General features: G+C 38.8%; 1 protein-coding gene and 1 non-coding gene across 2 annotated transcripts; both read left to right on the forward strand.

The window, feature by feature from the left end:
- The first annotated feature begins 1,733 nt into the window (after positions 1–1,733).
- trnat-agu (transfer RNA threonine (anticodon AGU)) lies at positions 1,734–1,807 on the forward strand. Its single transcript has one exon. It is a non-coding gene; the product is annotated as a tRNA-Thr (tRNA).
- Positions 1,808–33,262: 31,455 nt separating this feature from the next.
- Positions 33,263–60,482, forward strand: LOC130907374 (adhesion G-protein coupled receptor F1-like). Its single transcript, XM_057822373.1, has 11 exons — positions 33,263–33,359; positions 34,591–34,806; positions 35,009–35,206; positions 36,714–36,851; positions 36,959–37,143; positions 44,809–44,985; positions 45,065–46,438; positions 49,919–49,960; positions 52,780–52,833; positions 52,924–52,972; positions 59,906–60,482. Exons 1-11 carry the CDS (start codon positions 33,263–33,265, stop codon positions 59,959–59,961), a joined length of 2,586 nt encoding a protein of 861 aa, XP_057678356.1. The 3' UTR covers positions 59,962–60,482.
- The last annotated feature ends 466 nt before the right edge of the window (positions 60,483–60,948 follow it).

Consider the following 60,948-nt stretch of genomic DNA (forward strand, 5'->3'; position numbering starts at 1 on the left):
TTCAGACGTTCAGGTAACTTGTTCCAGAGGTGAGGAGCATAATAACTAAATGCTGCCTGACCCTGCTTGGTTCTTGTTCTTGGAACATGCAGAAGACCGGTTCCAGATGACCTTAGGGGTCTAGATGTCTCATAGGAATCTAACAAGTCAAACATGTATTTTGGTCCAAGGCCATTAAGTGTTTTGTAGACGAGCAGTAGTATTTTATAGTCTATTTTTTCACTCACTGGAAGCCAGTGTAGCGATTTCAAAACCGGTGTAATGCGGTCCAGCTTCCTTGTATTTGTGAGGACTCTGGCTGCAGCATTCTGTACTAGCTGCAGCTTCCTGACTGATTTTTTATCAAGACCTGTAAATATACCGTTGCAATAGTCCAATCTGCTGAAAATGAATGCATGCATAAGTTTTTCCATGTCTCGTTGAGTCAGAAGCCCCTTAATTCTGGTTATATTTTTAGGTGGTAATAAGCTGATTTAGTGACGGACTTTAGATGTCCATCAAATTTTAGGTCAGAGTCAATAATTACGCCAAGGTTTCTGACTTGATTTGTAGCTGTAAGTGACGTGCTAAGTTGCCTGCTTATCTTTGGCCTTTCCTTTTTTGGCCCAAAAATGATCACCTCTGTCTTCTCCACATTTAACTGGAGAAAATTCTGGCACATCCATTCATTGATTTGATGAATGCATTTACTCAGGGAGACTAAGGGACTATAATCATGTGGGGACACAGAAATGTACAGTTGTGTGTCATTTGCATAGGCGTGATAGGAGATGTCATACTGTTCCATTATCTGAGCTAATGGAAGCATATAGATGTTAAATAAGAGTGGTCCAAGAATTGACCCTTGAGGGACTCCACACGTGAATTTGGTTCGTTCTGACTGATAGTTTCCGATTGACACAAAGAAATCCCTATAATGTAAATAGGATGTGAACCACTGAAGAATAGTGTCAGTAAGCCCTACCCACTGTTCCAATCTGCTGAGTAGTATGTTGTGAACAACCATGTCGAATGCGGCGTTGAAATCCAATAGTAACAGAACAGATGATTTGCCTGCATCGGTATTCCGACGAATATCATTTAGGACTTTGATAAACACGGTCTCGGTGCTGTGTTGTGGCTGAAATCCAGACTGAGTTAAAAAGATTGTTTTGCATCATAAAAGTCTGGATCTGTTCGAACACAACCCTTTCGATAATTTTCCCCAGGAATGTCAGATTTGATATTGGCCTGTAATTGCCAATGGTTGAGGCATCCAGATTAGGTTTTTTTAGGAGAGGTTTTATTACTGCAGTTTTCAAAGTCTATGGAAACTCTCCTGTTTGGAGAGAAGTATTTATAATCTGAAGTATGTCTGGGGCTATGCAATGAAAAACAGTTTTGAAAAAGTTTAAAGGAAGGATGTCAAGGCAGCATGTTGTGGGTTTTAATTTTGACACAATTTCTGTTAAAGTGGCATAATCCAAGAGGCTAAACTGTCTAAAATTGACGTGGGGGACATTTTGGGAGGCATTTAGTGTAACAATTGTTAATCTGGAGTTGCACACAGTCTGTCTTATCTTTAGTACTTTGTGTGTAAAGAATGCTGCGAAATCATTACAGGACACCTCAGATGCCAATTCCTGAGGTATTGATGCTTGTGGGTTTGTCAGTTTGTCAACAACAGAAAATAGTGTTCGAGTATTGTTGGTGTTTCTACTAATGATCTCTGAAAAATAGACTAGGATGCAAAGGGTGCTGTGGCTTAGCTGGTCAAAGCGCCTGTCTAGTAAACAGGAGATCCTGGGTTCAACTCCCAGCAGTGCCTGCAGCTGCTTTATGGGGTCTTTAAATTGCAAACATGGCTATTTTATTAATGCTCAATTGTTTCAATTTGTTTAGCAGTCAGGCAGTGACTTCAAAACACGATTATGACTTTGAATAAAGCACTTACCATACAAATTTGCCGTCCACTGATGTGTCGTGACTCCTGCTTGCTCTTCTGTTTAGTTGCCTTTCAGGTGCACGCTGACAGTGACGTCACATGTCAACTGGTAAATTTCAGAGTTTGAGCGTGTCCGGTCTGCACGGTCTGCCCCGGAACAGTGTTTAACCTGTCATTTAGACTGTCATAGTGCTGATCCGAGCTGTATCTGGCGCACCGACGTTATGCGGGAGTCTGAGCGCCTCCGGTCTGCACGGTCCGTCCCGTAACAGTGCGTAACCTATCATTTGGACAGTCATTGTGCTGATCCGGGCTGAATCTGGCACACTGACGTTAAGCAGATGTGATTTCTATAAGGATCTGGAAAGCTGAGGCCGGATCCGGCACGCAGTTGCCTGCTATTGGGGTAAACACGTTGCTTTAAACCGGTACACTAACGCTAACACTACAATTGAACTTAATGGAGTCGGATAATCGTGAAACGGCTACCGGTAGCCAGGCCATATAAGAACATATGTTCTGCTGTTTAGTGTCATAGTGTGGATGCCTCCCTTCAGGGTGTGCCCTGTTTTGACGTCACACGTCGACCGTTAAATGTCAGATTATGAACACATCCGTTCTGCACGGTCTACCCCGGAACAGTGCATCATCTATCATTTGGACTGTCAGGTTGATGATCCCGGACGTGATTGCCATGTGAATCTGACGAGCGCATGCCAGATCCCGCTCACAGTCACCTGCTATCGGGGTCAGGTGCAACGTTCGGTTCAGTATCTTGCTCAAGGATATTAAGGCAAGGTCACCAGGACAGGGAATCGAACACACACGACAACTCTGCCACTGATCCACGCCATCCCTACCCCTTCTTTTTTTTTTTTTTAAGTACCTCGTTTATTAGGAGAAAGCAGCGACAGGAAAATGAATATGTAGGCGTTATCGTTAGCTAGTTTTATTTCCGGTTGAGCCATGTGGGGGGCCTGATAACCAAGGAAAGGCGGGGCGGATCTGAGAGATAAGTGATTGGGAGGGGTGAGGCGTACCTAACTCAGCTCAGTATTAGTGTTGTATCGGTCGCAAACGATTTGTTCTTTTTGAACGAATTGTTTGGGTGAACGAGACCGAACTAATCACCATCTGCACTGATTCGTTCTATGAAGGTGGTGCTTGTTCGCTGCGTGGGAGGGCGTTGAGCAAGCGGCAGCGTCTTCTGACATCGCACACAACCAATCAGACGCCAGCCTCATCGCGGGCAGGGGAGGGAGCGGAAACAGAATCAGGGCGTCTGTCACTCACGTCCACATGTGGCCAATAAGCAGCCAGCGTGCAGGCAGGGGGGCAAGACTGAGTTTTGTCACTTCCCGTTCAGTGACTCGGTCCTCCGTTTCCTGACCTAGCATGCTGCTAACTTGATTTTCCAGTAATGACTATGCGGTGAACGAATCAGAAAATGAAAGGAAATGACTTTGTCACATATTTGTTAACGTGGAGCCTATCAAATGCTGCTCAAACAGACAAAAACACCACACAAATCTAGCGAGCATGGTTTAGAGTAGTACTTTTCTCAACAAACTCGTGACTGCCTATGACGACATACTATCAAATTTACAGTAATTTAAAACACGGGTAGCTACGAGGCAAGCAAAAGCTGAGCTGCGGTCGCGTGACGGCAGTGAAGCGGGCAGAGAACTGTCACTTTATGGAGGCTTCATGGCAGCGATATTTACCTCATATGTGCACAGAAAAAAAATATTTAGTATGATCACCATAATACTGATTTGCAATGAAACTGTATATACATGTCAATTTTTTCCCGAGTGTTTTATTTTTTTTTCGTGTCAGAGCGTGTCGGGTGTTGGTTGGTTTGACAAATTATGTCAATCCGTCCATCATGTGCTACTCAAGCGCCCAAAAACAACGCACGCGGACACGGGAGATGTCGCAATATGTCTACATTTTTCTTAACAGACTAATGAGAGTAGAAAGGCGACATCGTGAAGAGCTAACAATTATTTCTCGTCAGCATTTGAAGATCTGAGATGCGGGGACGACAGGGGAGCTGACCGGATTATTTTATTTATTAATACCAGTGCAAAAAACACAATATGATCACCATAATACTGATTTGCAATGAAACTGTATATACATGTAAATTTTTTCTGAGTGTTTTTTTTTTTTTTTCCTGTCAGAGCGTGTCGAGTGTTGGTTGGTTTGACAAATTATGTCAATCCGTCCATCATGTGCTACTCAAGCGCCCAAAAACAAAGCACGCGGACACGGGAGATGTCGCAATATGTCTACATTTTTCTTAACAGACTAATGAGAGTAGAAAGGCGACATCGTAAAGAGCAAACAATTATTTCTCGTCAGCATTTGATGATATGAGATGCGGGAACGACAGGGGAGCTGATCGGATTATTTTATTTATTAATACCAGTGCAAAAATTCAATACGATCATCTTAATACTAAAAAACAAAAATACAACAGAGCGAGATGTAAATATGATGTGTTGGTCGTTCCATATTTAGAAATTAAACTTTCGATGTATTTTTATTTTCGTGACAGCAAGCATGCTGCGTTGGCTGGTAGCAGCAGCATTGTATATGTGATCAAGAACCTGCTAAAGAAAGTCCGTGCGCCCCCGACCCCTACTCCCCTCACAAAAGGAAAATGTTTAACCGTGTCCTAAATTGAAATGCAAGCACGAGCCATGACTTTGAGCCCATAGAACTAGGACAGACGACGCGGAAGTTCTCCCTCGCTTTTGCAGCAGCAGGAGGGAGACGAGACTGTCTGTGAAAGCAGAATGATACTGCCTGTCACTCATTTCTGAAACTACGACGAGCGGTGCCTGTGTGCAAGAGAGGGAGGGACCAAGCAATGTCACTTCCCGTTCAGTTATACTGCGAAGCGGTCTTTGGTGATTCGTTCGGTAACGTCACTTCCCGTTCAGTAACCGAACGATTCGTTTGGGCGGGGAGGGAGATGAGGGGGGCGAACGATTCGTTGAACGATTTGTTTGAACGAATCTTTTTACTGAACGAACCGGAATGGATTCGTTTACTCAAGTGAACGACAGATCCCGTCACTACTCAGTATTTGTGTGAATCCCTTGCAAGTGTGAGTATGTTGGCATCCTATTCTTTGCTGTCTCATCGCTAATCCTGACTCCGAGGTTTCCTAAATGAGTGTGTCTAATTTCACCTAGTCATGCGTGTGACATCTAACATGTGAGCCGGAGCAGCCCATCCCTTCTCCTGCAGCCCAGCAAAGGGGCCATCTTAGGGATCTATGGTGGTCACCCGGACCACCCGCGCGCCATCAACCTGCCTTCAGGGATGGGAAGACGGGATGCAACACCCACGTCCATCCCCGCCTGCCCACAAGCCACAGCCGCAGACCCCCAACCGGCACGGCACGCCGTGGGACCCTCAACGGCCCACCAAGCCAAGCAGGGCAAGGATGGGCCCCCCGCTGGAGCAGGCGACATCCAGCCAGGAACTCTATTCTATTCTATTCTATTCTATTCTATTCTATTCTATTCTATTCTAACAACTCCATAGCTTTTTCTTTTGTAAACCCATTTGCCTCATTCTGGAGGATGTTTTATTAGGATTGCTCCAAAACAAATCTCTAACGTACTCTAGTATACATTTGTCTGCCATGACTTCAAAGTCACAATGCTTGTCATCTCATTACACCCAACACGCAAAGGGGTGGGTGTGTGTGTGTTTTTTTTTTTTCTTCAAAATGTCAATTGACACTGGCATGCGCCACTATAGAGCTGCGGCATAAACATGCTTTAATAATTATAATTAGTGCATCATCGTGACGCAACCAAACCTGTCCGACTACCGTGTAATCTACTACATGAACCTGATATTTGACGATTTGACTCAAACATCGTCAGACAATCACGAAATTAAGTGCTTCATTGAGACCACAGGTAAAACACATTTTCCTATCCTTTTTTATATTAAATATTGTTTTTGGAGAAACAAGACCTTTACTGTTATTTTTAGAATTTTTGTATGAAAAGACGAGAGCTTAAAAAAAAACAAGAAAGAAAGATATAATGTACAGTAGATATTAAAAATACCAATTGTGTTATATTAGATTGAAAACTTTTTATTTGTTATTATTAAATGCTTAGAGCATGAGAGGTGCTGTCTTCTTTTATCATGCACATTTACAGCAGAGTTAACAGGTTGTGGATTCTAACGTTTGCTGAGGTATTTTGTGTTGAATTGGCACTTTCATAGTATTTGAATAAGGGTTCTTGAAACATGCATGTTAACTGAAGACCCTAACACACGGATCTGTAAACTGCGGCTCTTATCCTTCTGCTGTGGCTCTTTTTGACTTTGGAAGTTTAACTTTTTAAGTACCACAAGACATCCAATCCTTTGGTGTCCAATCAATCATCTGCTGTGAATTTAAATGAGTGTATGACTAGTAGACGTTTAGCCCATTTGAAGGGGAAAGGCTGGCAACAAACGAACAAATGTAAGACCTAAACCAGCAAAAAAAAAAAAAATTGAAAAAAAGTGTTCTCAGTGTTAAAATTCCGATGTCGATTTCTCTCTACAGCGGAAATGAAATTTCTGAAGACAGTTAGATTCGTTGTCCTTCTTCTGGCAGCATACACCATTTATCAGAATAAGGTAACACAGTCATCTTTTTTTTTCAAGGTAGGAATTTGCAGCAATGCAGGTGATGGACAAACTGATTAAAAATTATTTTTTGAATGAAAAAATGTGCTGTGTGCATGGAATCAGGATTTTGATTCTATTGGGAAGCCATTTGCTGTTTTTTTCCTACTCTGTCAGTGTTGTCATAGATTACTTGAAAAAGTAATTTAATTACTGATTACTCCTCAAAAAAGTAATCTAGTTACTTTACTGATTACTTTATTATCAAAGTAACTAAGTGACTTTAAAAGTGATTTGTCAGTTACTTTTTCCAATTTTTCTCCCTTTGCTACCTCACCAGAAAAATTTCATCGGATATAATTGAATTTTTCAGATAGGGCTTTATCTTCGAGTTAGCAGGGGTTTAATTAGTCGATGGAGTTGATTTAAACCACCATTGACTTGTGCTAGCTCAGCCACTCCAGAGCCCTGAAACTAACAAATAACTGACAAACAGCACAGAATTTGTTCAAAACAACTCAACGACTAATTAAACCCCCGCTAACACGAAGATTAAGCCTAATGTCAAAAATTCTGAACTTCCCCTTTTAAAATGAAGACCTAGCCGTTAAAATGTTGTCTATAAAAGTTTTAAAGCAATAAAACAAACAACAAAAACAAATGAAATGAACAAGAATCCTACAAAGTATTTCATAATGCATGCAGTATAGGGCAAAAGTTTGGAGACACCTCAAGGGTGGATACTTTGAAGAATGTAGAATACATATAAAACCTGTTTTCAAGTACATAATTCCTCATGCTCTTTCATAGTTTTGATATTTTCAGTGAGAATTTACAATAGTAGTGAAAATATATAAAACACACAAATGATGAGGCGTGTCCAAACTTTTGACCTGTTCTTTTGCCCCCCCACAGACACACACACACACACACACACACACACACACACACACACACACACACACACACACACACACACACACACACACACACACACACACACAAAGTCACACTCCGGCTATGGTTACAAACTATAACTATAAAATGTACGTATAAAGGCTGGTTACAAACTGTAAAAGTGCTGGCTGTCTCGTAACCTGTTGGCTTTGTTTGTTTTTTTTTTGTCGTGTTGTGCTGTAATTCCAAGCTGTGGTTCCTTGAATTAGATGTAGAGTTATTAGCGGTCGACTGCCCTTTTGAGCCAGCGCAAAGTTTGCGACACACGGAGATATTTTTGGTCATCTCTATTGGAGAGAAATGTGAAGTCATGGCTGTATGTCCGATAAGCAAATGCAGCCTTTTGTGGTTCTTCTCCTACGTCTTCCACTGTAGGCATCCTGAGAGGTAGCCAGGCTATGTTGTTTGCTGGCCAACAGCGCTCATAGCATGGTAATACACATGACCTGTTTTTTTTCCCCGATGAGAAAACGTGACATCTGATGTCACTGCCAAACTCAAGAGCAATATTTTCTATTCAGATTATCTTCGTACGTGACTACAGTATTCTTTATTCTACATACATCATGAGGAAAAAACAAAATAGTAACCCACAGACACTAAGGAAACACACTTTAATCAGATTACTGGCTTCGAAAAATGAACGCGTTAGATTACTCGTTACTGAACGAAAGTAATCAGATTACACTGTACTCTGTACAGTACTATACAGCTTTAGTGTGATTAACTGAAAAACATTAGCATAACATATTGAAGTATGATTGAAAATTAAATACAGTGGTACCTTTACTTACGAAATTAATTGGTTCTGGCAGTAGTTTCTTAACTAGAAAATTGTGCAAGTTGAGACACGTTTTCCAAGTAAATGCCCTAATCTGCAGAGGTGGGTATTAATGCGTTACATGTACTCCGTCACATTTACTTGAGTAACTTTTTGAAAAAATATACTTAGAAGAGTAGTTTTACCAAGCCATACTTTTTACTTTTACTTGAGTAGATTTGTGAAGAAAAAATGCTACTCTTACTCCGCTACTTTGGGCTACACAAGATTGGTTACATTTTTCCTCTTTATTCTACATATCATAGTTTTTTTTTTTTTTTTTTTTTGCAAGTAATGCCAAGATTAGCTCTACCAATTTCACCAATGAGACGTCACAACAATAATCACACGACTCCATTATACCAATCAGACGCAAGCTTGCCGTTCTATGATCACACCAATGACGCCAGCCTGTTCAATCACGTGGCGTCTTTAAAGCACTGTAAAAAATAAATTATTTGACATAGAGCGCTGCCTTCAACATGACTGGAAAGCGCAGATTTAAACCTTTCTCCCATTTTTTCTCCATGAGAGGGCACTCATGCTTTTTGGACAAATAATACTTCATTTCTGTCATTTTTTTTTCTGTCTCTGCAGAATTCATTGAATTTTTTTCTTTATTTTGTATTTCTTTGTAGCTTAATGTGGTTATGTAATTGGTGATTGTACAGTATCATTATAACAACAGTTCACATTGATAACTGTGCTGAGAAAAAACCACAATCAAGTAAAAATGTAAGCAGTTACTCTAAGTCACAGTTTTTTGTCATGGTTTGGCTGGGGGTGCGACTTATATTCTGGAGCGACTAATGTGTAAAATTATTTACAAATTATTGTATCATTTCACATGTTATTTTGGTTTTGTGGAGTGACACTGATGGTTTGGTAAACTTGTTAGCATGTTCTTTATGCTATAGTTCTCTGAATAACTCTTAACAGCTATGTTATGTTAACATACCGGCCGCGTTCGTATTTCGTTGTTCATGCATCATGTAACATTATCATACTGTGCACTTATTGAGCATGTTGTTCTCTTATTGTATTTTTATTTTAAATTGCCTTTCAAGATGACATCTGTTCTATATGTTGGATTTTATCAAGTAAATTTCCCCCAAAACTGCGACTTATACTCCGGTGCGACGTACAGTATATGTTTTTTTTACCCCTCTTCATTGCGCATTGTTGGGCTGGTGTGACTTATTGTCCGAAAAATACGGTACTCACAATGTTACACATTACTTGAGTATTCTTTTCACCAAATACATTTTTACTTGTACTTGAGTACATTTTTGGATGACTACTTTTACTCTTATTTGAGTAATATTATTTTGAAGTAACGCTACTCTCACTTAAGTAAAATTTTTGGCTGTTCTACCCACCTCTGCTAATCCATTCCAAGCCACCCAAATTTCTGACATAAATCTTTCGTAATGCATAAAAATGCTTGCCTTGCTCTGCCAGACGATTCTTACTGTATTTTTCAAACACTGAGAGTATAGTCTGGGAACCAGCCCATTAACGGCCTCTCGAGCAGGTACAAAATCAATCGACAAATCAGATTTGTTTATTTGCGTGACGTGTTCTTAACGAGCAACGTCACTCTTGCGCGTCGAAAGTCATCTCCACAACACAGATGGTGAGCGGGAGAGCCGAGAATATGTTCCAATCCACGGTAAAATCAGTTTTAAATTACCAAAAACACATCGACACGAGTCATTGACAACAGTCTGTCTCGCGCTACCCATGTTGAATAAACTCCGCTCTCTTCGTATGTTTACTTCCGCGCGCAAGTCCCTCGTCCTTCCCTCGTCATTTTACTAACGTCACGTCTGCCCGTCGCTGATTGGTCCACTCCGCTGTCTGTTTGCTGTGGCTTGCTCTGCCCTGGAAATTGTATCCGCACAAATGGTGGCCAGGATCAATAGCTGGAACAGCGGTGAGTCTGGTGTACCAGGAAATAAAAATGCTTCAGTAACACTTTATAATAACTATCCGTTTTACTAGTTAATAGATCATTAGTAAACTGTTGATAGATGATTTATTGTTGATTTGTGAAGTATTTGTTAACAGTTTGTTATGCATTTACAGGGTGTTCCAATATGGTTGACCCCATTCTAAATGCCCATGCTAGTTGATAGATCTTAATAAAACTATATACACTTTATGTTGAAGGTCATATGTTGTATTGGTTAAATATACAAAGAAAAGTACATATATTTCTTGGTTCTACGGCAGATTTTCATAAATGTGCAACATGAGCACTGCCTGCAAAATGCCTTATCAAAATGCCTTTTATTTTGAAGTGAACGGCATTTCTTAACCTGAAAAGAAAGAAATGCCAAATGTTACACACAAAAACTTGAAACGTTTCTATACAAACTGTTAACAAATACTTCAGAAATCAACAATAAATCATTTATCAACAGTTTACTAATGATCTACTAACTACTAAAACTGGTTGTTATTATAAAGTGTTACCAATGCATCAAAACATGTTGTACTGCCTAAAACAGTGCGTTTCCTTTGTGCACTGCCCGACAGCCAGCAAACAATGAATGCTCTTCCATTAACCACAAGGCTTGGTCTTTTCTTGCTTTTATGGGAAGACACTGTGTTAATATTGTGAAACTACAACACAAAAATCATTCACAAATTCAATAATCAACATACATCAAATGGCACAATACACTTACTGTATATACACAACTCTTATGTAGATAGCAAACTTGAACTACTAGCGTTAAGCATTGGCTGGCTTCTATAACACAACAAAAACTTATAAAGTTCTGTACATAGTAGATAGTATTTTTTTTTTTTTTTTTTGCTATATCAAGCTGTTCTCGAAATCTTTGTAGCCTATTAATGTACTTTTATCTTCTGAAGCACAGTTATTTTTTCAGGCACACTGTGACAGACAAGTATATTAATAAAGAATGTATTTTAGAGGTTAACAAAAAGAAGCAAGACGGTCATTTTTTTTTTTTTAAAAGGGTGCCATTCATGTTCCCAGTAAAAATTAAGCTGTATTTTCAGTAAATTGGACAAATACTCGTTGAACATATTTTTTTGTGTCATCATCATCAATTGCTGTCTACAATAAATCCAAGGGTGCAGGTTACTTTATTCAACTTTGAAAATTTTATTTACTACTGGTAAAACTAGGGACGTCCCAATCGCATATTTTTGCACGTGAGTCCGAGTCAGCTGATTTTGAGAATATGCCGATACCGAGTCCCGATACACTACCGAAAAAAGTTGTTTTTTAACAAAAGTTAAAAATATCTAAATATATTGAAAATGTGTTACTGTCCTACTTTGCAGTCTTTATAATGTGAATTATTTTTAAAGAAGAATCACGTAGAAAAATGCTTGGTTTTATTAAATACATCATACATATATACAAAAAAATATTAAAGGGTGACGGTGATTGGGCCGTGCGGCTCGACCAATGAAGTGTCCCTTTTTTAAAAAATTTATTTTATTTTATTTTATTTTTTTTATTAAGGGAATTGGCCACTGTTGTTAGTGTCCACTCTAGTTGTATTGAGTTCATTTTTTTTCTCCACTCAAAGATTAGTTTAAATTCTCTTTTATGCCAGACAATTTTTTTAGGTTGTTTTAATTACCTGACATGTTTCGGCGACTACTTCCACCTTCATCAGAGTTTCACTGGTGTTGGTTTGATGCGTCTTCATCAGCTGATGGATGAAACAAGAACATAGAGATATAGTGACGGTGCCATACGTGATAGGAGTCACGGAATGTATCCAAAGAGTCATGAAAAAATACAACATAAACACATAGGTCAAACCATATGCAACACTGCCAGATTGGTCCATCCAAAGGACAAAATCCACCCAGAAAACAAATGTAACTCCATATATGAAATTACATGCAATAAATCGGGGAAACAGGGAGGAGCTTTATTAGAAGAAAAACAGAACACTAGAAAGAGTGTGAAAAGGAAACAGCAATAAGACAAACAAGGCCAATAAAAGATCAAGCACAACAGGAACATCACAAGTCAGCCATCACCGATCACTGCAAAGGGGAAAACCACATTATGGACTAGGAAAGGGCCATAGTCATCAGCAGCGAAGAAAACATCAGCGCTGGACCCTGGAGGCCATTGAAATCTGCAAGCTGGGCCCGAGGACCATCAACAGGGACGAGGGGGGCTTACATGCTCTCTGCTACCTGAACCGGCATGTGAATGGTCAGCAGAGAGCGTGACTCGCCTGTCAAATCTGCTAGTGAGTCACGCTTTCATCCATCAGCGGATAAGAACACGTCACACCAACACTAGTGACACTGATGAAAGCGGGCGTAGTCACCAAAGCTTGTCAGGTAATTAAAACAACCCAAAATAATTGTCTGGGATAAAAGAAAAATTCAACTAATGTCCACTCTGTTGCGTCTAAATGGCACCATATAAAAAAAGATCCAAATAAAGTACAAATTACCAATATTTCAACCTCAAAACAACTATTAATTATGTTTCTGTGTAAATCAAGCATGCTTTTATACTTTTCAGGAGCTAGCAGAGAGACAACTAACCAACAGTCACCGCAGGATAAAAAGGAATGGTAAAGCATGTTTTATGAGTCACGTCTAAAGTGCAGCATTAGTCATCAGTGTGCTCAAACAAAAACTTAAACAGTTTTTTTAAATTGGTTTAGTGAATGAAAAGAATGATAATTTCAATGTGTCTGTTCTGGATTTTGCTTCACAGTCTTGGAAAATTGTTCTGCGCAAAATTGCTCCACAACCACAATAGACATTGTGCTGATAATAGCTTCCTCAAATGATCCATTTCTGCCAATTAGTGTTCTGAGGAGTGCTCTGGAAACCCCTATAGGTGATATAAATTTTCTGACGACGGATGCAAATTTGACCACAGGTAAGCGTTTGGTTGAAAGTAGCCAGGTCAATTTCACTCCATAACTGCCATAGATGGCAACAGACATCCAATTCACTTTACCTGGGAGGGCTGTGATCACCCAGTAACAACTCATTTACAGTATTACCGAGACGGACTGGGAGTGAATGATTACTGCCAGTTATCCCAGGTAAAATGCATAGGATATCTATTAAAATCAATCAATTATAATGCTGGCCAAAAGTATTGGCACCACTGCAATTCTGTCAGATAATGCTCAATTTCTCCCATAAAATGATTGCAATTTCAAATGCTTTGGTAGTAATATCTTCATTTATTTCGCTTGAAATGAAAAAACACAAAAAATGATTAAAAAAAATAATCATTGTCATTTTACACAAAATTTAAAAAACGGGCCCGACAAAAGTATTGGCACCATCAGCCTAATACTTAGTAGCACAACCTTTAGACAAAATAACTGCGAACAACTGCTTCCGGTCTCCATCAATGAGTTTCTTACAATGCACTGGGATTTTAGACCATTCTTCTTTGGCCAACTGCTCCAGGTCTCTGAGATTTGAATGGTGCCTTCGCCAAACTACCATTTTCAGATCTCAGGTCTGGACTTAATGCTGGCCACTTTAGAAATCTCCAGTGCTTTCGCTCAAACCATTTTCTAGAGCTTTTTGAAGTGTGTTTTGGGTCATTGTCCTGCTGGAAGACCCATGACCTCTGAAGGAGACCCAGCTTTCTCACACTGGCCCCTACATTATGCTGCAAAATGTGTTGGTAGTCTTCAGATTTCATAATGCCATGCACACGGTCAAGCAGCCCAGTGCCAGAGGCAGAAAAGCAACCCCACAACATCAGGGGACCTCCGCCATGTTTGACAGTGTTCTTTTTTTTGAAGGCCTTGTTTTTTTTTTCACTGTAAACTCTATGTTGATGCCTTTTCCCAAAAAGCTCTACTTTTGTCTCATCTGACCGTAGAGAATTTTTTCTAAATGTTTTTGGCTTTCTCAGGTAAATTTTGGTTAACTCCAGTCTGGCTTTTCTGTCTCTGGGTCAGAAGTGGGGTCTTCCTGGGTGTCCTACCATTGAGTCCCTTTTCATTCAGACGACGACAGATAGTACGGGTTGACATTGTTGTACCCTCGGACTGCAGGACTGCTTGAATTTGTTTGGATGTTAGTTGAGGTTCTTTATCCACCATTTGCACAATCTTTTGTCGAAATCTCGCGTCAATTTTTTTTCTGTCCACATCTAGGGAAGTTAGCCATAGTGCCATGGGCTTTACACTTATTGATGACACTGCGCACGGTAGACACAGGAACATTCAGGTCTTTGTAGATTGACTTGTAGCCTTGAGATAACTCACAATTTGTTTGCTTCCTCACAATTTTGCTTCTCAAGTCTTTAGACAGTTCTTTGGTCTTTTCTCTTTTCTTCTTTATACTCAATGTGGAACACACATGGACACAGGACAGAGGTTGAGACAACTTTAATCCATTTTAACTGGCTGTAAGCAGTGTTGTTAATAACGGCGTTACAGTATAACGGCGTTACTAACGGCGTTATTTTTTTCAGTAGTGGGTAATCTAATTAATTACTTTTCTCATCTTAGCAACGCTGTTACCGTTACTGAGGACGGAAAGGCATGCGTTACTATGCGTTATTATATTGTTCGAAAAGTCTGAGGGAGACGGACTCACCGAGACGACAGAGCAGAGCAGTAGTGGGGAGGAGGCAAGAAAGTTGTGACGCCGAGCAAACGCGATGCTAGGTAGCTCCAATAATACATGTTGTAGCCGATAGCCTACACACTACGCCCGCATGTTATGGTAGATATGGTAGACATGGTAGATATCACATGTACTGTATATAGATATAACTAGATGCAAAATGACAGAGACGGCACTAGATGCGTTAGTAAACAGCCGCCATCTTAAAGCAGTAGACTTTTTAGGACGGCTCTGTTGTAGAGAACCTTCCTAGCGAACCTAAGTAACTTTTTATTAGGGCTGTCAAAATTAACGCGTAAACGCGCGGTAATAAATTTTTAAAATTAATCACGTCAAAATATTTGACGCAATTAATGCACATGTCCCGCACAGACAGTATTCTGCCTTTTGGTAAGTTTTACAGCAAGGCTTTTTGTGCTGTCTAACAGCGAACTCTTGTGGTCGCTTTGCGACATGGTTTATTTTCTTGCCAGTTCAATATGGCTGCACGATGTCTCTGTTGTGCTTATATGATCCTTGGACAAGATTTGTCCGTAAGTATGGTTGTTGTAAAGAATGTACATATTATGTTAATAAGCGAAATGTTATATTTTTTGTATGAGACGCTTTTTGTTTATGTTCAGTTAACCTGTATAGCGTGCTAAGCTAACGTTGTTGCTAATGCAATGCTTGTGTACTTTTTTTTGTAGTTTTACGACGGTCTAAAGAGGACAATGGTTTGAGGCCATTTTATTAATAAATCAGATGAAAAAGGAAGAAGTCTGATTATTAAGGCGTCGTTCACTAGCTGTCCAGCTTTGGAAAAAGTAGACGCTTCGGAGTGAGGACAGCATAGACAGATTTAAATGACAGTAGAGTGAAATGCCCACTACAGTCCTTATGTACCGTATGTTGAATGTATATATCCATCTTGTGTCTTATCTTTCCATTCCAACAATTTATTTTACAGAATATATATATAATTCACAGAAATATATGGCATATTTTATAGATGGTTTGAATTGCGATTAATTGCGATTAATTACGATTAATTGATTTTTATGCTGTAATAACTCGATAAAAAATTTTAATCGTTTGACAGCCCTACTTTTTTATCTAAAATACTTCTAAATCGGCAAAATCTTAACTTGAATCTATCTTTAAATGATGAAACAGTTTTAATAACTTTCATATGTCGAAAGTAGAGAGAAGGGAACTGATGCAATAATGGGAGCAATTTTAACAACTTTTAACAGTTGATTCAGGGTAAAGGGTAAATTAGGGTAAAGAATTGGACTCGGGCCATTTGTACCAAAAACCTTCACAAAAAACTTCACATAGTGTACCAATTTTTTTTTTTTTTTTTTTAGGAAAAAAAAAAAAAGTAATTATGACCAATTACTTTGCCAAGTAAGTAATTACTCTTACATTCAGGTAATTGAGTTACTAACACAATTACTTTTTGGGAGAAGTAATTTGTAACTATAATTAATTACTTTTTTTCAGTAAGATTAACAACACTGGCTGTAAGTGGGATCTAAGGCCCAAGTACACCGCATGCGTGATCGTTGCGTTTCCGGTCCGACTCCGGTAAAAAATAGCGCCGGAGCCAATCCGTTCCCATTATATCCTATTGTTCAACGTATACCGGCCGCGTCAGTGCTCCGGCTTGACTGCGAACCACCTCCGGCGTGCCGCATGCCCGCCGGATGGTATAGGCTATTTTCTATTTTTGCCGGACACGCATCCGGCAAAATGGGCGGAGCTGGGCCTGACGTCAAAAGCCCAGGTGCCTAATTACGGTTTAAACACGAGCGAAAATGGATGATGAGCGCTTCATCATGGAGGTGGAAAGCCACAAAGTGATATACATGCAGCAGATATTACTATAAGGACATCATTAAAAGCGAAACTGCAAAGTGTCCTATTATGTGTGTTTTTCTGGCACAATAAAAAAATTAAAAAAAGAGCGTATCTGGAAGTGGTTCCACTGCAGAAATTCTCGTGCCCCGCGTACAAACAATCTCGGTTTGTATACAGAGTCGAGGGTGGAAAGTACGAAAGAGAAAAAAGAGACGAAAGAGAAAAAAGAGACACCCACAAGTTTCGACCTGGTGGTCTATTCAAGACGTTTCTCTTTCTTTCCTACATTTCACTTGACTCTTCATAGAAAAAACAACAGTTTGCGCTGGCCACATGAATCTGCAGTGTTGAGACACCAATTCCAAGTACGCTGTTTTTTTAGTTCATGTCGAATATAATTCGCTATCCATTTTATAAATATGACAGATTATTTATCAGTTGTTTATAACAGCTCTATGAGATGTTATGTGCCATAAATTTTAAATGTGCACAAAGATATAAACGCACCGACACAACCAAGGGCATAATAGCCCCCCTTCCCTCCACACACGGAGCCCTGATCTCAACATGATGCAGTCAATCTGGAATTAAGAGACAGACACAAATAAAATATTGTAGCGTCGCCGGGGCTGTCATCGGTGGGTTAATTTATGCACCAACGCGGGGCTGTCATTGGTGTGCTGGTGCACCAGCGCGACGCTCCGATTGGTGGACTAGATAGCGTCAGTGTAAATACAGTGGGGAGAACAAGTATTTGATACACTGACAATGGGAAAACCCATTGGCAGTGTATCAAATACTTGTTCTCCCCACTGTAGTTGTTGTTTTTGCATTGGTGAGGTGGCGGGAAGTTAATAAAGAAAAAGAGGAAAAAGGCGTTGAAGCTCGTGTGTTGTTTTCGCGGCCAAACTTCCGCTTAGCAAACGTTACATTATCAATATGCAAGGAAAAAAATGTGCTCTCTCTCTGCTTCTCTGATGAGTACATACTACAGACTCTGTGTGTTTGTCGTTGATTTAAATGGCACATGATCGCGCGCGATCACGCGAGAGCTCACGAGGGGACGGAGTTGGCGGACCGCAGCCGTGCAGCAGCCGGTATGATTTGCCTGTTTTTGACGGACTGCGTGGCACGCAGGCAACACTGAACCGGACCGGAACCGCAACGATCACGCATGCAGTGTACTTGGGCCTTTAGTTATTGCCACGGCCTGTTATGTGCCACTGGTAAGTAACAGGTGCTGTTAATTACACAAATTAGAGAAGCATCACATGATTTTTTAAAGGGTGCCAATACTTTTCCCGGCCCATTTTGGGGGTTTTGCGTAAAATGATAATGATTGAATTTTTTTCCATTCTCTTTTGTGGTTTTTTTCATTGCTAGTAAAATAAATGAAGATATTGCTACCAAAGAATTTGTAATTGCAATCATTTTCTGGGAGAAATTGAGCATTATCTAAGAGAATTGCATGGGTGCCAATACTTTTGGCCAGCAGTGTATCACTAGCAGTCAAAGAGTTCACGTCAAGGTTTAAGTTAAAAATTATTTCATGCCATCATGTCCATTTCTTTTCAGCCTGCTATCCAAACTCTATTGGAGGACATCAGTGTCTTTGTGACGAACCGTTCTTGTGGTCAGAAGACACATGTGACACATTTGGTCGATGTGAAAATGCCAACACACAAACACCAAATTGTGACTGCATAAATGCTTTTCCGGAAGGGCAGTACTGTGAACTAAGTAAGTGTATGAGATCGTTTCATACAACATATGCAGAAACGCTTTAAGAAATTGCCAACAAACCATAGCCTGGTGACAAAACCATAGCCAAAATTGTTTTTCATGCTGCTTTTTACAACATTATGTACTGCAGACAGAAAAAAAGTGAGTCTTTTCAGGGTCCAGTTGGTACCTGGTAAGCTGAGGTTCTATGTAAGTATTTTGAAGGGGAAAAAGTGTTTTTTTGCCTTTCAGTAGGGGTGTAGACTAACACTAAAATATAATATTTTCTTTTTCTTTAAAGTGCTCAGTACGGCTAATTTTCAGTACAAAAAAGGCAGAAAAAAATACTTAACATGCTTTTATTTTAAAAATGTAAACTATAGAACCTGTATTAATAAAAAAGAGTGATCTTGATGGTCCTCTTCCTATCGCCGTTTGCCAGTCTTTGTAAATTAAGGTTAAAATGATTAAAATTGTAACATTGGCAAAGAAATCGCCAGCTTCTTCAGGGTTTTTTAAAAATTTATTTCAGAACTTGTGCAACAAAACACGACTACTGTCCGCTGTATCCGAAGCCAACAACAACATTAAAAGAGAATGTTAAAAACTCTACCGCACCTCTCTCACTGTCGTCAGCCATACAGTGCAATCAGGAACAGCATGCAAAACACAAACGCCATATTAGAACCCGATTCGTTACATTATTATTGTTTATTATCTTATTGATATTCTGATTTGTATTTAGAATGAATGTTTTTGCTATGTGTAATTGCTATTTGTTATTGTTCCAGCAGTATTTATTAAGGATTAAGCATAGTTTTTTAGGCATGTGGAACGAATTCATCGAATTAAAACAAAGCCCTTAGAGTGCAACACCTAAGGCGTCCGTGTGGAAAAAGTTGGATCCGCATGTAGCACTTAGCTTGCGCTAATACAGTAATACATTTTATTAGGAAAAAGTGCATAAAATTGAAACGGGTATTAAAGTGAACCGACATGAAAATGCAAAACCGAAATGGTTCAATACTGCAATGTGAACCGTTACACTATTACCTTTCAGTATTATTATAATTTCTGTCTAAATGTGTTTCCCCATCGTTTGTGTTCAACTTTCTGTTACTTAAAGCAGTGGTCCCTAACATTTTTTGCACCATGGACTGGCAATGTGTGGCAAAAAATGACAGTAAATTTAGAATAACACGTCGAGGCTAATTATATTAAGTGTAGGGAAAATGTCACTCGCCATACACTGAATTAACCTTTTTTTAAACTGCGGCCTCTCCTAAAACTTGTCGGCAAATACTCGTGGTCGCAAGCATAATGAGTTGTTCTCCATTCGTGAACGGTTTCTGAGCTTTCGCAATACGGTTCGCCATGAGGTATGATTCTCTCAGTGCATTCACTGTTTTTGCCTCGTTTGCTAGCTTTTAGCCACATATTATGCAGAATGGACTCGGTTGTAGGGGCCTCTTCAAAGTCAGGAGGTGGCCTTTTCCCCACAAAACAGCTGTCCACAGCAGCACACAGCCAACAGCAGCTAAAATTACTGTTTACATTGACTGGGGCTGGGCTGCTATAGTTGTGCAAACACCCTAGCAATTGCGGCCAACCACTAGATGGTGACCTATACAAATCTTTACTCGGATTAGTCGATAGAGTAGACAGGGATATTGATGTATCAAGAGCCACAGGCAAGATTGCAGTCGACAATAAATCATTTATTTCTCTGCAGCCCGGTAGCAAATGGGCTGATACACGGTCCGTTGTTTGGGGACCACTGACTTAAAGGACTATAACAGCATCAAACGGCTGTTTTTTTTTTTTCTTTCTTTGAGCAAGAGTGTATTTTTTTTTTTTTAATTGAATGTTAATAGTAAGAAAAGTGGATTTATGCAATGGCAAATCTGAGGTTGTTTTAATTGACATTTAATTCTATTCAAGTAGAATCAGAAGACAGACAAGTACTGTGGATAACAATATTAAACAGTTTTGCCCATATATGACGTTGTGAATTAAACTATGAACTGTATAAAAATATGCTTGTCATTATTCGTCAATTAATTGATGGAATAATCGATTCCAGATTAAAATTGAAAAAGTATTTAATAGCTGCAGTTATGTGCATAAAACGGCCTAAGAAGAAAGACGATACCAGACAAGCTAACCACATTCAGCACCGTGCCCCTGTTTGTATTACAGCATTTACTGTACTTACATTTCATATTTGTATGTGCTTTACAGATGTCCCTACACGGCAGCTAATGGAAGGTACTGTTTTTGATTTTTCTTTTTTTTAAGATTACTCCTCTGAATAGCACTTTTGCATCACTTATGCTAAAATCACAAGCCTAACAAGTAAGAGACATATAGGTCTGACATATTCCTAAATATATTACTCTTGGAACAGTATTGAAGAGGTAAAGTGTCATTTAAAACTGTTGCACATTCATTGCTAATGGAGAGCAGTACAAATGCATCCTACGACAACAGAACATTGTATTTAGCTTCCTAATGGACCTATCGCAAAGCCCCGCCCATCCCTTGTAAAACTCGGTCAACACAAGGCTTGAGTGAAAGAAAGATTTATTAATGATGGCTGGAGTTCAAATTTCTGAATTTGCACTACCAAAGCTGGCAATACAACTGTTTTTTTAATGAAATATTTTTGTTTGTTTTTTTTTTTCAAATGAATTTCACCTAGAAGCATACAGAGAGTGTTGCAGTGTGCAATGGAGCGGTGTGATAATGGTATTAAACTTTACCAAGAGGTGACCATTATTATATTAGAGGCGAAATGCCACCATGAATAGGCAGTCTTTTACATTCAGTCGGATTCTCAATATTATCTAGCGGTGCTAAATAAGTAAGTAAGTAAATCAGCTTTAACTTATATCATAAACATGCATGTGCAACATAATTACGATGTAAATAAATGCTGAGAGATAAAAATGTTGAGAGAGCGGCGTGCATTTGAGTTGACCGCAGCATAATGCGAGGTGTGTGTGTGAGGAGAACTTTCCTTCGTGTGCGTCCGTGACCAAATGTAAGTACATCTTCCTTTTTTCTTTGGGATAAGTTTGTGGTGTTTACTTTGGACTTTCAGTGCTGGGGTCTTGACAACTTAGATTAGTTATATTTTATTCGATTTGTGTAGTGACAGGCTAGTAAAGAAGTTGGCAGTCATATGTTAGCAAACTAACGTTAATTGTTGAGTCGGTTTTTACTATACACTATCAAATATATATATATATATATATGTATATTAGGGCTGTCAAAATTATTGCGTTAACACACGGTAATTAATTTTTTTAATTAATCACCTTAAAATATTTGACGCAATTAACGCACATGTCCCGCTCAGAAAGTATTCTGCCTTTTGGTAAGTTTTACAGCAAGGGTTTTTGTGCTGTCCAACAGTGAACTCTTGTGGTCGCTTTGCGACATGGTTGGTATTGTTTTCTTGCCAGTTCATTATGGCTGCACGATGTCTCGGGCTGATAATGTTGTGCTTATATGATCCTTGGACAAGATTTGTCCGTAAGTATGGTTGTTGTAAAGAATGTACATATTATGTTAGTAAGCGAAATGTTATATTTTTTGTATGAGACGCTTTTTGTTTATGTTTAGTGAACCTGTATAGTGTGCTAAGCTAACGTTGTTGCTAATGCATTGCTTGTGTACTTTTTGTAGTTTTACGACGGTCTAAAGAGGACAATGGTTTGAGGCCATTTTATTAATAAATCAGATAAAAAAGGAAGTCTAATTATTAAGGCGTCGTTCACTAGCTGTCTAGCTTTGGAAAAAGTAGACGCTTCGGAGTGAGGACAGCATCGACAGATTTAAATGACAGTAGAGTGAAATGCCCACTACAGTCTTTATGGACCGTATGTTGAATGTATATATCCATCTTGTCTCATCTTTCCATTCCAACAATTTATTTTACAGAATATATATATAATTTACAGAAAAATATGGCATATTTTATAGATGGTTTGAACTGATTGATAATTAATCGTAATTAATTGCAATTAATCGCAATTCAAACCATCTATAAAATATGCCATATTTTTCTGTAAATTATATATATATTCTGTAAAATAAATTGTTGGAATGGAAAGATGAGACAAGATGGATATATACATTCAACATACGGTACATAAGGACTGTATTTGTTTATTATAACAATAAATCAACAAGATAGTATTAACATTAACATTCTGTTAAAGCAATCCATGGATAGAAAGACTTGTAGTTCTTAAAAGATAAATGTTAGTACAAGTTATAGAAATTTTATTTTAAAACCCGTCTTAATGTTTTCGTTTTAATAAAATTTGTAAAATTTTCAATCAAAAAACAAAGTAGTAGCCTGCCATTGTTGATGTCAATAATTACTTACACAGTGCTCATGGGTGCTGAAGCCTATAAAATCAGTCGCACCCAAGCGCCAGCAGAGGGCGTCAAAACTCCATAAAACACAATTAACAAGTTAACAAGTGGCCATTTCACTCTACTTTCATTTAAATCTGTCTGAGCGGGACGTGCGTTAATTGCGTAAAATATTTGAACGTGATTAATTAAAAAAATTAATTAACGCCTGTTAACGCGATAATTTTGACAGCCCTAACATACATATATATATATATATATATATATATATATATATATATATATATATATAATATAATATATATATATATATTATATATACTGTATATTATTATTTTTCACAAATCGATCCTTAACTTAGCATTAACTTAACTTATGCTTAGTTATGTGGTCGACGACAGAACATTATCCATAGCGTGCATTTGGCAAGCCTGGTGTCGGAATTACAAGTACCCCACGCTCAGCAATAAAGCATCGGGATTTTGCTATTTTAAAGTTAGAAAAAAGATGTTTTAAGTCACGACCACATAGTATTCCTACGCAACTCTACGGCTAGATGTCTGACTTTTAGGATTTGGGTAAGTAGTTGTGTGATAGGTCCATTAGGGTTTCCATTAACCAACTAACCAGACAGTTTTAACTTACTAAAAGTGAGTTCATTGTCAAAATTATATATTTCCAATAGAGTGTGCTTTTATTTAATGATACTTAATGTGTTGTCTTGTTATAGAAGTCATCATGAAATACACAAGAAGGACTCAGTTTTATTTTTTTACCTCCCTTTAGTTATTGTTTAGATGAATTACGATTAAAAAAAAATGCCAATATTAATAAGAATATGAATAACTCAAATACTGCAAACAATTCTATGGTCCGACATAATTGATGATTTTATACTGACAAGTGTTGTTTTTGGCAGCCCTTTTAATTTTCGTCTTAGACTTTTGGATGAAAATACTTATTAGTCTTAGTCTGATCACAGGCATTTCAAAATGTGTTAGTTGTCAATAACTCAGACAAATATCTTCTAGTTTTAGTTGACAATTACTCCAAATGTTCTCTTTCTAGTACAAAAAAGTTCCAACAATTTCAAGAGCATTGACAAACGAGCACATATTGTAGCATCTACAAAGTGAACGCCAGCTTGGTGATGATAGTACACACAGCAGGAAAAAAAGTACATTATTTTCAATAATGATTCCCACCCAGACGCCGCAAACTGTATGTAAAAAAAAAAGTGGTTCGGTGTGTCTGATGACGCTCGCAACGCTAAATGCTAATGCTAAAGTCCTATCTTAAGCTAATCCCTGCTGTCATGTCTTCTCCGCACCTCTTCTTTTTCAGTGGAAGTTGTCATTGTGTTGGAAACTGCAAGTAACACTGACCCATTAGAAACGCTTAATCTAATCAGGCTTGCTGTGGGAACTGTCTCCTTACTGTTGGAGGTACCAGATGAGAATGATGATTCCTTACAGTTGGAGGTACCAGATGAGGGTGATGATTCCTTACAGTTGGCGGTACAAATTGTGGTACCTGTCTCCTTACCGTTGGCGGTGTCAGATAAAATAACAATGACAGATTGGAATTTGACCACAGGTGAGGATTTCTGTCACTCTGTTTTTAGGTCAGTTAATTAACATTGTGTCACCAATATGTTTTTAGCCTGCTATCAAAACTCTATTGAAGGACTTCAATGTGAGTGTGAGGATTCGTTTGGATGGCCATGCGACTTCTGTGACACTTACGGTGCATGCAGCAATGCCAGTTCACAGTGTAATTGCATAGGTGGAATCCCTTCATTTGGGCAGTTTTGTCAACCAATTTCAAGTAAGTTGATTGGATGTAAAACAGTTTAAATAAATGTATTCTAAGAAAGGTAATGCATTATTTTTGTGGACCGAAATTGGAATATTGCATAAAATCTATTTGATCTACAGTAGTACCTCGACTTATGAAATTAATTGGTTCTGGAAGTAGTTTCGTGAAGTGAAAATTCCGTAAATAAAGACGTGTTTTTCATGTCAATACACTAATCCGTTCCAACCCCACCAAAATTTAGACATAAATCTTTCAAATAGCATAAAAATGTATCAAACCATGTAACAAATACATGTAATAATGACATTATTGGTATAATGTCAATATATAACAATAAAATAAGAGTTGTGCATGATGTAAAAAAAACAAAGAATAAAAATTAATACACTCACATATTGCTGTCGGAACACGAAGGGCGAATGAAAAGGATGCTAGGATTCAGATATTCACATACAGTAGAGGTCCCTCTTAGCCATTTAGATGCAAGGAAGATGCTAGGCAATAGCCAATGGCAGAGCAGCTATATGTATGTTATGTTCAGTAAACTCTGGAAACTGAGAGTAGCAGTCTGCATCTTTTTCGTAACAAGTGGCAATATTTTCCCGTTGAGGCCTGTCTTAACTTGAAAATTTCTTATGCAGAGACGTTTGTAAGTAGAGGTACCACTGTATTTAAAAACATATGAGGCTGTAATTACTGTCAACAGTGCAGTTATGTGTGCATTCATAAGTGAGGATTAAATACAAAAGTTTACAGTGGAAACTTACTGTTGGAATCCTCGACTCGTTTGCCACTCCCACTGTACAGGGTCTGAGTGACTTGTAGTTGTGGAAGTAGTACTCCTGTAACTTCAGAAAAGATCACGTTGAAACATTCAACTTCTGAGTTCACCAAGCAGATATGGACTGGTTTGAGATGGTTACCCAAAACCTGTATCACTTCCGAAATACATCTTTTCCATTTCATGAAGCAATATTTAATAACTTTTCAACCTTCATTAAATATGTTCTTAACTTTTGCGATTCAACATCGACTAACAAGTAGTTTAATGACACCCTGTCATGGCCGTAGTCAGTCTGTATCACTTTCACTGGTACTAAACAACTGCGTGCAAGGTTTGTCACATATTGTTTAGCCACAACTACATTTATTTCCTCATCACTATTCAACCCACAGTGACTGGAAACACAAATGTAGTTTAGTCCGACTGCTGGCGATCTGGAGATCACAACTTTACTAAACTCGCGCAGGTCCTCATGGGAAATCCAGTCTTCCGTTAGGCTAAACTCTACCACTTTTGTCCACTGGTGTCGCTAAAATCACCAAAAATAGAAGGTTATGTGTTGCTTCAAGATCAAAACTCCCGGATGAAAAAGATCGTGTTTTTAATTTAAAAAAATATATTTGTTTTTCTGCTTCATGCTTGTACAGCATCTCATCTCCCTCCATCTAACTAAGCAGGTGTGACAAAACATGTTTTTTTTTCTTGGTCACGAGCTTAAACCAACTAACTTAAAGGTGACCATGGATAGAAAGACATGTAGTTCTTAAAAGATAAATGTTAGTACATGTTATGATAATACTATATTAAAACCCCTATTAATGTTTTCGTTTTAATGAAATTTGTAAAATTTTTAATAAAAAAATAAACTAGTAGCTCGCCATTGTTGTTGACGTCGCAGGGCGGAGATGTCACATTGCCACGCTGACGTACTTCACAGTGTCACTCCCTAACTATGTAAGTAGTGATTTAAATACACCACAAGGTGTCAATGGTGAGTTTTAAATTAATAAGAGATTAAGCCAATGACTGCGTTCTGTCCCTCGACTGACGCCGTAGTTTTTTGTTCAGTGCGGGTCCATTGTGATTTACTTTCATCTGAGTGTTGTCTTCCCAACAAAGACGACTCCTGAGAATGGCTCCCAGCATCGTAGTTTATATATTGTGTAAATATTGCCATCCAGTGTATTTGTTGAGCTAAACGAATTGTTAAAATGTTTAGAGTTTGACCAAAGTCTGAGTAAGTTTTATTTGTATTTTGCATATCTATTTTGATTGTGAATTTGTGAATGCCAGTTCTCTTTGCTTTGTTGTTTAACTGTGTAAGAATAGGGTCTCATTAATACAGATTATTTTTTGAGAGGTATGAATATTATTTTTGTTGTATTTTCATTAGAAGATACTTATGTTTGTTGTGAAGTAGTTGCCGGAGCTTATGCAAATAAACGGCTCGAATCCGAACGCCTATGTTCACTCTCCTTTCTTTCTGCCTTACACTCCACTGTGGATTAAAGGAAAATTATGGCGTCAGTTGAGGGGCAAAACGCACTCATCGGCTTGATCCCTAATTAATTTAAAACTCACTATTGACACCTTATGGTGTATTTAAGTTACTACCTTACATAATTAAAGAGTGACACGTTTTTTTTTTTTGATTGTTTTTTTTGTAAAGAGTGACACGCGGAATTCCGGCAGTGTGGTCATGTGACGTCACCGCCCTGCGACGTCAATAATGGCGACCTACTTGTTAAAATAATTTTGCAAAATTTATTGCAACAAAAACATTAAGATGGGTTTTAATATCAAACTATTATAACTCGTACTAAGATTTATCTTTTAAGAACTATATGTCCATCAACCAGTGGTTCCCTTTAAAGTTAACTATGATTGACAGGTTTGTAGCTCTGATCTAGCGAGAGCAGGCATGGTAGCTATCCGATCAAAGGCAAAAATGTGTCAATCATTGTTTAGTTTGTCACACACCAGTATGTGGCCACTCTTTCAAGTGAGGCTGTTCTCGGCAGGGTGAGCGTCAAACCATGAGTGACTTTGAGTGGACTCACTCAATGAAGCATTTAATAAAGAAAAGCATTTTTAAACGTTTTTCTTGTTTAAAAATAATTTAAATTATGAGGGCGGCACGGTGGGACAGTGGTTAGCACGTCCACCTCACAGTTCTGTGCTCCTACATTTTGTGTTGGTACGCCTGAAAAAAAGGTTAGGTGCAACCAATGCAAAAAGTGTGCAGCCTTGGCAATACACTGTATACCACAATGTTATTTTTTTTCCCAATATCATTCAGGCCAAACTTTTTTTTTTTTCGGGACCCTATTGGGACTAGACATAGGCAGATTCTCAAAATCAGGTGACTCAGACCCGAGTGCAAAAATATGCGATCAGGACATCCATAGAAAATATCAATCAATATCATGCTGCATTTTATATATTCAAGATTAGTTTAATTTGAGAACTTGATGACACTCGTTTTGCTTTGTATCAACTCATAATTTTATTTCCCCATTTTTTCCTCCAGTTATTTCCCCATGTCCAACAGAACCACCACCAACAACCCCAGGTATTGTACCATGTTTGAGATGTGTGACTACTCTTTCAAGTCATTATTCAGAATCAATAGAAGCCGGAATCACTGAAGTCCAAGTGTAAAACACAGTCTTTATATTAGGTTAATGCTCGTGCCCCCAGAGTGACAGTTCTAGCTTTGTTGGCAACCCATTGTTTCCACGCAATTTTCCTGTTCAGCGTCTCTTCATGAAATATTCTTTGTGACAATTTCCATTCCATCTCTATTAAATTCTGTGTTCTGCGTACAAATTGCCTATTGTAGATAGTGTTTTTTGGCAGAGGGAATGACAATGTCAAATTTTGTCATGTCTCTTGCACGTGGAATGTTGTGTAAAGGCACGTAGAAAGACAATTAAAAAAAAAAACGGCTTCAAATTTACAATGATGACCTGAGACTTCAATAAATAATTCGGTCAAGAGCTATGAATCCAATGAACGCAGCATTTCTTTTAATGATTACACGCAATTAACAGTACATTATTTTAAAATAATTACACCCACCGGGACATCACGACAACATGTAAACCAGTCAGAATTTAAGAGGATGTGCAAAATGCTAAAGCTAATGCAAATGCTACGCTAATGCTACGAGTTACTTTGAGAGTCTAAGGATTAGTCGGTAAACATCTTAAAAGGCTAAAGCAACATTGCATATTCTTTCATGCAAGATAAAAAAAAATCTTATAATATATACATAACAGGCAAGCCTGATGCTTCTTTAGAAGCCTGCTGCAACAGTTGCCCACACAGATGCCTGATCAAAATCCTTCATTTCCTGTAATAGCTCATCGAGATATAATTTAAGCTTGGCAAGTGGGGTTGTGTTCTTGATGGATAGGTTCTAAGCATGCAGATCTGTGTTCATATTGCAGAGGCATTGGATAGATATCCAAACAAGCTCAACTTCGCCCCTTTCACAGATAGGGGTCAAAAAGTGCATATGCAACGTTCACACACCATTGGTGTATGAACATACAGTGTATCATAAAAGTGAGTACACCCCTCGCATTTCTGCAGATATGTAAGTATATCTTTTCATGGGACAAGTTGAGTCACATGACATTTTGGAGGGAAAATGACAAGCAGTACTCAATTTGGGCATTAAGGGATGCACGTAGTTTCTAAGAGGTGTACTCACTTTTGTTGACAGGGGTTTAGATACCAATGGCTATATTTTGAATTAATTTGAGGGGAAAATAATTTAACTCTTATATATAAGCTGCACACAGACTACTTTTCATTGTGTCAAAGTCTCATTTTGTCAGTTTTGTCCCATGAAAAGATATACTTAAACATCTGCAGAAATGCGAGGAGTGTACTCACTTTTATGATACACTGTACGCTTAGTACATCACATACGAATGAGACCAGGACGGATTCAAACAACTGGATTTGGTCTATTCACACTAAATGTAGATTATGAGCAAAGAAATCAAAATTGACCTGCAGTGTGAATATAGCATTTGATCATGACCACAACAGGGGCTTTTCAAATCTATCTCCAGGCAGTTTGGGCAGAACTCTAGTAGAGAAACAATATTAAACTCTTGAGTCCTTTCCCAAACTACTGTACTACACGTGGCAAACATTATAGAATCACGAGTCTGGGAGGATGTTCATACAGTTGTTTACAGACATGACCCAAAACTAAAGATATTTTACAAGGCAACTTTCTGGCGTAATGAACACTAAAAGAAATCAAGAAAAAAAGAGATGTGCTAGTTGGTAACAGGTAAGTTTTTAGACCAAGATGAAGGAAAAAATTATGGAATCTCTCAATTCTAAAGAAAATGAAATGAAAAAAACAACTACAACAAAAGATAACACACCACTAGTGCTTTGTAGGACCACCTCTGGCTTTTATTACAGTTCACAGTCTCACAGGCATGGAGTGAGTGAATGAATGAGTGACAAACAGTACTCTTCATTAATCTAGCTTCAACGTTCTCTGATCGCTTTTACGGGATGAGCTTTGCTGGTTAATGCCTTTTCATGGACTTTTTTTTCCGACTTCCACCGCAGATATTCAATTGGATTGAGATCTGGACTATTTGCAGGCTATTACATTGACCTTATTTGTCATTCTACAAGGTTTTCACAGTTTTTGCTTTATGGCAAGATGGATTGTCATCCTGAAAAATGATTTCATCATCCCCAAATGCCATTTCTAATATTTTGACCAAAGACAAGTTTCCAAAATATAAATGTAAACTTGTGCATTTATTGAAGATGTGATGACAGCCATCTCCCCAGTGCCTTTGCCTGACATGAATACCACATACCATCAATGACTGTAGAATTTCTTTTCAAGCAGTTTCCTACATAACTCTCACTGGAAGGGCACCAAACAGAAGTTCCAGCATCATCACCTTGGCTCATGCAGATTCGCCACATTGAAAAAATACACCGAAAGCTTTTTGCTCTCTTCCTATATAGCAAGTCAATTGCATTTATTTGGCAAACCCTTCAAAGCTGGTTGCAATTTTTTGAGTGACGGGTGACAGTGGGCTATCTCCCTTCTCTGGTGTTTACTTTTCGGTAGCATATTCTGCTTATCTTTCCTACACCAAGCTGTGGTACGTTCGAATTTCCCTCAAAGACCTGACTTTTTGGACACTTCAGAGCAAAAATAAAGGATTTGACCACATTGTTCTTTTTTAAATAGTGGACTTTCAATTTGAAAGTCATTTTGTGAACCTAAGAGTTGTGGGAAAAAATGTTTGCTACATCTACATCTAATTCTTCAGGTCCGCCTTCAACTCCGCCTACAACCCCGCCCACAACTTCGCCTACAACTCTGCCCACAACTTCGCCTACAACTCCGCCCACAACTCCGCCCACAACTCCGCCCACAACTCCGCCTACAACTCTGCCTCCATCAGATACGTCTCCAGAAATCCTGAATATGACAAGTGAATCAGTTACAATACATACATATATATATATATATATTTATATATATTTCCCATTGGCATTATATAATTAGTTATTTATTTCAATGAAGAGTTGTAGAGTTGTCCGATACCCAATGTCTGCCGATAAAAGAATTTTGAAATGATATCGGTTTTCATTTTTGGCTTTGGGCCAATATGCGTGTTGCCTTCAAAATGCATGCAGAAGCCTTCTGCCTTTGCACAAGGGTTGGTCACAACTTAGCACAGCAGTTATGCTTATTGACCATTAGACGTCTCCAAATGCCATTTCCGCAATAAATATAGTGGTGCAATATCGGCACTTTTTCCATAACTGCTGTTGAACAATGTTTATTTGGAAAACCTTGAAGTTGTTACATTTATCATTATGAAAGTATTAAAATATTATGAGTAGAGATGTCCCGATCGATCGGGATCACGTCATTTTCAAAGTATCGGAATCGGCAAAAAAATATCGGCCATGCCTTTTTTTAATATATATATTTTTTTTAATTAAATCGTTTTCTAATTGTATTTAACGTTACAGACATAATATGTTACACTTATCCAGAGTCTTTAGTTTAGGCTTAAGGTAGGGTTATCAAATTTATCCCAATAACAGCAGTAATTAATTTTTTAAAAAATGTATCACGTTAAAACATTTAATGCAATTAATGCATGCGCTGCACGACCCACTCACGCATTGGCGCGCTTCATTTGTAATGGCGCCATTCTGCCTATTTAGAGAGCTAAAAGGCAGCGTAAAATGAGTAGAATGAATTTTAGCAGCCTTTAGAGCCTTATCTTAATTGGCTAAAGACTTACAATCCCTCTCCCTACAATTAGAAATATAATGGGAGGCAATGTGGGGATGCATGGTAGCAATTGATCTTTTTCTTAACACCTTATCTTTTAGCCAATCGCAGAGAAGATATATGAATTGGTAGCACTACGCACAGTCGTGGTTCCACTTGTCATGGTTCCACTTCCCATCATGCATTAGGGCATGGCCTTTAGCATCATTTACTGAAAGCTCAACAAATACACTAGATGGCAATATTTAGTCACAATATACAAAGTCTTTCTATCCGTGGATTCCTCTCACAGAAATAATGTCAATAATGTAAATGCCATCTTGAGGATTTATTGTTATAATAAACAAATACAGTACTAATGTACTGTACGTTGAATGTATATGTATATGTAATGTCCGAGTTTTATTCATTTTCTTCTTAATGCATTGCCAAAATGTATGGAGACAATATCGGGATATCAGTTATCGGTGAAAAAGTCATTATCGGACAACTCTACTACTTCGTATATGAATTTATAATGACAAGCTGCCTTTTCATTTTAGACACGTCACTTACATTGGATATTGATTTTGATGACTCATTCAACAATGAACAAAATGAAGTTAACAGGAACTTTTCAAATTCCGTAAGTTATAATTTGTAATGATTGCTTCAAAGAGTGCTTGTGATTGCTGATATTGATTAATCTTTAAAAACCCTATTTTGGGTGTGCTTACCCTCTCAAAACAGATGAAAACACAAGCTGAGATCCACATTCCAAGTCTAGTCTCAGTATCGCTTTTAGGCTTCAGGTATATTTAATTCTTTCATTTAAAATTTGTCACACTTTCCATAATGATTTAAAATGTGTCCTTAAAGTGCCTATGACAGCAAAAAGCATGTTTATTTCGTATTTCACGTGGTATTTTATGTTCCCGAATGAAATGGACCGCTTGGATGTGTGTGGAAGCGATCGATTTATTATTCAATTCAAATACTATTCAATTTTTTTTATCCCGTGCCATGAAAACTAGTGACTTCCTGGATTGAGGATGAATGCGAATGTGACATCAGCCGGGTCAACATCTCACAATACAGCCATTGCTATATAGCATGCAGATGGACTGCGGGTTCAGCTGATTTTGCGGATTAATTCGTTTTTCGCATCACTGCAGCCCAATGTGCTGAAAGCTTTTGTTGCTGCACCAGAGAGAGGTGTGTGAGCCTTTTTGGGTTTTAAAATGTTCCTGTTCATCACAGAGAATGGCCAAAACAAGTCCGACAACTGTGGGACCATTGGGCCGATGAGGAAGTGAGTAAACATGTATTTTGTCAAATACTGGGATCATGGCACACATTTTTATAAGGAGCTGGGTTGCATTTTATGGGTGACAATGCTCCTTGTCCACCGAGAAGGCCACTCGGCCTATAACCTGCGGCGTGTCACACACCATGGTCTCTTCCACCCCCTCGGTCCTCTTCGTGTGGTCGCGAATAGACCACTACCCTCGGTTTGGCCACGAGCAGCTCCCTGCTCCGACGTTGGCCGGTTTGTCCACAAAGAATGGGCTATTTTCGGCGTTCATTCCCGGTCATGAGCACTGCCAGCCCGCTGTGGCCGCAGCAGAACGACAAGCTTTAACTTACTTGCTTGCCGCCGGGGGCTGGCCGATTGGTGAAGACAATCAACCCCGCCACCGTGTGTGACATGAGTCGGGGTAGTTTTGTGTGATTTTTCGTTTTCGAAAGGCGAGAATAAGACTTGGAAAAGCCTCTCTGTTCGGGTTAGCATGTCAGCTAGCTGTCACGCCTTGTGTTTTGTTTACGCTCTTTCCACCGTCTCTGAAGCTGGGGCAGGGAAATGACAAAAGCCGGACTAACTCCGGTGGCATAAAATACCGTTCAGGAGAGGAAGAAGTCGACAGTTTTGACCATTATGTAGTAATTTTGCCTTGTCGTACTGAATAAATGCATTTGTAATGTTTCATATTCCATTTAGCACAAGACTGTTATTTGTCATGACTATGCCACTTATTTAGCAATTAGGGAAAAATACTTAGATAAAAGTAGAGTAGAGAGATTGAAACAGTCATGACATTTTGCTGCCCCATGTCGTATTTTCCTGGTTCTGAATCTTCCCCCTCAATGGGCTGAATTCTAAATCAGATGAAATCGTGACCCTGCCGACGTCATTATCCAGCTGGGGGCACTAGAGCGCTATGATGACAGGTGGGGCTAAGCAGCTGTTTTAAAGACTAATTTCTCGCCAGCCGCGCTTTGCCAAATTGTTGTATGTAGTCGAACCGTCTCAAAATATGATTCTAATTCACATAATAATGCTATTTAAGATTTTTTAAAATGCTGTCACAGGCGTTTTAAACCCTTTGTTTCATTACGGATGAAAAATGACAACAGATTTGACAGGATTATTTAAATATTTACAATGACAGGAGTGACCAAATCTTAAAAATTACAAATGAAAAGTGAAGCAACATCAAACTTATTATCATGGTACTATTATCAAGGTCCCACATGATGTTTCACCTGCTTTTAAATGTCTTTACAAAGGCCTGGTAGCACAATTGGTGATATCCAAATTGATGCAAATGCTCCAATTCAAGACGCAGACGTTGACGCATTTCTAGTGGGAATGTTTAATGACCTGAAGAACATTTATCCTGTTGTGTTTGAGAGTAAGTAGCTATGTTATTATATAAAAAAAAGGAACCTTTTAATGTCACATCACCATTCCTCACTCTTTGTATTGTCTTCCATCAAAGGCCGCACAGGCTTAACGTTTGAACCAAACCCTATATTTTTTGGAGAGACTTTGACTGTGACGTGTGGCCCACCACCAAATGAGCTAGACTTTCGTATCACTTCATCAGAGTGGAGACTTGATGGTGTGGTAATAAATGAAGATAATCAACACAGCTTTTCACGAGAAAATGGAGTCGAAAGACTTACCATCAGAAATTACTTTTTCACTGATGATGGTAAGGAACATCTTAAAAATTCACACAAAAGTTCACACGGGTTTAGAACACATTTGAAATCTCTGCTAGCATGCATTGAAATTTGTTAACAACTTTGCCTTAAATGTAAACCTCTGCTAGCATGCATTGAAATTTGTTAACAACTTTGCCTTAAATGTACTTGGGGTTCGAGTTTTGTCATTCAAAACCTATTTCATTTCAGGACTCTATGAATGTAGGCTCTTTGATGGAGAATCGGTTTACCAGAGTACTGTTGAACCTTTCTTTCTTCGGGAAACACCCAGAATCAATGTAGTTCCCCTCCAGAGCGATCTCATATGTGAAGTTGGGCAGCAAGTGTCGGTCCAGTGCTCTGTCCAAGCTCCCTACGAGGTGGTGTTTAGAGGACTCCAAGGAGAAGGTAAAAATGAAACAGGAAAGCATGAAATTGATATTTTGTATTTCTCAAAATGTGCAAATCTGAAATTATGATGCAATTATTGTTAACTGAGGCACATTTTGAGTTCAAGCGATTTTGTAACTGTTGAACGGGTAGCCAATCCTATAGCTGAAAATGACCCCCACAAAATGAGGAAAGAAAAAAACTGACCAATCCATCACACAATAGTTGTTGTGGACCATCCATCCATCCATCCATCCATCCATCCATCCATCCATCCATCCATCCATCCATCCATCCATCCATCCATCCATCCATCCATCCATCCATCCATCCATCCACCCATCCACCCACCTATCCATCCAGACTTGGGCACCGCTGCTGTAAATTGTATGTTATTTACTAAAATCGGACAGTCTAAAACCCCGCTATCTGCCTCTTTTTACTATGTCCATGCATAATGTCCGGTAAATGCTATCCATCCATCCATCCATCCATCCATCCATCCATCCATCCATCCATCCATCCATCCATCCATCCATCCATCCATCCATCCATCCATCCATCCATCCATCCATCCATCCATCCATCCACCCACCCATCCATCCATCCATCCATCCATCCAGGATACAAGTAGCCGAAATGAGCTTCCTCCGCAGGGTGTCTGGGCTCTTAGAGGTAGGGTGAGAAATTCGGTCATCCGGGAGGGACTCAGGGTCGAGCTGCTACTCTTCCGCATTGAGAGGAGTCAGCTGAGGTGGCTCGGGTATCCTGTTCGGATGCCTTTTGGACGCCTCTCTGGACAGGTGTTTCGGACATGTCTCACCGGCGGGAAGCCCTGGGATCAACACAGGACACTACGCTCGAGAAACTATGTCTCTTGGCTGGCCCAACAACGCCTTGGGGTCCCGCCGGGGGAGCTTGTTGAAGTGGCTGGGGAGAGGGAAGTATGGGCTTCGCTGCTAAAGCTGCTGCTCCTGTGACCTGACTCCAGATTTAGCGGTAGATGATGGATGGATGGATGGGTAGCATTTACCCAACATTGAGCATGGAGATTGTGAAAAGAGGCAGGTAGCGGGGTTTTAGACTGTCTGCTTTTAGTAACTAACATAACATTTGGAGCAGCAGTGCCCAAGTCCGGTCCTCGCGATCACCTATCCAGCCTCTTTTCCATGTCTCCCTCCTCCAACACACCTGAATCAAATGATCAAGATCGTTATTCGACTTCTGCAGAGCTTGATGATGAACTGATCAACATATTCAGGTGTGTTAAAGATGGGAGACGTGGAAAACAAGCTGGATAGATGATCTCGAGGACCAGACTTGGGCACCCCTGATTTAGAAGATTGCTCTATTGTAAAAGTATGGACATGTTATGTGGGGATTTCAGAAGTTCTGGAATCCAGTCACAACTCTTGAGATTTTATGGGTTTCTCCGAATCACTGAATTCACCATTTTTTTTTTATATTTTTTTTAAATAATGACACTTTCACAGTATTGGGTTCTGTTTCCGCATGTTTGAACCAGCTGTGGTTGATCAAACAATCCAAGGAGAGACGACAATAACACAGACAGACTGTGATAACCAAGGATTAAATATAACTTGTGAAGTGAATGATTTCCCTCGTTTCAGAAGAAATACAACATTTTTTTTGTTCACAGCTGGTAAGTACTGAGACTCAAATGACAACACTAAATACGGTGTAGACCCCCCCACCAGTCACATGTTCAGACACCATTTTGCTAATAGGTAAACATATATTGTCTTTCAGCTAATTTCATATGCCTTGATGATCCAGAATTTGGAAATGGATTTTTAAATGATGTTGGTAGAGCTTCTTGTGAACCAGATGAGGTGGGAGAAAAAAATGCTATTTGCCGAGAAAGTGGCGAATGGGAAGATCGGGATGACAACTGCACCCTTCAGATCATTGCGGAACTACTGTTTCAATCTCAGGTGAGATCATTGACCCCCTTGATTTGAATTCTAGGAGAACAAGTGGGAGTGGTACAGTGGCACCCTGAGACCCAAACGCTTCGGTTTGGGAAAAATTTTACGAATAGTTTTTCGAAGCTTTTTTTACTTCATATTATGAAAAATTATTCATAATACGAAGATAATATGCACTGTAATAGATCATTTTCGCTCACAGCAATGCAACAATGTAACCAACCAGTCCATGAACGCGTTCAATGAACATGTTCATATTTTGCGCTTACGTGAACTGAACACATTATATTTTTGTCTCATGAATGTGACTGTAAACTAGTGGTTGTGAGTGGCGTTCATAACCTCGTTCAAGGTCAAGTACTGGTTTTCTGCAGCAATGCACCGTAACTCTCACGCAGATCTTACTCGATATAATATAAAACAACATTGATTTCCCCCATTATATCTCCCAAGTCTCATCCCATTGGCTGTGTGAACCAAGGGTGATCATAGGATATGTTGTCCGTATACTTCATTCATGAGTTCAGAATTAAAGCTTGTCGGTCAAAACTGCAGATAAAGCCATGTGATAAAAGCACTGTAAAAAACAAACCTTAATAACGCAAAATTATCCAAACTGGCAACTCAAGCTACCTGAGGCAGTCACGGTTGTGTTGTTTTAGCAAATATGGCAGCTTTTTCTCCGAAGCTTTTATGGTGGCTATTCTTTTACATTCAGTTGGACCCAAAGTTGCTAAATAAGCAAGTTACATCATAAACATACTTCTGCAACATGAATAAATGCAAAATGCAACGGCATAAATAAATGCATAACGGCAATTGGAAAACGCGGTGAGAAAAAGCTTTCCTTCCTGTGCGTCCATGACCAAACGTACTGTATGTACATATTCATTTATTCAGAGAAAGTTTTTGGTGTTTACTTTGGAATTGCTACAATCGCGGCCAGTTGTAACGATACGCGCATGTACAGAACTGCAAAATTGCAATTTTTGATGGAGTACAAATTCTGAGAGAATACCTCCCAAGTACCAACATATAAGTAAGTTTTTACAAGTAGGTCAGTACCGATGCAGATTCAAAATTAAATATGAAGATGAATATAATACTGTTTCAGTGTTTAAGTGAATAAAACAATTGTTGTCAGCTGCAGTAATCATTGGGGAGAAGAATTACAGACATAAAAATAAAAAAAAATTTTTTTTTTTTTTTTTACACTAGTTCATTTAGAACAGTGTTTTTCAACCAGTGTGCCGTGGCACATTAGTATGCCGTGAAGTAGCTAGAAAGTTCTCGGTCATGTGCAGATGAGCGAGGTTTTGCTCTTGTCCCATTAAAGAACTGCTTGGATTTCTAGCCATCAGGCACCTTGCTGTGGCAATGTGGACCACAGCATGTGTACTGTACATCATTTGATTAGACTCGTCAAGTGTCGATATACATGAAAGTGTCCTTTCCATTTTATCCATATGTGACCACCGTTAATCGTCTCCCTGTGTTGTATTCCAACATATTGTCGAAGACAGCAAGGTGGCTGATGGCTAGAAATCCGGGCAGTTCTTGAAAGCCACACGAGCAGCTACGTCATCGCCAAGCGAAACACCCGTCGCTTCAAAACAAGTAGATGGACTATTTTGTTCGCCTTCGTGAAAACTCAGAGAAACTGACAACTTTTTGAGAAAAACTACAAAAGGACATCAAAAAGCCCTCAAAGCCAATTGCCTTGTTGCTCAACTTGTTGCTAAATCCAAAAAGTCCCACACTATGGTAGAGACATTAATCCTACCTGCCTGCAAAGCCATTGTCAGCGAGATACTCAGCCCTGCCGCGGTTAATGACATTGCTAAAGTCCTGATTGCTGATAATTCTGAGCTTTGCAAGCCTAACTGCTATAAAACCAGAGAGAGACTGACAGCTGTTAACGAAGATTCTTGCCAGGATATCAGCTTTGCTTTCATCTAAACAGGGTCAAGTTTCACACTGTGTGAGTATAAATATTGAGAAATTATTTCATAAATAAATATACTGTACAGAAAGTAATTTTGGAACATTTTTGGTCTGAGGTGTGCCACGTAATTGTTTCCAATGTAAGAATGTGCCGTAACTCAGAAAAGCTTGAAAAGCACTGATTTAGAAAATGACTGCAAAACAAAATATACACACCACAACAAAAAGAAAATTAGAAAACGAGAACAATGTCAGGTACGAGACAGATGAACCACTTGCGTATCGCGAACACAGGATTTTATTGATGTTGGCAGGCAAAGAAAACAGGAATTGGAGAAAGGCTGTTGTCGGGTTGAGTAGGTCAGGCTGAGCAGGGTGATCAGGTTGGAGACTGGCGTCGTCGGAAAGAGCTGAATAGGCAGAGCGGGTCAAGGACATGGACAGTCAACATGCAGGATTGTGCTGAGTTCCTGAGGAACTGACACTGAATGCCATGAGGCCGTGCCTTAAATGCACCGCTGTTAACCGTCATGTTTTTGTTATCAGTTGCTCTTTGTAACGCATTAAGGAGCACACTGTCTTTGTGATGCATTAGTGTGATGGAATATGCTGACAGTTAGTAGAGAAGGTCCAAGCACATGACAAACATATGGAACTTAAGGGCGATGCTTTATCAATGCACAGGCAGTGGGATGAAATAGCTTGCAAGCAATGGCTAACGACATTACCTCATCTTTTAGCACTCTGGGATCGCTGTGAGCTCTACTAGTTATGTGATAAAGTCCATATAATGTACTGGAACCAAACAAACTAGCTACACTTAAGTGCCACTAGTGGGCAACAAAGTGTTACAAATAAAGACAGGCAAACAGAGGGCATGCCGAAAATTTAGTGTTGTTTCAGTAGAGCTTGAATGAATCAGGCGATTTACATGTAAAACACGATACATGATATATACATATATATATATATATATACAGTGGGGAGAACAAGTATTTGATACACTGTCAATGGGAAAACCCATTGGCAGTGTATCAAATACTTGTTCTCCCCACTGTGTATATATATATATATATATATATATATATATATATATATATATATATATATATATATATATATATATATATATATACGTGACAAAAAAAAATATATATATGAGTATGATATGAAAGCCATGCCAGTATCTTGAGGTACCACTGTATCCTCCCCCCCCAAAAAAGGGTTTGTTTGTGCTCCCATTAAAGCAGTGAAAATCTCAGCCATTACAGTTTTTCTCAATTGCTTTGATGTTTCGGAGATCAGAATTGAAATTCTCAAAATTACTTCCTCACAACATGATCTACAAGTGGCAAAACAACATGGAGTACCTGCAAAGGCCAGTATTCTGTGCAAAATTCTTCATCTATCACTCAAAATTAAATTTCTGTGTCAATGAACATGTCAGTGCTGTCAGAATGATAAGTCCTTGTTTCAATGTGTACAAACAAGACAATCAAATTGCTTAGTCATGCTCTCAATTGAACTATGGTGGAAGGCTCTGATGTTGAAGATGGTGTCAGTAAGTTTTGATGATAATTGCAAGTTACACCTTTATGTGTGGGAGATTGATTGCAAGAGACTGGGCAAGATTCAGTTTACACTTTTACTGTTTTTACAACCTTTACAGACCATGTCATTGGAATACAGAAAGCAAAAGACAGCACTGAGAATCACAAAGAAACATAACAAAAGAAAATTAGAAATGTCAACATAAGACAATCAGCACAACTAAACTTCAAATGCTGTCAGGATTATTCACCCATTCTTTCTCCACATCTTGACGTTCCTCTATGGCCACAAATTTTCATCCACGTCACAATAGATGTCCTCTCTTGCTATGCAGCGTGGAGAGAATCTTCTTGAATGCCTTACCCAGCCTTTGCAGGCATCTGCTGTGATGTCACTGCATGATTCATTAATGGCATCCAGGAGAGTCATCTGATTGTAAGGCTGGCGATCATACAGTTGCCATCTCCATGTGGTGAAAAATTCTTCTATGGGATTGAGGAATGGGGAGTATAGTGTTCGGAACTTCATTACCATTCTGTTGTGGGTTGCAAACCATTCCCTGATTATGTTGACATAATGGAAACTCACATTGTCCCAAACTATCACAAATTTTGGCAGGTTAAAATAAGTTATTACGTAAGTAATGAAAATGCTCAGAAATAAGCACACACATGTTGACAAATTCTGACAACATGTTCATCCATTTTGCATGTACAGTGGGGCAAATAAGCACTAATTGTGCAAGTTCTCCCACTTAAAAACATTAGAGAGGCCTCTAATTGTCAACATGGGTAAACCTCAACAATGAGAAAATCAGAAAATCACATTGTTTGATTTTTAAAGAATTGATTTGCAAATAATGGTGGAAAATAAGTATTTAGTCAATACCAAAAGTTCATCTCAATGCTTTGTTATGTACCCTTTGTTGGCAATAATGGAGGTCAAACGTTTGCTGTAACTCTTCACAAGCTTTTCACACACTGTTGCTGGTATTTTGACACATTCCTCTATGCAGATCTCCTCTAGAGCAGTGATGTTTTGGGGCTGTCGTTGGGCAAAACGGACTTTCAACTCCCTCCACAGATTTTCTATGGGGTTGAGATCTGGAGACTGGCTAGGCCACTCTAGGACCTTGAAATGCTTCTTACGAAGCCACTCCTTTGTTGCCCTGGCTGTGTGTTTGGGATCATTGTCATGCTGAAAGACCCAGCCACGTCTCATTTTCAATCCCCTTGCTGATGGAAGGAGGTTTTCACTCAAGATCTCCCGATACATGGCCCCATTCATTCTTTCCTTTACACAGATCAGTCGTCCTGGTCCCTTTGCAGAAAAACAGCCCTAAAGCATGATGTTTCCACCCCCATGCTTCACTGTGGGTATGATGTTCTTCTGAATAAACAAATATGCCACACTGGACTATAAGAACCAGGATTTAAAATGAGGGAAATAAGTAAGGCAAGGCAAGGCAAATTTATTTATATAGCACAATTCAACACAAGGCAATTCAAAGTGCTTTACATCACATGAAGACCATAAAAATCACATTTAAATCAACACAACGTAAAAACCAAGACAAAAGATCGCATTTATTCACAGAATAAAAATAAATAAATAAAAATAAAACAAAAATAAAAATAAAGCAAAAACTACTACTACTAATAATCATTGAAATCAGCAATGGAGATAAGCACAAGAGGAATAGAAGGCAGGTAGATTGAAATATATAGACAGTTATGGATATGCAGTGCTAAACAAAAGCGTTTTTAGCCCTGATTTAAAGGAGCTAACAGTTTGAGCATACTTCAGACGTTCGGGTAACTTGTTCCAGAGGTGAGGAGCATAATAACTAAATGCTGCCTCACCCTGATTGGTTCTTGTTCTTGGAACATGCAGAAGACCCGTTCCAGACGACCTTAGGGGTCTAGATGTCTCATAGGAATCTAACAGGTCAAGCATGTATTTTGGTCCAAGGCCATTAAGTGTTTTGTAGACGAGCAGTAGTATTTTATAGTCTATCCTTTGACTCACTGGAAGCCAGTGTAGCGATTTTAAAACCGGTGTAATGTGGTCCAGCTTCCTTGTATTTGTGAGGACTCTGGCTGCAGCATTCTGTACTAGCTGCAGCTTCCTGACTGATGTTTTATCAAGACCTGTAAATATACCGTTGCAGTAGTCCAATCTGCTGAAAATGAATGCATGCATAAGTTTTTCCATGTCTTGTTGAGTCAGAAGCCCCTTAATTCTGGTTATATTTTTTAGGTGGTAATAAGCGGATTTAGTGACGGACTTTAGATGGCTATCAAATTTTAGGTCTGAGTCAATAATTACGCCAAGGTTTCTGACTTGATTTGTAGCTGTAAGTGACATTGTGCTAAGTTGGCTGCTTATCTTTGAGCTTTCCTTTTTTGGCCCAAAAATGATCACCTCTGTCGTCTCCACATTTAACTGGAGAAAATTCTGGCACATCCATTCATTGATTTGATGAATGCATTTACTCAGGGAGACTAAGGGACTATAATCATGTGGGGACACAGAAATGTACAGTTGTGTGTCATCTGCATAGGCGTGATAGGAGATGTCATACTGTTCCATTATCTGAGCTAACGGAAGCATATAGATGTTAAATAAGAGTGGTCCAAGAATTGACCCTTGAGGGACTCCACACGTGAATTTGGTTCGTTCTGACTGATAGTTTCCAATTGACACAAAGAAATCCCTATCATGTAAATAGGATGTGAACCACTGAAGAATAGTGTCAGTAAGCCCTACCCACTGTTCCAATCTGCTGAGTAGTATGTTGTGATCAACCGTGTCAAATGCGGCGCTGAGATCCAATAGTAGCAGAACAGATGATTTGCCTGCATCGGTATTCCGACGAATATCATTTAGGACTTTGATAAGCACGGTCTCGGTGCTGTGCTATGGCCGAAATCCAGACTGAAATGAGTTAAAAAGATTGTTTTGGATCATAAAAGTCTGGATCTGTTCAAACACAACCCTTTCGATAATTTTCCCCAGGAATGTCAGATTTGATATTGGCCTGTAATTACTAATGGTTGAGGCATCCAGATTAGGTTTTTTTAGGAGAGGTTTTATTACTGCAGTTTTTAAAGTCTGAGGACCTGTTTGGAGGGAAGTGTTTATAATCTGAAGTATATCTGGGGCTATGCAATGAAAAACAGTTTTGAAAAAGTTTGAAGGAAGGATGTCAAGGCAGCATGTTGTGGGCTTTAATTTCGACACAATTTCTGTTAAAGTGGCACAGTCCAAGAGGCTAAACTTTCTAAGATTGACGTGGGGGACATTTTGGGAGGCGTTTAGTGTAACATTTGTTAATCTGGAGTTGCACACAGTCTGTCTAATCTTTAGTACTTTGTGTGTAAAGAATGCTGCGAAATCATTACAGGACACCTCAGATGCCAATTCCTGAGGTATTGATGCTTGTGGGTTTGTCAGTTTGTCAACAACAGAAAATAGTGTGCGAGCATTGTTGGTGTTTCTACTAATGACCTCTGAAAAATATGATTGTCTAGCATTTTTCAGTTCCTGGTTGTATTTGCGAAGACTCTCTTTGTAGATATCATAAAAAACTAGGAGTTTGTTTTTTCGCCATCTGCGTTCTGCTCGTCTACAAACTTGCTTTTGTTTTATAGCTAGTATGGCATTTCTCCAGGGTGACCTCTTCTTTCTTGACAAAGTTTTTGTCTTAATCGGGGCAATAGTGTCCATTACAGTCATCACACTGGAACTGAAACTATTTACAAGTTCTTCCGCTGGAGCTATTGTAGGGGTTAATGATGAGGCATAGGCCTGTGTGAATAACGCACATGTGTTATCACTTATGTAACGCTTCCTAATCACCTCTGTTTCCCTTTTCAGAGGATGGACAGGGGTGGTCATTTTAAACATAATGCAGTAGTGATCAGACAGAGCAACATCATTCACTGTGACCTCAGTGAATGAGGTCAAGTAGCGGTTTATAGTCCGAAAATTACAGTAGTTTTGAGAATCACAAGTCTGATCTAAGAAACGCACCAAAGCAATTGAGAAAAACTGTAGTAGAGAGTAAAAATTTGCAAAGATTAAATGGATTTTCCTGAGTTGGATAATTTCTGTGGTCTTTATAGACAACTTTAAAGCATGTATTGTTTGTAACATTTGTTCCCCCTCCTCCAGTTTTTGAATGAAACGTTTTTGCCAGAGTTTCTGGAAGAACTGAGTAATGCCACTACGACACTGAGTGAGCCAGTGACTGAATCTCAAAACAACATTGAAGCCATCGTTAGAATTCTTGACAATGTAGCAACCTTTGTAACGACATCAGAAATTGAGATAACTCAGGAGTCAATGGAGGTAAGTCCTTCGTTCATCTCACCCAAATATTTTGAAATAATGCTTTGACTGTTCATCTTTCCTGTCTTTTTTTATGCAGGATGTTCTTTTAACCACAAGTGTCCTTACCCAAGATAGTGCAATAGCAGCATGGGACATTCTTAACCGTGAAGCTGTCATCGAAATCCTTGGAGAAAGAACCCTCTCTCCTAGAAATGAGAGTTTTAGCTCACTATTGCTATTTTCTCTTGAGGGTATAACAAGTACACTGACCAACGCTTCTTTTACCATCGAAACACCGTTGATTCTCTTGAACAGAACTACATTCATAGACAGTTTCAATGGGGATTTTAATTCTACAGTGGAGATAGAAATACAGGAGGCTAATGGAGCAACAAACCTCACCGTAATAACCTTTGAATCCTTGGATAATGTACTCCCTCCAAGAGATGAAAACAACGCTTCAGGCAGGGTCATTAATGGGAGAGTCGTACTTGTTCAGTCTGACTCCAACATAGACAACATCACATTTAGCTTTGAAGTCATAAATGAGAATCTGACAAGACCTCAGTGTGTGTTTTGGAACTTTACCCTCTTCGAAGGTCTTGGAGGATGGGACGACGAAGGCTGCGAGCTGGTTGTAAGGGAGAATGATACGGTTACGTGTCAGTGTGACCATTTGACCTCATTTTCAATACTAATGTCACCTAATGCAATACAAAGCATTGTGTTGGATTTCATAACATACATTGGGGTCGGCATTTCCATTTTGTCTTTAATTATATGCCTATGCATTGAGGCTGCTATCTGGAGAAAAGTTATCAAGAGCAGAACAGCACACTTACGGCATATTTGCATTGTTAACATTGCATTGTCCCTCCTCATTGCAAACATTTGGTTCATTGTCGGTGCAGGTGTCTCTGCAGGAAATAGAACCAATCCAAGGGTATGCACTGCTGTTACCTTTTTCATCCATCTCTTTTACTTAGCCCTCTTTTTTTGGATGTTAAATTATGGCTTGTTGCTGTTTTATTACACAGTCTTTGTCTTTGGAAGCCTTTCGAAAAGCACTTTGTTGGCTGTTGGATTCTGTGTTGGCTATGGGGCCCCACTGATTATCACAACGATTACTATAGCCGTAACTGCTCCGGTTAACGAATATATTCAGGAAACTGCAGTATGCTGGCTCAACTGGAATAGGTCCAGAGCGCTGCTGGCATTTGTGGTTCCGGCATTGCTGATTGTGGCTATAAATCTTATCATCCTAATTGTAGTTATAGCTAAACTACTGAGGAGTCGAGGAAGGGCAAGTACTGTGGAAGGGGATGAGAAGAATGTCATTGGGGACCTTGCTCGGACAGTGGCTATTCTAATACCATTTTTTGGAATAACGTGGAGTCTTGGAGTGGGAACACTAGTTGACCCTGACAATCTTGGACTACATGCTACGTTTGCCCTCTTTAATTCTCTACAGGTAAGATTTACTCTACAGTAGATTTTTTTCGTTTATTCTTTGGAGGCAAACACTACCTCCAATAGAGTGTGTGTTGTAGTTTTGTGTAGAAATAGTTCAAGGTCTCAACATTGGTAGGGATGATATAACAGCATAACCTGCATGTACACTTTTTGCTGGGGACAGGACATTAATGAAACCAAACAGATTACAGTATTGAACGGGGGTCAGGACAGGTCTATATTTCTCACAAATAGGAACCTAATTAATTGATAGGCTGAATTATGTATGCAAAATAAATCTATATTGAATTATACAACCCCTAGCAAAAAGCATGGAATAACCAGTCTCGGACGAGCACTCACTTAGACATTTTATCATGTAGAACAAACTCCGATAAAAAGCTTGAAAAAATAATGAATTAGTTCGAAAATGCACCTCTTTAGCACTCAGAAACACTAAAAGAAATGAATAAAAAACATTGTGGTGGTAAGTCAAAATTACTTTTATAGAGTAAGTGCAGGGAAATATACAGTTGTGGGCAAAAGTTTACATACACTTGTGAAGAACATAATGTCATGGCTCTCTTGAGTTTCCAGTTATTTCTACAACTCTGATTTTTCTCTGATAGAGTGATTGGGACAGATACTTCTTTGTCACAAAAAACATTCATGAAGTTTGGTTCTTTTATGACTTTATTATGGGTTAACAGAAAAAGTGATCAAATCTGCTGGGTCAAAAATATACATACAGCAACACGAATTAGCAATTTTGGTGACTTAGAAAGTTGTGTCAGTGAAATGAGCTTCATAGCATGGCCTCTTAACTTCTTGTGAGTGATTATGAGTGGTGCGCTGCTGACTTGAGGCCATTTAATTAGGGCTCATTGGATGCAACGCCCACAAACGCTACAATGGGAAAGTCAAAGGAGCTCAGCATGGATCTGAAAAAGTGAATCATTGACTTGAACAAATCAGGAAAGTCACTTTGAGCCATTTCAAAGCAGCTGCAGGTCCCAAGAGCAAAAGTGCAAACAATTGTTTGTAAGTATAAAGTGCATGTCACTGTTTTGTCACTGCCACGATCAGGAAGAAAACGCAAGCTATCACCTGCTGCTGAGAGAAAATTGGTCAGGAGGGTGAAGATTCAACCGAGAATCACCAAAAAGCAGATCTGCCAAGAATTAGAAGCTGCTGGAACACAGGTGTCAGTCAGTGTCCACAGTCAAGCGTGTTTTGCATCTCCATGGACTGAGAAGCTGCCGTGCAAGAAGGAAGCCCTTGCTCCAAAAGCGGCACCTTAAGGCTCGACTGAAGTTTGCTGCTGATCACATGGACAAAGATAAGACCTTCTGGAGGAAAGTTCTGTGGTCAGACGAAACAAAAATCAAGCTGTTTGACCACAATGCCCAGCAATTTGTTTGGAGGAGAAAAGGTGAGGCCTTTAACGCCAAGTACACCATGCCTACCGTCAAGCACGGTGGTGGTAGTATTATGCTGTGGGGCTGATTTGCTCCCAATGGAACTGGTGCTTTACAGAGAGTAAATGGGATAATGAAGGAGGAGGATTACCTTCAAATTCTTCAAGATAACCTAAAGTCATCAGCCTGAAGATTGGGTCTTGGGCGCAGTTGGGTGTTCCAACAGGACAATGACCCCAAAACACACATCAACAGTGGTAATAGAATGGCTAAATCAGGCTAGAATTAAGGTTTTCGAATGGCCTTCCCAAAGTCCCATTGAGAACTTGTGGACAATGCTGAAGAAACAAGTCCATGTCAGAAAGCCATCAAATTTAACTGAACTGCACCAATTCTGTCAAGAGGAGTGGTCAAAGATTCAACCAGAAGCTTGCCAGAAGCTTGTGGATGGCTACCAAAAGTGCTTAATTGAAGTGAAAATGGCCAAGGGACATGTTACCAAATATTAGCGCTGCTGTATGTATATTTTTGATCCAGAAGATTTGATCACTTTTTTCTGTTCACCCATAATAAAGTGATAAAAGAACCAAACTTCATAAATGGTGTTTGTGACAAAGAAGTATCTGTTCCAATCACTCTATCAGAGAAAAATCAGAGTTGTAGAAGTAACTGGAAACTCAAGAGAGCCATGACATTATGTTCTTCACAAGTGTATGTAAACTTTTGACCACAACTGTATATGGAATCACTCCATTCTGAGGAAAAAAATATGAAATCATGAGAAACAAACTAAGAAATAACAATCAAAACACATCTCTAGTATTTAGTAGCACCACCTCTGGCTTTTATGACAGCTTGCAGTCCCTGAGACATGGACTTGATGAGTATTCTTCATCAACTCTTTGATTGCAATTGCCAGATCATCGCTGCAGGTCAGAGCCTTGCTGTGGACCTTTTTTTTTTTTTCTTTTTTTTCAATTTCCACCACAGGTTGTCAATAGGGTTGTATTGGTATTTGGGCTATTTGCGGGCCATTACATTGACTGGACGAGTCTTTCTCCAAGGACTGCTTTAACAGTTTTAGCTCTGTGGCATGATGCATTGTCATCTTGGAAAATGACAAACATATTTCCAATTGAAGGGATAAGAAAGCTGTCTAAAGTTTCAATGTAAACTTGTGCATTTATTGAAGATTTAACCACAGCCATCTCCCCAGTGTCTTTGCCTGACATGCAGCCTCATATCATCAAGGACTGAGGGAATTTCAATGTTTTCTTCGAACAATCATCTTTGCAAATCTCACTGGAAAGCACCAAACCAAAGTTACAGCATCATCACCTTGTTCAATGCAGATTCTTGACTCTTGACACCTTGTCCAATGCAGATTCTTGACTATTGACAAGGTGATGATGCTGGAACTTTGGTTTGGTGGTGTTCCAGTGAGATTTACAAAGATTACTTGGAGCCCCAGTCGGAGGGAGATTGACAGTCATGTTTGGCTTCTTCCAGTTTCTTCCATTTTCTAATAATTGCTCCAGTGGTGGATCTTATATCACCAAGCAGCTTGGCAATTGCCCCGTAACCCTTTCCAGTCTTGTAGAAGTCTAAAATTCTGTCTCTGGTGTCTTACGACAGCTCTTTGGTCTTGACCATGTTAGTAGTTGGAGTCTGCCTGATTTTATGGGGCGGACAGGTGTTTATATGCAGCTAACCGCCTCAAACAGGTCCAAAAGTCGGACTCAAAAAGTCTAACTCCACTCTACTTATTCTCACAGGCTCACAATTCTAGCTAATAGACAGGTGTTCAAATACTTACTTGCAGCAGTATAATACAAATAAATTGATCAAAAATAGTACACTGTGATTTCTGGATTTTTTTTTTTTTTTGTCGTTAGATTGTCTCACAGTGGACAAGCACCTACCATCAAAATTTCAAACACCCCAACATAATTTCTAAGTGGGAGAACTTGTAAAATTGCAGGGTGTTCAAATATTTATTTTCCTCACTGTATATCAAATCAGACAACATATTGTATACACGTATACAGTTTGATTTACTAATTCTCTCTCCCTTTACATAGGGTTTCTTCATATTGGTTTTTGGAACGCTCTTGGACAGTAAGGTATGTGCCTCTTATTCAAAAATGAAATAATACAGTTCAAAAAAGAAAAAAAAGTACAGTCATACCTCTACTTACAACATTAAATGGTTCTGAAAGTAGTCTCGTAACCGGAAAATTTCGACATGTAAATGCCCTGACCTGTTCCAAGCACTACTGACACGCCCCATTAAATTTTATATTTGGAGTGAAACGGGAAAAAAACAACAGCCAAACACATTCAAATAATTCCCTATACCTAACCATTTGTACCAGTACTGTAATAGATAATAGAACAAACTGCAAAGAAAAAAATATGAGGCAGTGCCCTCTTTCATGAGATCAATGGTACCTATCTCACTTCTCGTGACTCAAAAACGTGAAGAGACCTATGCTGTAATGTGCTACTAATTGAAGGAATTCGGCTTCCCAGCCAAGCCGCCGGAACAGCGACAGCTGAACCAGAAGTCCAGCTGGCGTAGCCCACAGCAAGTCGGTCGGAAAGCCAAAATCCGCGCGTCCACTCCAGCGTTAACCCTTTGTACCGACTCCATTTTGAACGGTTTAAAGAAGGCTCACCAAAAACAGTTTGACAATTTATTCGTCGACAGTGATCAAAAAGAAAGACAAAACAGACAACGGAGAGGCAGTGCAAGGTCCGCAAAACAACGGATACATCGGAACGTTCCCGAGAAGCCACAGTTGTTAGCTAAATGTTCAGTCTTTTGAAAGCTGTGGTGGAGTGGGCCGGGCAGAAGGCGTGCCTGGGTGTTGTCTTGGGATCATCCTTTTGTGGCAGGTTTGGGCAGTCAAGTTCGTGTATCATCTGTCTTGCTTAGGTCGTGGTTGCCACGGCAACTGAGGCATGTCTTGACGTCTAAGGTGCCGAGCTATCAACTTGTTGCCTTGGTAGGGCGGGGGTGTCCTGACCCCTCCGAAGAGATGCTTATGTCTTTTCCTTCGCTTATCAGGCGAGGGCTGATAAGCTGGTCCACTTTACTGTGTGAAAGGGCATGGAGTGAAGTCTGCTTAGACTATGGTTAAAGGCTTTACTATAATGAATGTGTTAGATTAATGCAAACAGTTTTACGGTGTCTGCGAGAAAAATCACTATCCCCTACGTGGTAATGAACCATCAGTTGGCTTAAAAAAAAAAACTCTTCGTGACACAAAAACACGAGTGGCCTTGTGCTCATTTGGCTCAGACGTCAACCAGGTGTCAACAATAGGCCAATAGGAGAGCAGATTCCCATTACAGGGGCATGATGGGAAATAATATGACCAATAGGGCAGCAGGATCTCATGGCGCGACATTTAAATGCAGAAAGCAGGAAGTACATACTTATCCTTTACAGTATTGTATCATATTTTTGCCTCTGGTAACAAGGGGCAATATTTTCCTGTTTCCCATCCACGTTTCATCAAATTAAAATTACGTTTATAGAGATGTTCATGAGTAGAGGTACCACTGTAGCACTTTATTTATTCATTCATATCAATGCTAGTTGTCATGTCATCATTCTGGTCATCTGGTCATCCGTTATCTGGTCAGTGAAAAGAAAAAACGGACCAAACTGAACAACAGTTTTTTTAAAATTAAATAACACCAAAAAGATGTGCAGTAATAATGTCCAGTTAAATGTTGTAACAGAAGCAGCCATTTAGTGTAATGATCATTCCGAGCAGTTCCAACATAGTAGTCGCTTTAAATCAAGCTACTCATTGGCAGTTTAAAGAGACAGAAAACATCTAGTGGAAAATGACCTTCATGTGAAAGACAGTTGGTCATAGTATTTAAGTATGTAAATCTCAAAGTCCTTTGAACTCCTATCATAGAGAAAATAATACTTAAACACAAAAGAATAACACGTTACAGGAGCCATTTTGTGACATTAATTAGGCCCAGGCTGACACGAGCACAGATGTGAGTCATGATGAGTATTAATGATGTCACAAGGAAGGGCGGGCAATGTGGGATACTTTCATTTGATTGGTTTAAATAGTGCAAGCTTTAATAAAATGTCTAAACTTAATCTTCTGTTTTCAAATGTTACCCCAAATGAAGGAAGAGAGAACCCTCAATGGATTTTTTGTTAATGCTTATTTTGAAATGAACAATCAATCAGTATTATAACCTTATATCGTATGGCCAGAGCTCTCTTCAACACCTTCACATGAATTTGCTAAATAAAAATTATGGCGAGTGACATGGTGAAAAATGGCAGAGACTGGCTTTGTTTTTAACATTTGCTGTTCTTGTGCCCCATACACCGCACTACCCCAAGAAACAACACACTTTATTGAACAGAACACACATTACATAACAAAAGCAGTGAGAGTAGTGATTACTCTGTCGTGGTACCCACAGCTCCCCATCAACCATTGCAGCGGAACAGATAAATTATAGTCGCTACAATATTTTACTCTTAGTTTATAAAAGAGTAAAAGATTTAGCCATTAAATCGATGTAAAGTACTAAGTAAAGTAAGTGAAGATGCATAGGAGAGCTATGGTTGACAGTGCGGTTCACTGTTGATGTGTACGGGAACGTTATGGTGTTAGAAAAGTGTGAAATAGACAAGGTAGATCTGCGCATGTCTGAAAGAACTCCCAAAGAACACTGGGTGCAAAAAACTATTTTTTGTAATTTGAGTTGAGTAAACTGAGATACCTCAAGTTCGGCATGTTTTCCAGCCCCAAATTACTACTTACGTATTAAAAATTAGTATTCACAACAGGTTGATTTCAACTGAGTTTGGTTGACTTATCATATTTAATTAAGTTGTTTATGAGCATTTACAGTGAGACTGTGCTCATTTATTTGTGTGCATTACTATTTTCAGGTCCGGTCAGAAATTTCGAAAGTCATACCTCAAACCTCTGTCAGTGGGACAAGAGTAAGAACAGAATCCATCCATATTTTGTTAGCAGCTCATGTATCTTTTCGCCAATCATGTACTAACATGTGGTTATATCAATTTTTCTAGACTACCAGTTCTGGAAACTCAAGTAGCTGGCAGTTTTGGAAGAAAAAAGGTATTATAACTTCACTGCTATCGTTCACTGAAAAAAAGATGGATATATGCTCTAGTTCTTTCTTCAATAGAGGAAAAACCTTAACTGACCAGCAATCAACTATGTTTTAATGAATTTCCAATACTGCTTACTCTGTTTAGGTTAGTGTGAGCTTGGTTCAAACAAACCCTTCTTTTAAATGAAGGTATTCAATGGAAACAGTTTATGAACAGATTCATTCCTTACTCACTGGAGATCAGCTAAACTGACAAATTTAGAAAATTTTTAAAGATTAACTACAATCAAGGTCCCATCCCATTCCTGCTAGCTTTAAGCAGTCTACTTCTTGGACCATTCACTAGTTATATGCAAATTGTAAAATTTGTGACAGCCATTGTTCTGTTTTGTTTTTAATGAGCTGTGAATCCTTCTTATTACTCAATATACACAACTATCTTATCACAAAACATATATTATAGAGTACTGTTCTACTAATACAGAAGGATCTACAGCAGATGTCTCCAAACTGGTCCCCGAAGGCCGCTGTGGGTCCTGGTTTTTGTTCCTACCAATCAAGCACAGACAGTTTAACCAATGAAGTTTGTGCTAAAACAAGCAGCACCAGACTGCAATCAACTGATTACACTTGTGAGACACCAGATTGGTGAAAAGATGTCGTCTTGTGTTGTAGGAATGAAATCCAGCACCCACTGTGGCCCTATGTGAAATAGTTTGGACACCACTGGGCTAGACTGTATGGCAAGGGCGTAGCTTTGCATAGGGACAGTAGGGATATAATGCTAGCAACTTTTCAGGATGCTCAAATTGTCCCCACCAACTTTTACGCAATCTTATTTCTATTATGTAAAGACTTAAGTTATATATAGGTAATTTAGATTGTCTTCACATATTTTGTAAGGATAGAATTGACCCTACCCCTTTCCACCTGGTGAATGTGCCAGTCCACCCCTAACCCTCCCGTAATGAAAGTTTGATTGGCTGATGACTTGAACAACATGTCGACAACATGCCACCTTCTGCACCCCCTTAGATGAGGAGGGATATTAGAAGTTTTATTCGGCCAGCAGCAGCAGCAGCAGCAGCAGCAGCAGCAGCAGCAGCAGCAGCTACTGAAAGTAATGTAAAAAGGTGTCAATGTTGTGGAGGTGGGGAACACACCACAAATTTTGCAACTGAAATTCCAACCTGCATCAGAGTTAGCATAACATTTAACTTTGTGAATTTGCTAACCTGCAAAATTCGAGTAGGAAGCCGCTTAGAGAGACGTGTCCTGCTGTATGTTTTCTACTGTTAACGTTAAATAAACTGTGAGAAATGTAGTGAACCAAGGTTCACCCCCTTCTCCCCAATTTTCATTTTTATTTTATGTATGTGGTCTTAAAGCAGCCCAAAGGAGCTTTCGTCGTTTTTGTCGAATTTGGCTGTGCTTGTGGACAAAAGTAATAGTGTTGTACATGATGGAAGGCTCCATTTTTATTTTTAATTTCCTAAGAAGTTTTTTTCAGTTATATATATATATTTTTTAATTTAGACAGACAATGATGAGTGGGTTTAAGACAAATGTTTATATTTTGCATCCCTGGATAGTTGAGAGATTATTAACACATTTGTATTTATTGTGTATGTTAATATAAATAATGTTAAAATAGTGCAATTTCAATTTTTCGAAATATTTGAGTAGTTTTTGAAAACAGAGGTTTGAATCGAACGCTGTATAACTTGAAGCAATACATATGAAAGTTGCATTGATCATGTAGCCCAGGGGTGTCCAAACTTTTTGCAAAGGGGGCCAGTTTTGGTGTGGTAAAAATGTGGGGGGCCGACCTTGGCTGACGTCCTTTATGTAGAACAATATATTAAAGCAAAATTTAGCAAGCCATTCAGTATGTCACATATGCTTTATTTATTTTTTTTAATGACTAATTTCAACAATCTCGCAACTAGCCTTTGCAGCGTTCTCTTTCGACTCTCGGGCTCTTGCGAAATACTGCTGCTGTGAAATTAAACTAGCTTCAAGTTGCTTAAATTTCTCACTCCGTATCTTCCCTGTAATCTCGTCGTACATGTCAGCGTGTCTTGTTTGGTAATATCGCCTCACATTGAAATCTTTAAAAACAGCGACTGTCTCTTTGCAAATGAGGCAAGACACAGTTGTTACGTATTTTAGTGAAGAAATAGTCCAATTTCCACCTATCCTTGAAGCGTCGGCTGTCGCAGTCTACTTTCTCTTTTTCGTTGATTGTTGTCATTTTAGAAAATTGGAAGTAGAGGGTTACACAGAGTAATGTTGCTTAGCCCTTAAATACCTGCAACATGAAGCAATTATCAGAGAATCCCAAAATCTGAAAAATAAGGTCCTAATTAAACATTTTTTTTCAAATTTGTGAAAACAAAAGTCAAAATGAATATGTGTAATAAGCACTCTAATATCTATAATCCATGCTAAATCATGTTTTTTTCTCATTGAACCTGCAGATGCATGTGTTGACTTGCATCCATCATTTTTTTTTCCAAAAACAAAAGTCAAAATTCTAAATTAGTCTGAAAATCATGAACTTTTAGGTGTATCAAATGTGATACATTTGGCAATAAAGGGTTAAAGTGCTGCTGCCTAGCGGGTAAATGAGGAGCAGCATTTCGTGTGTAGGCTACTTCATATGCTGGTTGCAGTACTGCTGACCAATTTATTAAGTCTGCGTATGGGCCAGATGTTATTGATTTTATGACAGAGGCTGGGGGCCGGATGAAATTTGACCACGGGCCACATTTGGCAGTCCGATGTCTGATTTAGCCTATCATTTAATGAGGTTCATATTCATGAGAAATGCAGCCCTGACCCCCATTCACACAATCTGTTTGGTCTTAATAATGTCCCATTCCCACCAAAAAGTGTACATACAGGCAAGGGCGTAGGTTTGGTCTTAATGATGGTAGGGACGATATAACAGTAGCAAACAAAGCATGTACCCTTTTTGCTGGGGATGGGACATTAATAAGACCAAACAAACTGGGTAAAAGGTGGTCAGGGCTACATTTCTCACCAATAAGAACCCAATTAATTGACAGGCTGAATCAGTGGTCTCCAAACTATTCCACATAGGGCTGCAGTGGGCGCAGGATTTCATTCCAACAAAACAAGACGACACCTTTGCTTTGCGCCAATCTGGTGTCTTACAAGTGTAATCAGTTGATTGCAGTCAGGTGCTGCTTGTTTTAGTAGAAACTTCATTGGTTAAACTGTCGCTACTCGATCGGTTGGAACAAAAACCAGGACCCACAGCAGTGCATGAGGACTGGTTTGGAGACCACTGGGCTAAATCATTAGTGCAAAAATAAATCTGTATTGACTTATACTAACTTTCACACTGCAAATTTACATTATAATGTCTTAATCTGATAATTTTTCTTAAATCTAGTCGAATAATTTTCTTCATCTTGTTTTGAGTTTTAAAGGCTTGTTAACAGATTACGTAATGTGTCAGATTCTTCCAATTACTTTTAGTAAATATTACTATTTGTTCTTATTAAGCCCAAAAATCTAAAAGTTGGTCATTTTTCACCAAATCAAGAAAAAAAATGCTTTCAAATAATGGTTTGAACAATATCTATTCTTGAATTAAGAACATTTCTGACAAACAAGTTGTTTTAAGATTAAACATTAAAGCTTTTTGATAAAAATAAGTCTGTTTTTTTTTTCAGGTAGGTTTTTTTCTTATTTCAAGAAATCTGAGGAAAATTTACTTGAAGCACTGGCAGATCATTTCAATTACTTCTAGTAGATTTACACTGAAAACAAGGGAATTTAAGTTTTTCTTTTTTTCCAGTTTTAAGGAGATGGGTTTTTACAGTGCATATGTATAGGTTCGGGTGATACACCGTTCAATTCAAACCTGTTTTCAAAAACTACAAAAGAAACATTTTGAAAACTTCCAGAATAAAAATTCTGGATTTTATTAGCAAATTTAAATTGCAATATTTGAACACAAATGTGTGTATTAACATAGAATGAAATTCAAAATTGTTAATCATCTCTTCACTAACCAGGAATGCAAAAAAAAAAACAAAAAATATTTGTCTTAATACCACTCAAAAATTTCTGTCTGAATAAATTAAATAGATTAAAAAAAAAAAAAAAAAAAAAAAAAAAACACCTCTTAGTCAGGGAATAAAAAAAATAAATAAAAATGGAGCCTTCCTTAAGGAAAAACACTACTTTTGTCCACAAGCACAGCCAAACACAACAAAAAAATAAAAGCTCCTTTGGGCTCCTTTAAGACCACATAAGCAAAATAAAAATGAAAACTAGAGAGAAGGGTGTAAACCTTGGTTCACTACATTTCTTACAGCTGAGCAGAGTTTACCATATTTCTCAGTTTAATTAACTTTAACATAGTAGAATACACATACAGGATGACACTTCTCCTGAAGCACCTTCCTACTCAGGTTAGCAAGGTCAGTTTAATGTTACGGTAATGCAGGTCAGACTTTCAGAAGCAAAATTAGTGGTGCCCACCGTTTCCCACCTTCACAACAATGACTGTTCACATTACTTACAGCGGCTGCTGTCCGAAAAAAAACTTCATCCTCAAAAGTTGGTAGCGTTTCGTCCCTACCGTCCCTATGCAAACCTACGCCCTTGCATACAGGTTATGCTGTTATATCGTCCCTACAAATGTTGAGACCAAACCTACGCACTTGCTGTGCGGGATCAAGTTTTAACAGGAATGCAATGATCCATACTAAGCCTGTCGCAATATGCAATAATTCAATTTATCTCGCGATAAATAAAAACGAAGGCGGTAATTTTTCCGCTGCGATTTATCGCCTCGCGTGCACGTGCGTGCGCGTGTGCGGCAGACGTGCTGTTAAAAGTTCGGATTCCTCGTTACCAACTGCACAAAATGCATCTTCGTTCCAAGTCCGGCAAAATCTAGTGCCGGAGCCAATCGTTCCCATTATATCATATTGTTCAAAGTATATCGGCCGTGTCAGTGCTTCGGAGTGACTGTGGACCATCTACGGCGCGCCGGTGTTGTTGACGTGTGGGCGCTCCCGTCAGGAGTGACATTTCACGTGGAGCGGCTATTTTTCGGCACAACACCGGATATTTACAACGAAGTCCGCCAAAACATTGTTACCGACTTGGCTGCTACGAACAACCTCGCTTTGACAACGAACAGCTGAATGAAATTAAGAGCGCTGTGCTTCAAACTCATCCTGTTTATGAAAGTCGATTGTCATATGCTGGTGTTGTGCAGTAATGAGCAGACGTGACTTCAGCGGCGCTTGCTAACTTTTTTAATGCGCCAACACACACTAGATATCATGAAAAGGCAAACTAGATGTGCTTCGTCCCATGCCATTGGCTACGTGAGCCCAGAGTGATTATGGGACACGTAGTCCATATACTACATCGAAGAATTCTAAACTGTCATGACTGAATGGAAGTTAAGAAGGCCAAATCAATCCATAACAGTGACTATACATAATGTTGCAAATGTTGTTAATTCAGTATGTAACACAGATGGATTCGGACCACAAATAGGATGTCTTGCTCATGTGGTGAACCTAGCTGCTAAGAGAGCTGTAGCGATCAACAGTGTGTCCTGCTTTACTTTACAAACAGTAAAGATTGTTCTCAGCCCTTTTATACAACATTTTTTCAGATCAGTAAGAAGTAAGCACATAAATATTATGCACTAAAATGCATGTTTATATGATGGCAATTCCATTTTTGCTCGTTAGCAAAAAAAAAAAAAAAAAAAAACGAAACAAAAAATATAATTGTTATTTTTTTTTACAGAGTATTAAATGTATTGAATCGGATCGAAAATAGTGTCCCCCGTATCAAAAATCGTACCGAACCGTGACTTAACTGTATCGTTGCATTCCTACGGAACACCACTGCAGAAGCTAAGACGGGAAAAGTTTTCATTTGCCTAAATGCTTAAGTTATTAAGTGGAATTTTTTTTTTTCTTTTTTTTTTTTTGAAACACATTTTATTTATTCTGTGTGGTATCAATATTCTTGTTTTTTACTTAAGAGGCATGGTCTATTGTTTTTAGTTGTGATTTCTTAAAATGTATTTCTGAATTTAAGAGTAAATATTCATCCCGTTTAAATGGGTGTACTTGATCTATTAATACATACTGTATTCTCAGTGTGTTATTGTAAATTGGTAAAAAAAAATTGGGGGGGTGCAATAATATCTCATATCGCAATAATTTATGAGAATAATTATCGCACACTAAAATATGTTATCGCGACTTGCCAATTCCATACTCCAATACAACAAGCCCAGGTGTCACACTAAAAGTTAAAAAATATTTATAGGATTATAAAATGTGTTTTTCTTTGTGTTTGTTTGATCCCTGTTCTATGTGACTAAAGTTTCCAGATATTCATTTTGACATATTTTTTTATGGTGGCGTGCCTTAGGATTTTTTTAATGACCGGCTCAAAAAAAAAAAGACAAAAAAACACCGTGTTAAACAATCTGAAAAAAAAAAAAAAAAACAGGACCCACAGCGGCCCTTGAGGACAGGTTTGGACACCCATGGTCCAGCCTAAATCCCAATGAAAGATAGCTTTTGTGTATTGCGTCACACCAGAGACCCCAAGAAGAAACTGTCTTTGCTTCCTTTTTACCGCCATTTCATGAATTTGGTAATTTCTGAGTTGGCGTTTTTCCTTTTTAAGAACCTCTGCCATTTCTGTCACTGTGATAGTTTCGCTAGCTAGCCGCTATCGCCAGCCATTACCGCTAGCCCCAATGGCACTCTTACCTCGATGACTAAACAATGCACAACACAGCAGACATTGGATTTTGCTGAGATATACTGTATATAATATAGAGTAGTGCTTAGATAGGATGCCCTTTGTTCCAATTTGTTCATCGATTCTGTTTTGTTGGTGTGTCTTTTTCCTACCAGGCAGTAACAACCACTCATCTAACGTCACTGATTCATCTCGTGTTCCTAGCTCTTAATGACCAGTCCTACATCCCCGCTCAGAATTTCCAAGAAAAAAAGCTTTGCCGAATACTGTTTTAGTATTCTAAGATTAAGAGTCCTAAAGTTTTGACAGCTAAAAATAAACAAAAACACAAAAATGTTGTTGCTACTTTTTAAGGCTGTTTAGAAATGTAGTTTGCTGAATTTACTGTATATATTTCTGCAATCATAGCATAACTTTGGAGTAACTAAAACTGCTTGTAGTATCTACAAATGTTTTTTTTCTGTGTTTATAAGTGGAACTTCCTACATTTCTATGTTTTTGTCACCTGTAAATTGAATAGGTATGACACACTTCCACTCATGTACTAGAGAAAGAATATACTTCTTTATCAGTGTGTCTGTCCTGTTCTAAAATGTATAATTTTCATGGTAATACATGGAATACAAATAACTGTAAAGGTCTCAGAGATCATGAGTACTAATACTATTAAGCTGTGGGTTTGGTTTGTTGTTTTTCCCTTGGCCCTTGTTTGGTTCCATCGCTATTTCCCAATTTGGGATCCATATCCTGCAAACCCTGTATGTACAGAAAGTCAAACTCATGTCACAACACTGTTCCAAACCTGACCCAATTACCGTAAATAAATGTTCTAAATATGCACTTCTATATGTCTTTCATGTTGGCAAGTTTGAGACAATTTGGAGCATACACCGCTAATATTGGAACATACGGAAGTCGTATCCCAGGATGCTTTGTGTTGTCGTTGCTATGGCTGCATGGAAATCCGTTTACATTGCGGCATCTACTGGTGACACAAAATATAGATACATGTATTCTAATTTCATGGGAATATTTAAAACACTGCTACTTAATTATTACAAAGCGCAACACAAACGCAAAAGGAAGGACCCCGTGCAGGCCTGACGTCGACAGCCAGGAAGTGTTGAGCAGGGACTCAAGAAAGCCTATTTACTATAGTCCCAAAAATGAAAGCATTAGTTTTCAATGTTTCACAAGA

Source organism: Corythoichthys intestinalis, chromosome 19, assembly GCF_030265065.1.
Source record: "Corythoichthys intestinalis isolate RoL2023-P3 chromosome 19, ASM3026506v1, whole genome shotgun sequence".
Taxonomy (NCBI): Eukaryota; Metazoa; Chordata; class Actinopteri; order Syngnathiformes; family Syngnathidae; genus Corythoichthys; species Corythoichthys intestinalis.

What these genes read in the sequence shown, in the direction of transcription:
- LOC130907374 (XM_057822373.1), top strand. Translation starts at nt 33,263, where the DNA reads ATGGTCTCTTCCACCCCCTCGGTCCTCTTCGTGTGGTCGCGAATAGAC. An exon ending in CCCTGCTCCGACGTTGGCCG is followed by an intron (nt 33,360 to 34,590) that starts GTTTGTCCACAA and finishes CTTCCATCAAAG; the next exon opens with GCCGCACAGGCTTAACGTTT. An exon ending in GCAGTTTTGGAAGAAAAAAG is followed by an intron (nt 52,973 to 59,905) that starts GTATTATAACTT and finishes TTTTCCTACCAG; the next exon opens with GCAGTAACAACCACTCATCT.